General features: G+C 41.1%; 1 long non-coding RNA gene across 1 annotated transcript; it reads left to right on the top strand.

Annotated features, from left to right (window-relative positions):
- The first annotated feature begins 11798 nt into the window (after positions 1 to 11798).
- On the top strand, positions 11799 to 44049 carry LOC122491403. The gene is made up of 3 exons (XR_006299349.1): positions 11799 to 12103; positions 39386 to 39496; positions 42288 to 44049. It is a non-coding gene; the product is annotated as an uncharacterized LOC122491403 (long non-coding RNA).
- The last annotated feature ends 28040 nt before the right edge of the window (positions 44050 to 72089 follow it).

Here is a 72089-nt window from a genome sequence, read left to right on the forward strand (position 1 = left end):
CAAGGCAGACACAACCCCTATTTTACAGGTAAGGCTCAAAGAGACTATAGAATTTGCTCCAGCTCACAGACCTGTGAGTGGCTAAATCAGCAATCAAGGGCAGACAAGACTGGCTTTCCACTAGACGGCACCACCTGTCCAGAGAGACAAGCACACCTTTGGCTGGACTAGCCTCTGGCCTCAGAATTCTCTGGCGGTCACTTGACCTGGAGTTAGGATAGCTACCCCGAGGCTCAGCCCTTTCTTTAAATTGCTTGTAGCCTTCATACCATATGATTTCACTCCTATGTGGAATTTAAGAAATGAAACAGATGAACATAAGGGAAGGGAAGGAAAAATAAGACAAAAACAGAGGGAAGCAAACCATAAGAGACTCTTAAATCCAGAGAACAAACTGCGGGTTGCTGGAGGGGAGGTAGGTGGGGGAATGAAGTAAATGGGTGATGGACATTAAGGAGGGCACTTGTTGGGATGAACACTGGGTGTTGTATGTAAGTGATGAATCACTAAATTCTCCTGAAATCATTATTATCCTATATGTTAACTAACTTGGATTTAAATAAAATCTTGGAAAAATAAATAAAGTGCTTATAGCCATTTTCTCAGTAATCTTTCTTTCTTCTTTCTTTCTTTCTTTCTTTTCCTTCCTTCCTTCCTTCCTTCCTTCCTTCCTTCCTTTTAGAAATATGACAATGGGGCACCTGGGTGGCTCAGTCAGTTGAGCATCCGGCTTCAGCTTAGGTCATGATCTCATGGTTTGTGGGTTCAAGCCCTGCATTGGGCTCTGTGCTGACAGCTTAGAGCCTGGAGCCTGCTTTAGATTCTGTGTCTCCCTCTCTGCTCCTCCCCCGCTCATCCTCTGTCTCTCTCTCTCCTTCAAAAATAAGTAAAAACATTTAAAAAAATATTTTTTAAAGAAATATATACACAGAAAAAAAAAAGTAAATACATTAAAACTCTCCCAGGTCAAGCAGAAACAAAAAAATTTCCCTTATCACCTCATGATCAGTTGTACCTGATTAAAACCCAACTTACATTTTGGGGTGCTTGTGTGGCTCAGTGGGTTAAGTGTCCAACTCTTGGTTTTGGCTTAGGTCATGATCTCACAGGTTCGTGAGTTCAAGCCTTGCATCGGACTCTGCGATAGCAGCAAGGAACCTGCTTGGGATTCTCTATCTCCTCTCTCTTTTCCCCTCCCCCACGTGCACTCAAAATAAACAAAACTTTAAAAAAAAAAAAACTTGCATTTTCTTTTGGAAGCCCTTGTGTTTGGTGTCCTCTCCATATAGATTGCCCAAAGCATTTGCACACATCCACATAATGTTGTGAATGTAGGGGAGCAGAGCGTGGAAATGGTCTGAGGTCCAGACTGCATCTCGGTGCACTCCACTTCTCTAATGTTTGAGGGCCTCTAGTGAAGGAGAAAGTTTGTCTTCCTTCTGAATTTCTAAAAAATATTTGATCAACACTTTAGGCTTTTGCATATGTATTCCTAATTTGTGAGCCTGAACAGGCAATTAAGCATGTGTGAGACTTGTAAATTTTGGTTCCAGATAAAAGGGAGAAAGTTAAATCAAGGGGATTAGACAAACTGGGTTATTTAATTTTACAAGTGGTATTTAAGACTTCTCATATGAACTTTACTTGTAGAGATGGCTCTGACGGGAGGTTCTCTGTCTTCCCAGAGGCTATAACTCAGGAAAATGACCCTCTGTTGTGCACAATTTCGGCTAGTCATGAAATAGAGCAGTGGTCAAGAAACTTCTTGTATAAAGAGCCAGAGAAATATTTCTTTAGCCTTTGCAACTGCATGTACTCAAGTCTGCCATTTGAGCGTGAAAGTAGCCATCAATAATGCACAAATGGATGAATGGCTGTGTTCTAATAAAATCTTATTTACAAAAAAATGGTGGGTTTAGCCTGTGGGCTATAGTTTTCTGACCACTGGTACAGAGCAATCAGAGGAGAAAGTTATATAAACAATGGAAGAGTTGGCTGAGATGTTCCATCACAGAAGGTTTTAAAACCAGAGTGGGTAGTCACGTGTTTGAGTTGACTTACACATGTTAATTCCTCCATTCGGCACCACTGTCCGAACTTTGCTTTAGGGAGCTCTGCATACCACACACATTACACAGTTCTTACATATAATGTTATATATTGGTGCCTCAACTCGAACAATCTTACACTCAGTGTTATCACAGGGCTACCAATTACAGTAAGCTTCCTTCCTCATGAATACCATTCAATCATGTAGAGAAATGTTTCTCTACATATCATGTCCTGTGTCCTCGAAACAAAGATGGCATCTGTGGGAGGGACATGTGTGAAGGACATGGTAGCCACAGAGTAGGGGAGAATTTGAGCCTTGTGAGCAGTTGGGTAGGAGAAAATGCAAATGTATTAACTTGCCAAATCTTTTCTCCTGGATAGCGTCTTATAGCTCTGCAAAGGAAGTGCTTGAAAAAACACAATGAGATATGTCAGATGGACACAGGAGCTAACTGAAAGAACTCCCAATAGCCAACACTGGAGTAATTTGACCACCAAAATATATCATATAGTATTGGGTTAAAACCCTAAGTATAAAATAAATACTGATGAGTCCATATTGGTATAAGTAAATAATTGAATATGTAAATAAATAAATAAATGCAAATTTCCCAAATAGAAGTATTCTAAATAATTTATTCAGATATTTTACCTGAGGGAGGAGAGTATTTTTCCCCAACTTTCAAGGGTGGGTTGTGCATAGTGACTTCCTTCCAAAGAATACATTATGAGAAGGAGAAGAAAAGAGTACGCGTGCAGTGGACAAACATAACCTTCGCCATGTGATCAAGGTTAAGTCATGTTGATAACGTGTACTCTTGATGTGATGTGATGAGAATGGCACTTTACGTCTGTGGTCTGTTCCCCAAAACCCACAACTCAAGTCTAATCTTGTGAAAGATACCAAACTGCAAGTGGGAGACATTCTATAAAGTCATAAGCCAATATTCCCCCCAGACTGTCAAGGTCATCTAAAGCAAGCAAAGTCTGAGAAACTGAAACAGTCTAGGGGAATCTAAGGAGACATGACAACTACATTTAATGTGGTATCCTGGATAGGACAGAGGGTCGGCTGAGGAGGACATTAGGCAAAAAGAAAGGAAATCAGAATACAGGGTGAACTTTAGCTAATAATAATGTATCAATATTGGTCTACTAGTTGTAACAAATGTGCCATACTAATGTAAGGTGTTAACAATAGAGGAAACTGGGTATGTGCTATTTAGGAACTCTCTGTACTGTCTCTGCAACGTTTCTATAAATCGAAACACTATTATAAAATAAAATGTTTATTTAAAAAAAAAAAAGAGCAACAGATTTGAACAGATTCTTTGCCAAATAAGACATACACGTAACTAAGTGCAATCCTCAACACCATTATTTATCAGGAAATGCAAATTAAAACCACAATGGGACACCACTATACTTTCCCCAGAGAGGTTAAAATTATAAAGACGGACAAAAACAAGTGTTGGCAATGATGGAGGAACTGGAGTTTTTATACACTTCTGGTGGGATGAAAAAATTACATAACTACTTTGGAAGATTTTGGCTGCTTTATACCATTATATGTACACTATCATATGATCCAGTCACACTCCTAGGTATTTACCTATGAAAAATTAGGATATATATCCAGACTTGTACATGGGCCCACCGGGGTGGCTCAGTCGGTTAAGCATCGGACTTCTGCTCAGGTCTGATCTCACCGTTTGCGAGTTCGAGCCTTGCATCAGACACTATGCTGACAGCTCAGAGCCTGGAGCCTGCTTCGGATTCTGTGTCTCCCTCTCTCTCTGACCCTCTCCTGCTCATACTCTGTGTGTGTCTCTCTCTCTCAAAAATAAATAAACATTAAAAAATTTTAAAAAAGACTTGCCTATGGATGTTTATATAGCAGTATTATTTGTAATAACTCAAAACTGGAAACCCAAATATCTATCAAGTGAATGGATAGTAAGTTGTGATATATCCATGTAACAGAACACTATTTACCGGTGAAAAGAAAAAAAAAAAAAAAACACAGTAATACCATGGATGAATCTCAGACACATTATGCTTAGCCAGGCACAAAAAAAGTACATGCCGAATTATACCACTTATATGAAATTCTAACAAATCTCAAGGAATAAAAAGCAAATCAGCCGTTGCCAAGACGAAGAATTGACTTTAAAGAGGCAAGAGGAGACTTTTTGGACATATGAAAATGTTCTACATCTTGAGTGTGCTAATTGCATGAGGGAGGCATTTGTTAATATTTATCCAAATCTATATTTACAATGAAGCGTTTTATCTTATGTACATATACTTTAATAATTTTTTCTGAATAGAGGGAGTCCTGGCAGGAATTCTGATGGTGCTCTTCTGAGGTCCTGTAGCAATGACAAGTTGATTTCTCCTGCTCCATTACCCTTCCACCATCCTATCCCATCCATACGACAACCGTCACCACCCCAGGGAGCAAGGGAGCTACTTAATATGTCTTTGTGGATTGAGGGTTCCTGCTCTTCAGGTGATTTCAAAAGGCAGAGGCTCTGTGGAGTAATCTATGCCAGTGGGGCTCGAAGAGATTTTGTAGTGTGCCTGGAAGAGAGAGGAGGAAGGGGGCACACCTTTCTCAGTTCTCCGCGACTCTCAGAAGGCACAGGAGAAGACCACAATGCCTGATGGAAACACAAATTAGCACACAGGAGTAAAGCCTCTTGCTGGGGGTCAAGGGAACACACAGCCGTCCTCTATGAGCAAGGAGTGCTCCCTGAGGAGATTGGTGTGAGACAAAATGTGTTCTCAGGAAACCGCACGTATCATTTATACTGAGACTCCCGAGCAGCAGATGCCACAAAAATTAAGTGACATCAGATTGGGACCAGGTCATCTGCTCCCCACTCACGCTCTCAGGCAAACACAAAAAGAGGATTTCTCTTTCTTCTCTGCTATGCTCAGAGTTGGAGATAGTCGGGTAGACCGTGTTAATTCAGAGACAGGAAGCTTGGAACTATGAACAGTGACAGCTAATAATATTGAATTTTTACAGAACATTCAACCGAAAGGGCCTAAGACTTTAATAACCAGGTTAGATTATAAAAATCAACAGACTAGACTAAGGTTTAAACAAGAATAGGCAACAAGAAAGATGTATGCTCGGGGTGTACGGGAAGATAAAGAAGTTTTGAGAACATGGCAAGCTTCATTTAAAAAATATTTGCATTGGTACACCTCAGTCCAATTGTTATATTTGTATATGAATAGTATTTTTATAATATACCATTTTGTACCTGCTATTTTCACTGGGCTATATATCAGGAACATTTGTTCCTGTGATTATATAGTCTTATACAACATAATTTTTAGTGTCTATGCTGCACTCCTTCATATAAATGTACATATTTTACTTAACTAGTAGCTTATTGTTGGACATTAAGGCTCTCCCAGTTTTCTAAGGTTATAAATAAATTTGATGAAGAATCTTGCACATGTATCTTTTCACACATCTCTAATTATTTCCACAAAATAAATTCACAGTTAAGGAATTGCTGGGACATAGAATATTCACATAGAATCTTCACATTTTAAGGCTTTTAACACCCTTTAGAAGGTTCATACCAATTTGTACTTCCTTTAGAATTTAACCATTTTTAAAAGCTATTTTTCTATTTATCCGTACTTCTATTCTGGCTCAATGATGATCCAAGCTGGCTAAAAGAAATGGTCATAAACCTATCTTCCTTTCATTGTTATGTCATATTTAGGATGAATTCAGTGCTAGTAAAATTAGCAACACTAGCAGCATTGGAGTTTACCCTCAGTTTAACACAAAAATGACCATGTCCACATAATGATAGTAATAGCAATGACGTTAACCTTTACTGAGAGATTATTATACAGCAGGCAGCATTTACATTACTTTACCGCTACTAATAGTCCTAAGAGGTAATAAGTACTATTATTCCTTCCATTTTAAAAAAGAGGAAATTCTGTCATAAGAAAGGTAAGTGCTTTGATCAATGCATTTTCTCTGTATTAATATGTATCAACGTAACCTGGGCTGTTTTAGTATCTCTGCACATTGTATTTCTGTTAATTTGCAACAGATCTTACAGAGTTTATTTTCTCTACGACAGATTAAACACTGACCCGTGGAGAAACTTCTGCTCTGAACATGAAATATTGTGCTTTCGGTCTCGGAGCCCTCTGGGGCAACATCCTATAGACTGTCCCTCGCGTCATCTTGAAAGTGGGAGTAGATTACGGCTCTAATTCCCAAGCACAGTGTTGTGACATACTGTTCCAGTCAGTTGTGAAGTTTGCCACAGGCAATTTGTTACAAGTAAGAAAGTTCTGTGATTTGCAAACGGGGTACTTCTCAGGTAAACTGGAGGGGACGTAAGATTATCCTTGTACTAAGGTCACCCATGTTCCCACCCATTCCAATGTGCTTTCAGAGAGGGACAGAAGCAAGAGAGGAAGAGGAAGGCAGGAAATCCCCAGACCATTTTATCTGTATCCCGGGAGTGGATAGCACATGCCTATGTGGGTTTTCTGCAGGAAAAGCATTGGGAACCACAGCTCCAGACTGAAAGAATAAAAAGGGGTGGTAATTCAAGTGACTGAAGAGTGGGGAAGGTGTTTTTGTCTAAATACAACAGAAAAAAGTTTTTAAACATTTTCAGTCCCAGTCTTCCTTCCTTAATTAGCATTAAGAAGCCGAATTGAATTCCCTACCAAAAACAGTCAAGACAAGTGTGCACAGCAGGGAGAGGTGGCGAAAGCACCACGTTTATGCTTGAGCATGTCAGGGGCTACCGAGTTGGCCAGGAAAAGAATAGAACCTCCTGAAAACCTTGTGGTTAAAGAAATGTTTTCTCATCAATGAACAGCTTGCCAAGGCCAGATAAGCAGCATGAAAAGCAGGGGGAAAAATGCTTCTATTTGTTTATTCGGAGAGTTGTTCTTAAAAATTCATTTGCTTATGACTTCCAGAAGGAAATTGCCATGCCTGGCTCGTATCTGGATGGGAAAAGTCTGCTTACACACTGTTGAGTTGTCCTTTTCCTTTGCACCTTGGGTTATGAATGTTCTTGCTTGCTGGTGAGCAGTTAAGAGTCCCTGTCTCCTAATGAGGTCAAGGCCATGGACCATAAACCTAATTAGGACAGTTAACTGGATTTCATAGTTACAAACTGGATGCCTACTGCCAGACAGACATTCCTCAATTTAATGCCTCTGTTCAGGGCCAGCAAAAGCCCCACCTCTACTGGAGAAATAAAGCAGTGTCATTTCAGTGTGTATGTTGGTGGGCAAATTCCAAATAACTGTGATTTTTCCAAGAATAAGCTTTTTTTTTTTTTTCCTACTGAAGGGCAGGCAGCCTGATTAAAGTATTCCCAACTCTCAAGCTCTTCCTATTGTTTATATGGCTGGCCCTCCCTGCTTTTACAGGCATTTTGCCCCAAATGACTTTTGTTGGAAATTAATATCAAAGGAGCATCTTTCCATTAGGCAACAATCTTCTGATTTTGAGGTGGTCTTTTTTTATATGGGATGAATTTTCTTTAATGCTTTTGCTTTTTTCTCTTAATAAAAGTCACATATAGGTTCAGTTGGCTAAGCGTCCAACTCTTGATTTTGGTTCACGTCATGATCTCATGGTCTTGAGCTAGAGTGAGCCCACGTCAGGCTCTACACTGAGCGTGGGGACTGCTTAAGATTCTCTCCCTCTCCCTCTGCCCCTCTGTCGCTCACATGTGCATATGCATGCTCTCTCTCGCTCTTAAAAAAATCACATACATGCAATGTAGAAATAATTAAAAATGCAGACAAGTATAAATTTAAAAATTAAACCTCCTTTAGTCAACATGGGAAGAATTGTTTCAAGGGGCTATGACTGAATACTAAAGGAGTGTTTAGCATTTAAGTGAATTGATTAAACTACGGATAGTTCTCTGATTAAACTCTATATTGTAGGAACGATTCATAACTATTTCCTCATGCCATTGTTTTTACCCCGCTGTTCATTTGAGAAATCATTATGGCTATTTGCTCTTGCATAAATGTCAATCTCTGCTGAGAAATGCCATCAGATGCTTTTCTGAAAATCACAGTTTGGAATGCAGTCTTCTTTAGAAAATTACTGACATTAAATATTACTGTCCTTGTAATAGAGACTGTGATAATTCTGGAAATTAAATATTTCAGAAGGACGTTGTGTAAATATAAACAATAGTATTTACTGCTTGAAAGCATTATGCTATACACCTTAAACGTACACAGCTCTGCATGTCAATTATAGCTCAATAAAATTGGGGGAACAAGATTTATAAACACATAAATATTTGCCACCTGAAGAGATTAAAAGGAATCAGTCATCTTAACCCAACTCCTCTATTTTCTGAACGATGGAACTGAAGCTGAGAAATGATTGGTGATTTTCCCAGGGTCAAATCAGAGTGACTTAATAATTCCTCAGAGGAGACTTCAGGGCTTTTTTGGTCTACCATATTGTTCAAGAATACAATGAACATGGTTTTCTTTGCGGTGATGAAAATGTTTTGGGTATAGACAGAGGAAGTAGTTACACAACAATTTAAATGAACTCAATGCCACTGGATTGTACACTTTAAAATGGTCAATTTTATGTTATGTAAGTTTCACCATAATAAAAATATCTTTAAAAAAATAAAAGGAAATAGCGAATTTGAGCAGTGAGGACTATTTATACCTAACACCTAAGATTCATAATTATTAAATACCCCCACTAATCATAACTGAAAATCTTTATTTCAAAATGGTGTGATAGATGGATTTAAACCATTTTCATCTTTCTTGTTTTAAATTGGTAGTAGCAACTTTAATCATATTTCTACTCCTGATAAGTCCAAGTTGTTGGTCAATTGATTGCATCTCACATTTCCACACACAATAGGAAAAAAACCAGACACATCCATGACTCTAAAGCAGAAGGGCTTCTTTGGCATAAGATAATGATTTTCAGTTCCGGTCCAATTCTAACATTTTCAAATAAAGGAAGACAAGAAAATAGAATGGGGAAGGAGAGGAACAGCTAGTGTTTACTTCATTAACTTAACAGAACTCTGTAGGTAAAAGGTCTGTGCATAGCAGGTGATCCATTCCTCCTTTATAATTGGGAGCCTCCCACAAAGGCGAGAGTGCATCCTACCAGCACTCTGAAGGAAGGAAATAATCTATCCATCTCTTCTGACACAGGGAAGAATGATCTGTTGCCAGGAGCTGGTATTTCAGGCAGCACTGCCTGGCCAGATGCCAAACTCTGAGGTGGGAAGTTGGGGTTCTTGATCTGGAGAACTGCAGAATGGTAGGAAGACTCTGGGACAGGCATTTCTCATGGAATTTGGATGGAAGTGTAACAACAGTCCAGAAATCTCCTTATGAAGAGGCTTGTGTGTCTAAGAGAAAGTCTTAACTGCTGAAAGTAAGAGCCGCATAGGAAAGAATCAGAAGACCTATTTTTTTCCCCTGTTCACTTACAGATTTGCTGTGTGATCTTGGACAAGTCACTTCATCTCTCTGTCTTTAGCTTCCTAATGGGTGTTAATGTGATATTTTCTAACTCTGATGCTCCATGATTCTCTTCATATGTGGGCCTGTGAACCGCAGGGCTGCTGACTAGCCCTGCAGATCCTTTTCCAGCCAAGAGTTGCTGCTGGTTGGTTCTTCTGGTTCCTTTGGAGCTCATGCACTCCCAGTTTTATAACAAAGCAAAAACATATATGACAGCCTCCTTGTTTTTTTATTCGATTTTACTCACAATGATATTAATACTTATCTTTTTGACTGTGGAGGTAACAACAAAAAATCATTTCCATGAGGAAGTGACCAACCACCCAAAGCTTCCTTTTGAAGTCTCCTTTCTGTCTGGATGGACAGCAGCCTTTACTCTTCAAATAAGAAAGACTTGTTAAGCCAATAGTTGGCCCAGCTTGCTCCTCTTTTAGGGTCTGTTGGATGTGTTAAGGATGCCTCATTCAATTCGGTGCCTCAAGCCAGAAACTGGGAGAGGTGTCTGACCCCTCGCTATTCCTCAGTTCTCCTGAGGGATCCAGCCATCACGAAACTCGCAAATAGGTCATACACTTCTCTCTGTCTTCAATATGGCAGCCCTCATCCAAGTTGCTGTCATCTCTCCCCTGAGCTACTGTACTAACTTCCTGATGGCGTCCCCATGCCCATGCCCTTGTCCTATCTCCCACCCATTCTTCCCATCACAAAGTAATCTTCCTAAAATGTAAAACAAATCACTTTACTCTCAAGCTTAAAACTCATCAAGGGGTCTTTCTTCCTTCCCATTGCACTTAAGATGATGTCTGAAATCCTCACTCGGGTTTACAAGACCCTCTGTGAGCTCTACAGAGTTCTCTCCCATTCATCACTGGCTCCTCCTCAAAGCCTTCCCTGTCTGTCTGTGGTGTGCTCATTCCCATCCTCTGCCTGGCTGATTCCTGCTCTCCACGTAGCTCCGTGCTGGAATGTCATTTCCTCAGACAGGCCTGCCTTATCTTCCCCTCCCCAAATAAATCATGTCCCTTTTACAATCATCACAAATCACAATTATGGGTTTTATTGTTCACTTATTTATGACCTCCTCTCTCAGGAGTTCCCATGAGGTGATGGACCATGTCTATATTCTTCCTTATAGTATCCCAGTGCCCACCACTATGGCCTGGCCACTGGAAGCAAATACTTGCTGAATGACTGGCCAAGTGAGGGCCCTTTACTGAAAGTCTCCTTCTGGTCACTTTATTTCCAGCTTATAAGCTACTGTCAGGAACACTTCAGATGAGAATTTCTTTGTACATTTTTCACTTTTTCAAGAGCTCACCCTATGAAGAGGCTTTTGGTTTGGCCTAGCTGCCTACTTGAGAATTGCCATCCTGTATTCACACATGGCCTCCTGTGCTTAGAGATGCAGAAAGTTTAAGACTTTGCCAGTGATAGGCATGTCTTCAAGGCATGTAGCATGGTGATCAAGAGCGAGGGCTCTGTGGTCACTCACTATTGAGGCTGCTCTTTTCTAGCTACCTGACTTCACCTCAATTTCTTCAACTATAGAATGGGGATAATAACAGAAGTTAACTGATTGGTTGTCTTAAGGATTTAATGAGGCAACAAATGTAAAATGGTTAGTAGAATGCCTGACACAAACATCAGCTTCTATTGATATGTTTCAGCTTCTTCTGATATGTTTCACTCAACCCCAGAAAGAAAGTCCAAATGCAGAGTTCTAGGTCTGGGGAATTTCTGGGGAGGCATCTTTTCCAGTCTTCTGTCTCCCTTCTTAACCACATATAGGTTGCCCTACAATAGTTTGTGGTCCCAAAAGGTGGCAACAAAAATGTAGATAAGCTTTACATTCCACACTATTCATTTGAAGTCATAAGCAGATCTGAAATTTCCAAGCTAGCAGTCAGTATAAAACTGCTGATGACCATTATTTATATACCTTGGCCAGATGAATCATGTTTGCAATAACTAATAATATTTTAAAGGCATGCCACTCTTTCCTAAAGAGTGTTGGTCCCCTGGCATCTGGTGACAGTTCAATACTGAGACCCTGGAGGTGGTCAATAGGTGACACTAACCTAAACAGAAGCCTCAGCACACCCGGTGGCAGGGTACCAAGAGGAATTTAACATTCCACTCCTACCGCCCTCCTCCGCTTCCCGGCTTCCGCAAAGTGGTTTTAAAATCAGAAGCACATCCCTAGCGCTCTGTGTAGGTGGTGACGTGGGAGGGGGTGAAATGCAACCTTTATTTTCCTAACTGCCTGTCATCCAATTCCCCGTTTCCCTCCGACTTTCATGAGTGATGAGGTCATCCCGGCGCAGAAAAATCAAACTCCTATTTTTCAGACCCAATAAAGGCCGGCATTGTGTGTCTGCGTAAACACAGGCCAGACGGGCAGGGCGGCGGGGACACGAGTGGCCCGCCCTCTGGCGGTCGCAGGAGACGATGGTGCCCCGAGCTCCACCGCCCCGAACAACGGCAGGGAGGCGGAGAGGGTGCGTGCTAAAATGTAAGTTAAAATTAGATCAATAGTCAGCTTGGCTCTCTCAATCAATGCTTCGCAGGGCGAGCGTACAACCAGCTATTTATACGCTAAACCCGGCATTATCTTCCTCTTTTAGGACGCACAGATCCATTACTGCGCGCCGTAGGGGAGAGGATGCTGCAGGGAGCTGATGCATGCCTCATTTCAGCCCCGCGGGCTCCGGGAGGCTGCATCCGGCCAGCGGGTGCACGAGATGGGGAGTGGGAACATACCTCCTGCCCCGGTGGCCCCACGGCTCTCTACAGTATTCCTTCCCTGGCCTGCCCCGCAACGACTCACTCCCATCCATTCTTTACCTCCACGGAATCCCTAGGGTTTACACGGGGAGTTGCGGGGCGGGGGATGGGGGGGGGGGCGCTCACACCAAGGGACTGCATTACGCAGTCTTCGCTCAGACAGTTATTGCTGTAAATAGCTGTACCCTTCCTCCACCCCCGTCCAAGCACGGAAGGGAATGGGTTTACAGCAACCTGTCTGATTGCCTTGTATTTCAGGCCTTGGTGAGATGGACTTGTGCTCCATCCAGCCCCTGACGCGCTAAGATAACTGGGCATTCCCAGTCCCGTTGCCCCAGTGGGTGGAAGTTATCTCCCTTACATGAAGCAATGTCCACATCTGGTGTTTGTGTTGATGTTGGGAAACTTTGCAGTTTTCAAAAGATGCTACAGAAAAAAGCGGGGGGTGGGGGGGGGCACAATCTGATATAGCACAACCACCTCAGAAACACAAGATCAAATCGTATTTCCGGGGAAAAATGTAGGCATTCTAGTCTTAGATATGTATACAGCATATTTTATATTATATATAGGTATATAGTTTTTCTTAATTGTTGCTCTTCTCTTTTTTTTGCAATTCTTTAATAAGCATGTACTACCCTTAAAAAGCCAAAGAACTTTAATAGTAGCTTATATGTACATTAGGTATATTTATAGAATTAATTTATTGTTTGACATAAAAGGATTTCGAACTAAAGATAGACACTGAGGCCTTCTTTTAGAAACAACCTTTTTCCTCTTCAAATTCTTGTTGGCTTAGCGCCAAAATATATCCTGCATCTGTCCCTCTCCCCACATCTAGCTGGCTTCTAGCTTACTTACAAGTCACTATTGCTTATCCTTCACCTGGATTGCAAAAATAGCATCTCTTCTGGTCTTCCTGGATTCCCTCTCTCTTGGATGCAGCCTACCCACTCCACATAGCAACCAGATTGCTCTTTTTAAAATGTAAATCAGATCACATCTCCTTTCTTTCTTGGCTTCCCTGGCTCCCCACTGTGCTTCACTTAGATCCCCCCAGTTCTTTACACAAGAGCAAAATGTGGTATGTGGTCTGGCCCCATCCACCCTTGCTGGGCTCTCAGCTCGCTCACTTCCTCACGTTTTGTCAGAGCACGCTTTCACATGGTGCCTTCTTTCTGAGCCTTGCGCCCACAGACTCCGGGCTCTTGTGCTTCATGCATGCTAGGGAGAATTCTCTCTCAGATGCTCTCCTCCAAGCTGCCTCGGTGTCATACTGGCCTCAGCTCAGATAACAGAAACCTTAGCTGACCGCTGCTCATTCAGAACTCATTATCACGTTACCCTATTTTATTTGCAGCACAGCAGTTAACTCAGATTGGTTTATTTATCCTGTGGGTTATGAGATTATTCTCCCTTTTTGCACATTAGAATGTAAGCCCCATGAAAACCAGTTATTTAAAAAAATTTTCTTCTCTACTGTTTTGTTGGGTTCTAGAACAGTGCCTGGCCCACAGCTGTTATTCAATATATATTTATTGTATAGGTTACTAGGTGTAATTCCCTAATATATATATAATTATGCATATTCTGCCTTGCATCTTATAGTTATTTTTATACCTGTATGCTTCCTCCTTTCAAGTGTGAACTCCTTGAGGCAGGATCATGCTTAGTTCATTTTATTCTTCTTGGCTTTACGGAGTCTGGCACATCACAAGTGTTTAATATGTTTATTAGATTGAGTTGCAATAAGTGAACAGTTAATAAGCTGATACAATATGACTTTACCCCACATCTAGCTTTCACCAGGGAAAATGAAAATATATTTTGATATCCAAAGGGTGACATTATTGCTTTGATCCTTATAACACCACGCAGGCACACACACACACACACACACACGCTTTCGATATTTCAAAGAATGCTCATATCCATTATTTTATTTGATCTTAATACCAGCTCTGTGAGATAGGCCTTATGATCCACACTTTACAAATGTGGAAACCAAAGCTCAGTGGCATGAACTGACCTGCTCAAGCTTGAGCAGCTAATATGAAGCAGAGACAGGACTAGAGCCTGTTAATTTCAAATACCTACAAATATGGTTGCATAAGAGCACACGTGCATACATGTCTGCACTTGCTGGCATTTTTTCACCTCCACCACATTCGTGGTTTGGACCAAATGGGATCATAAATACAAAGTATCTTGCATGGAATGTGGCATATGACAGGCTCCCAATAAATGACCGTTCCTTCCTCTTGCCTGCACTACGGGTTGCCATAATCTCTCCATCCCAAAAAAGAAGAATGCGTCTATCTTCACTTTGTTCTTTTTATTACTAGACTAACTTCCAGGATTCTTCTATTGTGAAATATTCATGCATAATATTAATTGGATGCTTTCGCAGATCTGAACAAGAGTAAATGAATTTTTGCTAACTGGCAACCTATTGCTCTTTCATCTTTTACTCTGAATACAAATCAATGAAAAATATTTGTGAATACCTACCAGAACACAGCTTAGCTTAAGTTACACAGTTCAGTGTCAACAAGGAAATGGCACATTAAAAATGCCAAAGCTTGTTAATCATGAACAAAAACTAAACATAGCACAGCCAGAGGGGTTAAGTAACATGTAAAATTAGTGTTACAATAGGCAAAATAAAGCAAGAGCTTATTCCGACCATTCATTCATTTATTTATTTGTTGAGTATTTTTTACGTGCCAAGAACTGTACTAAGTATACTAATTGATAACGTCTCTACTAATATAGGTCTAGTAGAAAAGACAGACTTAAACCAAATAACCACACAACAGAGATCAATGTTGTGAGAAGGCAAAACAAGAGGAACTGATGTGGGAAATTCAGGGGAGAACCCCTTGAGGAAGGGATGGCTGAGCTCAGTTATGTCTCAAGTTCCATACCACCAATGGTTACTGAAGAAGGAAGAGGAGGAAGAAATGACCAGACAAGCAAATAATAATAATGGTCACTAAGAAAAAAAGTTCATTTATTTTGAGAGAGAGAGAGCCTGCTCGTGCACGTGCACGTGTGGGGGAGGGACAGAGAGAGCAGGAGAGAGTGAGAATCCCAGGCAGGCTCTGGGCTGTCAGCGCAGAGCCCCACGCAGGGTTCGATCTCATGAACCATGAGATCATGACCTTATCCGAAATCAAGAGTCAGACATTTAACCGACTGAGCCACCGAGGCGCCCCTAACTTTTAAATTCTTTTACTGAATAACTATTTTTTAAGTGCCTACTATGTGCCAGGTAGATGTCTAAGTGCTACAGGGCATAGTAAGGGTCAAAGACAAAAATCCCTGCCTTCATGGGCTTATATTGTAATGGGAGAAAACATACAACAAACTAATAAAGAATTTTAATAGAAAAAAAATTAAATGGTGATTTCTTCTAAGGAAAAACATAAACCAAGGAAGTAAGACTGGAAGTGGTGAAATAGTGAGGTACAATTTTACATAGGGTCGTCCCAGACACCTTCACTGAATAATGGATTTGAGCAAGACCCAAAAATGGTAAAGGAGCAAGCCATGCTGATCTGAGGGGTGGGATGGAGATTGCAGAGGGAAGAACTCTCCAGGAGGAGGACTCTGTCGGTACAATAGCCCTGAGAAGGTAGCATACCTGATTAATTTGAGGGAGTGCAAGGAGACAGGTGTGTAAAGTAAGTGGCATAAACGAGGGGGTAGCTAGTAGGTGAGTTCAGAAAAGGTAATGGATCTTCGTGGACCTGGCAGGTGATTGTAAAGCTTTGGCTTTTACTCTGTGTGCAGTGGGAAGACATGAAAAGCTTTTGAGCAAGTGATTGACGTTATCTGATTTATGTTTTAATGGTCACTCCAGCTGCTGTGTAGAGAGCACTCATGTTCCAGGCAATGTGTTAAGTGTCTTAATAGATGATCTCATTTTTGTATTCACAATTCTGAGAGGTACCCATTCTATAGGTGAGAAAACCAAGGTGTAGGAGTTTAAGTACTTATTCAAGGTCACGTGGCTAATAAATGACAGTGCTGGAATTAAAAGCCAACCAGTGTGATTCCAGCACCCAAGCTATTAACCACAATATTACAGCTCCTCCCTAAGAGAAACTGGGATCATTGGTGGTGGTGATGACAGTAACAGTAATACCTATTACTAATTGAGGCTTTTCTAGCCTGTTCTGGTTTTTCTCATTAACTTTATTTCATTCCCACAAAAACCCTTTCAGATAAGTATTATTGCTCTTTTATTATAGATAAGGGAACTGAGGCTCAGAGAAGTTACGTAACTTACCTATGTTCAAACAGTTTATAATTAGATGCTAGAATTCAAACCCAGGGCACTTAATCTTCAAAGCCCTTGCCTTACTCCTCCCAGATAAATATATTAAACTTTAAAATATATTTATTATAAAGGGCCTATAATTGAGTCTTGTGTTTTAAAAAAAATCCATTTTATCTTTCCTTTTTGATTGGAGTGTTTAGTCCATGTGTGTATAAAATTACTGACATAGTTCATTTAATTATTTCTACTTGTTATTTTTTTTGTCTTCAAAGAATTTCAGTTTATTTTTTTTATTTATTATTTTTTTTAATTTTTTTTATTTTTTTCTCACCATTACTATTTATTTATTTATTTTTTTTTTAATGAAATTTATTGACAAATTGGTTTCCATACAACACCCAGTGCTCATCCCAAAAGGTGCCCTCCTCAATACCCATCACCCACCCTCTCCTCCCTCCCACCCCCCATCAACCCTCAGTTTGTTCTCAGTTTTTAACAGTCTCTTATGCTTTGGCTCTCTCCCATTCTAACCTCTTTTTTTTTTTTTTCCTTCCCCTCCCCCATGGGTTTCTGTTAAGTTTCTCAGGATCCACATAAGAGTGAAACCATATGGTATCTGTCTTTCTCTGTATGGCTTATTTCACTTAGCATCACACTCTCCAGTTCCATCCACGTTGCTACAAAAGGCCATATTTCATTTTTTCTCATTGCCACGTAATATTCCATTGTGTATATAAACCACAATTTCTTTATCCATTCATCAGTTGATGGACATTTAGGCTCTTTCCATACTTTGGCTATTGTTGAGAGTGCTGCTATGAACATTGGGGTACAAGTGGCCCTATGCATCAGTACTCCTATATCCCTTGGATAAATTCCTAGCAGTGCTATTGCTGGGTCATAGGGTAGGTCTATTTTTAATTTTCTGAGGAACCTCCACACTGCTTTCCAGAGCGGCCGCACCAATTTGCATTCCCACCAACAGTGCAAGAGGGTTCCCGTTTCTCCACATCCTCTCCAGCATCTATAGTCTCCTGATTTGTTCATTTTGGCCACTCTGACTGGCGTGAGGTGATACCTGAGTGTGGTTTTGATTTGTATTTGCCTGATAAGGAGCGACGCTGAACATCTTTTCATGTGCCTGTTGGCCATCCGGATGTCTTCTTTAGAGAAGTGTCTATTCATGTTTTCTGCCCATTTCTTCACTGGGTTATTTGTTTTTCGGGTGTGGAGTTTGGTGAGCTCTTTATAGATTTTGGATACTAGCCCTTTGTCCGATATGTCATTTGTGAATATCTTTTCCCATTCCGTTGGTTGCCTTTTAGTTTTGTTGGTTGTTTCCTTTGCTGTGCAGAAGCTTTTTATCTTCATAAGGTCCCAGTAATTCACTTTTGCTTTTAATTCCCTTGCCTTTGGGGATGTGTCGAGTAAGAGATTGCTACGGCTGAGGTCAGAGAGGTCTTTTCCTGCTTTCTCCCCTAAGGTTTTGATGGTTTCCTGTCTCACATTTAGGTCCTTTATCCATTTTGAGTTTATTTTTGTGAATGGTGTGAGAAAGTGGTCTAGTTTCAACCTTCTGCATGTTGCTGTCCAGTTCTCCCAGCACCATTTGTTAAAGAGGCTGTCTTTTTTCCATTGGATGTTCTTTCCTGCTTTGTCAAAGATGAGTTGGCCATACGTTTGTGGGTCTAGTTCTGGGGTTTCTATTCTATTCCATTGGTCTATGTGTCTGTTTTGGTGCCAATACCATGCTGTCTTGATGATGACAGCTTTGTAGTAGAGGCTAAAGTCTGGGATTGTGATGCCTCCTGCTTTGGTCTTCTTCAAAATTCCTTTGGCTATTCAGGGCCTTTTGTGGTTCCATATGAATTTTAGGATGGCTTGTTCTAGTTTCGAGAAGAATGCTGGTGCAATTTTGATTGGGATTGCATTGAATGTGTAGATAGCTTTGGGTAGTATTGACATTTTGACAATATTTATTTTTCCAATCCATGAGCAGGGAATGTCTTTCCATTTCTTTAAATCTTCTTCAATTTCCTTCATAAGCTTTCTATAGTTTTCAGCATACAGATCCTTTACAACTTTGGTTAGATTTATTCCTAGGTATTTTATGCTTCTTGGTGCAATTGTGAATGGGATCAGTTTCTTTATTTGTCTTTCTGTTGCTTCATTGTTAGTGTATAAAAATGCAACTGATTTCTGTACATTGATTTTGTATCCTGCAACTTTGCTGAATTCATGTATCAGTTCTAGCAGACTTTTGGTGGAGTCTATCGGATTTTCCATGTATAATATCATGTCATCTGCTACTTGTTATTTTTTCTATTTTTCCCATTTATACTTTGTTCTTTTATGCCTTTTTTTTTACCTTCTTTTGAAGTATTTATTTTCCATGTTTCTCCTCTAGTAGTTTCTTATTATACATTCTTCATTTTCTTATGTCTTTTTTCCTAGAAAATTATTGTGCCTTCCTAGCTTCCCAATATATCTTGTAGGTTAGCATTTTTGCCATTTCACAAGTAACTCAAGAAACTTACAATAGTTTAATCTCATTTAGATCTTCTGGTTCTTTGTGACACTAGCTAACATGTGACTCCTACATTATATTCTCAATAATCTTTTCTTATTTTTCTTTTAAAAAGTTGATATTAAAAAAAATCTTGTACACATATTTATTCTTTATAGTGCTCCTCATTTCTTCCCATAGTTTACTATTTCCATCCAGGATTCTTTTCCTTTGGCCTGAAATTTTTCCTTTAGTAAATCTTATGGTGCTTCCAGAGCCAAACTCAGTCAAAGTTACTTTGTTGGAAAATATCTTTATTTTGGGCTTAACTTTTGAAGTACATTTTCACTGGATATAATTTTATTCGGTGTTGCATTTTTCTTTCAGGTCTAATGATGTTAAAGCATTATCTTCTGGCTTCCATAGTTTCTATGTTATTATTATTATTATTTTTAATGTTTATTTATTTTTGAGAGAGAGAGAGGGAGCAGAGGAGGGTCAGAGAGAGAGATGAAGACACGGAATCTGAAGCAGACTTCAGGCTCTGAACTGTCAGCACAGAACCTGATGCGGGGCTTGAACTCATGAACTGGAAGATCATGACCTGAGCTGAAGTCAGACGCTAAACCTAACCGACTGAGCCACCCAGGGACCCCTCCATAGTTTCTATTGAAAAGTCAGCCATCAGTCTCTTTGTGACATTGAACGGAATGTCTCTTTTTCCTTTGGTTCTTTTCAGATTTTTTTCTTAGTCTTTACTTCCCAGCACTTTGAATATAATGTCCCTAAATGTGGTTTTCATTGTTTTTATTCTTCTTAGTGTTCCCTGTTTCCCTTCCTTGAATTTGTGAGTGGAGTGGATATCGTTGATAAATTTCAGAAAATTCTCAGTTGTTATCTCTATAACAATTGCTCTTTTCCAGTCCCCTTCTCCTCGCCTTCTGGGACTTCAATTATATGTATATTGGACTTTTTTTTTTTTTTTACTGTGTATCATATGTCTCTTATACTTTATTCTGTTCTTTTTACTCTTTTCCCTCACTTTTGTGTTTCAACTTGAGCTACTGTTTTTAAAAAATGATCTTGTCTTTGAATTAAAAAATCTGTGGTATATGTACTATTACACTTACCCAATTAATTGTTCAATTTAAATAATATATTGTTGTATTTTTTCAGTTTTAGAATACCTATTTGATTTTTTTAATTTTTTAATGAAATTTATTGTCAAATTGGTTTCCATACAACACCCAGTGCTCATCCCAAAAGGTGCCCTCCTCAATACCCATCACCCACCCTCCCCTCCCTCCCATCCTATTTGATTTTTTTAACAATTTCAATTCTCTGTTGAAATTCTTAATCTTTTATTTCATTTCTCCTCTATTTTTTCATATAAAAATCTTAATGATTTTAAAATCCTTTTCTGCTAATTACCACACTTGAATTATCTGTGGGTATGCTTCTATTATTTGATTTTTTCCTCTTGATTATCAATCACATCTTCCGTTCATTTCTCATGTTAGTAATTTTGAATTGTATCATTGAAACTGGGTATCAAAAATAATCCAGAACAAAACAAAACAAAAAAAATCCCAGAATGCTCAGATGAAATCCTGTACCATCAAGGACTCTTCCCTTCCTTTGGTAGGCAGACAGGTAGGGATTGAGCTGGGTGTGAGGCTGGGTTGCAGCTCTGAGTAAATCTTGGTAGATAAACCATTTGCCCTCCAGTTGGTCCCTGTGCTCTGCAAAGGGCATCTTTGGGCTTTCAATGGGGAGCCTAGAAACTCCTTGTATCCTTAACTCTAATAGTTCTGCTCTTCAGAGGTTCGGAGCCTGCAGAGATTTGGAGACTCCCATTTCACATAGGTTCAAAATCTGGCAAATGATTTAAAGGGAAGAACTGTTATCCATTCATCAAAAACTCTTATTTCTAGTGGGACTTTGTCTCCTATACACTGCAGATTATAAAAAAACTTATTCTCCCTTTCTGGGTTAGCCCACATAAGCTTTCCCCACCATCCTTAAGGGAATGGATCTTATATTTGGCACTTCTCTGTTTTCTAATCCGTTACTTCAATCCTATACCAAATACATTACTTCAGTCCCATTTCACCAATAGTTCTGCTGTGTTCCTATTTTCCCAGTAGAGGCCTGCATGGCCCAAATCCAGCCTTCAGCCTATACCCACAGTGGGCAAATGCTTCTTGGGAAGCCAGCAGCTGGTGATTATAAACTCCTTAGGAATTTCAGTCTAATTTCTTTGCATCCATCACTCTTCAGTGTTTTTAATGATGTCTTCAATGTACTTATTTCTTTTTCCTTCTTGCTACAGTATTGCTGTTAGCTTACTGGGATCTTTACATTCTGTCCAAAAGTGAAAGTCCTCAGATAAATGAATGGTTAGAAATTTTCGAGGTGAGGAGGACTTTGGCATTTACGTGATACAGCAATCTCATTGGACATTTAGAAACATAGATGTTCAGAATGGTAAAGTGATTTATTCAAGGCCCCAAACTAATGAGGCTAGAAACTAGATCCGAGGTAAATCTGGAGGTGGAGGGTTTCCTGATCCCAAGTCCAGTATTCAAGAGGAGGGAGGAGAGAAAGAGACAGGCAGAAAGACAATATAGCATGGAAAGGACTCCACCTGAAATGGAGAGCAATTTTGGAGTCTTGGCTGTAGCAGTCCAAGTGATCAGCCCTCAAAAATTCATGTTAGAAAACTTACCTGAGGTTTTATAAGTCAATCATAAAATTGAATACATGCTTCTCTCTTTTTTTTTTCCTCCCTTGTTTGAAAACGTAAATTAGAATGAAGTACCAATGATAAGAGCCTTTCTAGAAGAGGTTACAGATGAGGCACACAGTGTGGTAATGTGAAGGATAGGAAAGGCTGCTATCAAAAAGCTGAGAATGTTACCCTTGGCACAGGGATATTGATACTGATGGGATTTCAAGGTGTCATAGGCTCATGAATTTCTCTGCTCAATACAGTAACAGACAAAGACTGGGTTGGTGCCCTTTGAAAACACACGATGTAAATGTTTCTGTGTTTTTCTATGTAAGCAGAGTTTATCACTACCACCTTTCTTTTCTCTCTCATTGTTGAGCTAACAAGATTTGAAAGGCAGGGAAGAGAAAGTGAAGAATTATTGAGATGGAAATCTGCAACCAAGAGCACAGAGACCCATCTCTTCCCAAGATGATTCTCACCCTTCCACCAACACACCCAGCTACTGTGGTCAGCCCTCACCTTACACAAGAGCTATGAAGAATCATCCAAAATCACAAAAAGTCAAAATCATGAGAAAGTACTTTAAAATAAATGTGATTTTTATGTCTACACCCAACATGGGGCTCAAACTCATGACCACAAGATCAAGAGTCACATGTTCTTCCAACTAAGCCAACCAGGGACCCCTGTTCTTTTCTTGATTGCACTGTTTTATCTCTACTTAAGACTAGAAGAGAGGTTGCTAAGCAATTTAACAATGTAAACAAGGGGGTGGGGCTCAGCATCAATGGGAAGTAGTACCTTCAAACTTGTTAGAGGAACAAACTGCATTTAATGATATTATCACATTATTGTCTACATGCAAATGTGTGCTATTTGTAAATGAATCACATCTCTTCATTAAGGAAGGACATCTTATTTATCATCCTGGTAGCAATTTCTGTGACAAAGTAATCCTCATTTATTTAAAATTGTCCACTATTGATAATAGCTAACATTAAAAAAAAAATTTTTTTTAATGTTTGTTCATTTTTGAGAGAAAGAGGCAGAACACAAGCCAGGGAGGGGTAGAGATAGAGGGAGACACAGAATCCGAAGCAGGCTCCAGGCTCTGAGCTGTCAGCACACAGCCCGATGCAGGGCTCGAACTCACAAACAATAAGATCATGACCTGAGCTGAGGTTGGACGCTTAACCCACTGAGCCACCCAGGGACCCCAATAATAGCTAACATTTTTTGAGTACTTGCTATATACAGGCCTTTTCCTAAGCAAGGAACACTTTATGCAAGCTTTTGCATTTACTCTTTACAGTAAGTTGTATGAGGTAGGCACCACTATCGTTCTTCTTTTTAACAAGTGAGGAAACTTGAGACTTAGCAAGGTTAAGTAACCTGCTCAAGGATGTATAATAACGGATAGGGTTTGGTTCAGTCTGGCCCAAATTCCCACGTGCTGATGATGGTCTTTCAACGGCTCCAAACTAGTGGTGCAAATCTTTCTTTTTCAGTGATGGTCAACTAGTGGCTTTGTTCCAAAACAACTCTATTCCTTCTTTCTGCTCTGCTCAGCCAGTCCCCTTGGGTACCAGTCTTCTCTCTCAGTTAGTGGTGGTCAAGGTGAGTTGCCTAAAACATCAAAGAAGGAAATGAATGGTTTTTGGAAGCAAGACTGACCTGATATCTTCTCTGCAGCAGCCCCCTTGCTGGGTTCCAGCACATCCCTTACTAATTGCATAGTTTAGGGTTATTATTCAGTGTTCCTTATCTGTAAAATTGGAATAATATCCCCAACCTTGCAAGGTTGCTGGGGAAATGAAGTACTGTATGTAAAGTGCAGACACAAGATAGTATGTGTCAAATGCAAGTTCCTGTTTCTATCTTTTATGCATCCTATGGGATGGATATCTCTCTTCAAAGTTAGCACCTTGTCTAGGAGATACTTGAGCTCCTTGTTGACATCCAGACTTTGCATGTAACTGGGAGAAGAAGTTTGTGAGATGACAATTGTGTGTCATCCTCCCTCCCTGCTCTCCCCCTCCCCCACCCCCAACAAAGAAATCCCATGATATTGTACTCAAGAAGTACAATTCAGGATTCCTTCTCTTTATCTGGAGTCATCTGAAGTTGAATAGCCTCCTCGCCTGGAGGCCATTTTTCTTCTGCAATAAATTTGTCTTCATAACAAACCGAAGCCACTGACCTCCAGGTGGAGCTCCATGAAAGAGAGACAGAAGGAAAAAGAGAAAAAACCATGTTGGCGCCCCAGAGAAGCTGATAGCCTGAGGAAGACACAATGAAATGTAAAGATGGGGTGTGGTCCTTAATGGATTTGCAGGGAAGAGAGGGACATGTGGAACGCATTCAGCCAGTTTAATTCCACAGGAATTTGGAGAGACTGCCAAAGTGCTCAGCCAGCCCAGGGAGGGGTGCGAGAGAGAGGAGACATGGTCTAAGGAGCTGGCAGTCTCCGGGAGTGGCAGCACATGCACTGGAGGAGGAAGAGCAAAAGATCAGTTACATTCCATGGTCAACTGTGATGCAGCTTAGGATGTGGTTTCACAGGTGAGAGAAGGACTATTGTTGTTTTTTGCATGCTGTTGTATTCCAGGCACCAAATTAGATGAGTTAAATGGATCATCTCATCTAATTTAACCCTAAAAACAAACCTTTGACATGAGCCCACTTTGATGGTGAAGAAATTGAAGTGTGAAGAGATTAAACCTGCCCAGGATCCAGCAGCAAGTGAGCTAGAGGATTTCAACATAGATCTGTCTGAATGCAACACCCATTCTCTCAGGAGGCCTAGAGCTCCTTGCTAACTGTAAGATTAAGCCCTTCTAACCTTCCTATGCCTCAGTTTCCTTATGTGGTGAATGGAGATAGTAATGCTATACTAGAATTGTTTGTGAGGTAAGCTTTGCTCAAATCCTTTTCTCTGGCAATGGCCACCTCACTTTAGTTCCTGATAATGGGTTATCTTTGTACCCCAATCATACTGCAAATGTTCAGACCATGGTGGACACTGACTCAAGAGAGGGGTGGGAGTAGAGAGTGACAGTTCCCGGAACTACCTCAGTTTTGTCTCTTCTGTCCTGAAGCCTGATTGTTCAGTTTTTCTTAGATCCAGTGAGACTGTACCTTAACCTTGCAATAATCCCCAACCTTCATTCCTCCCTGTTTTTTTTTTGTTTTTGTTTTGTTTTGTTTTGTTTTGTTTTGTTTGAGCTGAATTGAGTCTGTGTTACTGCAACTAACAGATAGATCCGTGACCAGAACGAATACTTTCCTCATGGACTTATTGTGAGGAATCCATGAGATAAGGGAAATTACAAAAAGCAAATGACTGAGACCGTAGCTTTTTATCTTAGTAAGTAAAATAGCAATTTGGCCTTTATAATTGGGTCTTAAGATTTTCAGTTTATGGAATGCTTCATTACATCAAAAGGAAGATTTGCACAAATTTCACTTCTACTCTTCCTGCCAGGAGGAATCAAAGTGGCTAATAGTCATGTCAAACTAAAGACGCACAGCTCTCAAGTTCTCTGTGTTGGGGGTTGAGTGGCTCTAGGCTGGTCATCTGGTAACCTCTTTAAACCAGGTTTCCACTCGTTCCCAACTGTACCCTGTAGAATCTTCCAGAGGGCGTTGTAGATAGCCTGACCGAATGACAAACCACCTGACTGGCTGCCTGGTCGGCTGGTCAGCCACACTGCTGTCTTTACTCAGTTGAGGGTCCTGAGAGGAGAGTGTAGCTGAAATTCAACATGCTATCACACCAAGGAGACTTCTTACTTGATGTGGTTCAATTGCCTTGACTGGTCATGTCTCTCAAAATGTCCAGACTGCATGGGCACACAAACACAGCCTGAGAATACAAAGCTACTTCTTTTAAGAAAAAAACAAATTTCACACTGGACATTTTAAGACTGGGTTATTTAGTATCACAAATGCTTTGCCTTTGGGCAGATGATTCAGTAGGTTTGAAGAGCTGGCCAGAAACAGCATATTTTCTGCTGGCTGTCTTATTTGTCACAAAGCTGCGTATTGCTTTATTTTTTATGGACCTCAGGATTCCAGGTCTTCTTTTCTTTCTGGATAATTTCAAAACCTCTTGGTTAGAGGGGAAGCCATCCTAACCTGATTCTCTGTCCTGACCACCTCCACATGCATCCCACATTCTCTGCTTTCTCTGTAGATGGTCTTGCTTCATTCTCCACCCGCCAGTCAGGCAGCAGAGGAAGCAATTTTTTTTTAAGTTTTCCTCCATGGCTGCTTTATTACTTAACTCATACCATGTAAATCACCAGTCGGAAGGTGGCCTTTGGGTGAACCTCATTCTGAATCTCATTTGAGTGGTGCAAAGATGGTCAGTATAATTTCCTGCTGCTTTTCACGAATCTCACTTTTCTCAGCTTTTGCCCATTAAGATCGGCTATGATCCTTTATAATAAAGTGCCTATTGTTTGTATTATTAGCGCCCCCCCCCCCCCACCTCCGCAGCTCTCTGCAATAAAGCAGCAGGTCAGAGCTTTCTCTGGGAGAATTTTGGAAAAGGTTCACGGGAGGGCATCTGGTGCCATATACATACTATGATAACCGTTAATACATATGATTGCTTGGAAGAGAATCTGAATCCTGCTTTGTGGTTGGTGTCCTTTTACTGCCAATGTCTTCAGAAAAAGAAACTGCACCATAATCTGATATCAGTGGATGACATTGTAGGCACCACACAGAAATCTGTTTTTGGAGCAGCCTTCTGCACGGTGGGCGGAGGGGGTGGGGAAGTGGCACTTTCCCAGTTATCTGCTCTTTTGCTAGAATCTTGGCGGCCATAGGTCAGGTAGGGTTTACCCAGACCAGATATCTATTTACAACCATACTGGTTGGGTTAATCCAACCATTTAATGCCTACCAAGCTTGTGAATGTTAAATATATGCAAGTATAAAATAACAGTGAACCTTCATCCAGTATTTACTGGATGCCAGACGTAAATCCTATCTCATCATCTGAGCAAACCCTGAAGTTATAATCACATCTACAGTTTACTGAGCTCTTACTAGGTGCCCCCAATTATTCCAACTACCATCCATGCGCAAATTTACTTATTTAATCCTCCCAATAATCCTATGATGTGGGTACAGCTTTTCAACCCATTTTATAAATGAGGAAGCTGAGCTACACAGACAGGTTAGGCAACTTGCTCAAGGTCACACAGTTGGCAAGCTGCGAAGAAGCCGGGATTCACACCAAGCAGTCTGATCTCAGATCCCACGTGATTAACTACAACTGCCTCTGCAAAAGATCCATGGGGAACCAGGGAAAATTTCCAGTTCCTTCCATGACTAAGGGAATAGTCACTGCTTCCGCACGGCCAGGACACCTCTGCTTTCAGGTTCTTCAGGTTCTCACTATGTGGCGGTGCTGGTATGGCGGTGGCTTTTGCTGGGGCCTGTTACTACCTGCAGATTTTTTCCATCTCTGCCGGTGTCATTCCTCAGATTTCCTTTTGAATACAGCCTTTGTCTGTTGATTTCTACAGACATGGGCTCTTCCAGTACCTGCTGCAGTATCCCCACCTCCGACTGCCAAGACAGGCCTCTCTCTGGGATTGTTTACCTGGCACCGTGGCTCTGTCTGCTCAGACTATGCCCTCCATGCCCTGTCTGTGTTCCTCTCCTCTATTAGAATTCTCTGCCACATGAAGGCAGAATGTGAAAACAGCCACCTTTCTCTGCCTTTGTTAGGAAGAAACATGTTGATATTCAGATTTCAGCTAAAAAGGGACCGTCCCATTAAGCACCTCTAGGATACAACTAAATCTCCCTCAGTAATAATAGCTCGGGTGTGTTATGATTAGTTTTAAGGATTTTATACCCAGTATCAAGTAGGTTACCTAAAAATAGGAGTCCTGCCTTCTACATGGAGACAAAACAGTAGAGAGGCATGGGTGTGGACTTTGGACTCAAGTGCACGAGTTTGCCTTTCAGCTCCAGCATGCACCTGCTGTGTGGTGTTTGACCACTTCACAGAACCTCTCTGAGCTTTCTTCTTCCATTAAAAAAAAGAAAGAAAGAAAGAAAGAAAGAAAGAAAGAAAGAAAGAAAGAAAATGATAACACCACCTCAGAGAACTTTTTGAGGATTAATAATGATAGTAGATGTGAGGTTTCTGGCATAGACTAGATATGCAATTGTTTTTCTTTTCTTTCATCTAATTTCCTATTCTGCCAACATTTGTCTGTGACACTTCTCTCTCTGGAACTCATTTTAAAAAATGAGGTATTAGGATAAGTTGACTGTCAAAGCCCCTTCTAGTTCTACGTGTCTCCTATATCAACCTGTATCAAACCTGAGTGCCTTCCCGTGTTGTCTCATGCCATCCTCTTAAGAGCCCTTTGAGTTAGGCCCCATTATAATGCGCATTTTACTGTTGAGGAATCTGAGACTCCGGAAGAATGAGTAAATGGCTGGGGTTATTTAATGCATGTCAGCTAGGAAAGGAGGACTTGAACCCAGATCAGTGTGCTGAACTGCAGGGCTCAGACCCAAACCCAACAGATCCTGGGCAAATGGCTGCTCGGCGATGGCTCTCGGTACTTGGGAGCGTTCAGACCATGCATCACTTACGCTAAGCTGTGGTGGGATGGGTCCTTGGGTCCTGCCCAGCCAGTGTGTCAACAGGACATACATCCAGGAAGATGGGAATTTCATTGGAATGACGGGACAGCGCCACACAGGACACAGGCAGATAATAAGGTGTTACCGAATTGCTGACTGACGGGCCAGCCATCTAACCAACCTGGACAGATACTGAAGACGGTGAGCACTGAGACTGAATTGCCTGCTGAATGAAATCTTTGGCAAGAACATCTATGTCACTCTTTGGTGATACCAGGGCGCCTTCTGTAGCAGCCCCACTCCTTTATCTAATTTCTGGCTGGGAATAAGCCATGGGTTCAGCAACCAGCTAACTAAACTTGTTAGATTTGTGTTTCCAGTAAGGGAGCCTAAGCGGTGCTCAGGGAAGTGTGAGGGCTTGGAGGGTAGGATATTTCCATGTCATCAGAGAGAAGGAAAAGCCATTCACAATAATTTGAAGGCTATCAAATGTTTAAACTAATTTGCATACACAAATACATGGATGTTGATGCCTGCTATACCCACATTTGGCTCCGTTTAAATGTTCTGTTCCTTGTTGATCTCATTCAAATAGTGGCCATATGCAACTTTTGCAAGTAACTTGCCTAAAAGATCAGGTATACTGACTCCTGGCAATTGTATTGGTGTATCTTTCAGGAACCCACAGTGGCATTACAATTATCTATTGGTAGAAAGCTAATACCCACTTTCTGGGCTTTGTTATCTTTTTTTTTCTTCCTTCTGCAGATATATTGGGTTACAGTTTAGCAACGCTGCAGGTACACTCTCGTATGCTTAGGTGATTCTAATGTGTTATTTTCTTTAACTTACTGAATAAAAACTCACCCATCAGCAGTGTTTCAGATCCCATTGAATTTTTATTTCACTTTAAAACCTTAACAACCACCAGGAAAATTGTGCAGTAAGAACACGAGTGGCAGCCAACATCTTTCATCAAAGAAGCTCAAAATACTTCCCAAACATTAATTAAATCCCGCCACATTGTAGACGAGTTGTATGCTGCATTTTTTTTCCTTAAAAAAAAAAAAAAATCAATGCAAGCAAGTAGGTGACAGATGTGCACAGCAGAGGAAAATGAAAACTTCTTGAGGAAACAAATTTGAGTTCTCAAGTACCAAGGGTATCTACTCTCTCTTAATAAAATGATATGCTGGTCCCTGATCACATTCAACTGCTCTTTGTACATATAGAGCTGTTGATCCAATCTTTCTTTCTATGAGCATTATTCTCTTGGCACAGGCAGGAACATTTGCTTCTTGCTTTTGTTGCAATCAGACGTGGTAAGGCTCTGGCCTACAGGGAAACCTTTACAGTTTCTAAGGTAACAAAGAAGTTGGAAACATTCCTGGTGTCACACCCCATGCACCTTGTTCACTAGGAACTGAAGGATTCTAAGCCAGGTTGAGTCCCTTGCAGTTCCCAGGACCTGTGGAATGAGAGTTGGGGCGTAGACCTGGCTTGGAGCTTTGAGGTCATACAAGGAACTGGGATGTAGGGAGATATAAATTCGACTTGCCACTCCCATCACCGATCACCCTTGCAATGCTGTCACAAAGAAAGCTAAATTGCTAAGCATGAAATTGCAGAGTCTTTTCCCAGAAATCCTCTGACTCACCCAAGCAGTGGTACCACCCTTAAAGTAGATGTTGTCTACAAGTTTGGTAGCATTTTTGGTTGTCCTTGAGTCTAGTTTATTTTTTTTTTTTTGAGGTTTGTTTTATTTACTTATTTATTTTTTTTAAATATATGAAATTTATTGTCAAATTGGTTTCCATACAACACCCAGTGCCTTGAGTCTAGTTTAATTGCTCCAATCCTCATCTCCCTAGACATATCAAATCATGCCTCCTGGTATCTTATGGTTTCATGCCTACTGGATTCAATATCTTGGGTATGTCTTCTTTCTCAATTATCAGTTTTTGTGGGGCGCGTGGGTGGCTCAGTCAGTTAAGAATCCAACTCTTGGTTTCGGCTCCGGTTGTGATCTCACGGTTCTGTGGGTTTGAGCCCTGCATCGGGCTCTCCGCTGACAGTGTGGAGCCTGCTTGGGATTCTCTCTCTTCTTCTCTCTCTGCCCCTCCCCCACTTGCACTGTCTCTGTCTCTCTCAAAATAAATTCAAAAAAATTATTAGTTTTTGCATCTAACATATGAATGTTAGTTGTTGCTGCTATGATTATTATTATTATTACTATTAGTGTCCTTGACACGATAGTAGTTTAATCACCAATCTTAAAAAACTAGGTACCATATACAACAATAATAATATCTTTCATTTTAAAAATGCTTTTACAACTTGTACCTCCTATCTTGGATTCATTTCTTTATTTGCTCATTTATTCACTCATTCAGCTGAGAGACTTCTATGGTCTCCCTGGGGATACAACAATAATTAAAATGTGGTTCCTGGTTTCAAGGAGCTGACAATGTACAGGGGAGACCAGACGTGTAAACAGATGCCAAGAAGACAAGTTCTGTGCTTGAGCTGATCCTCAAATCATCTTATTTACCGATGAGAAAAAGAGAGACAGTAAAACAACCTTCTCAAGGTCACACAGCTAGATACTTGAAGAATAAAAGCTAAAATGCAACTTTCTGATTATTAAGCCGTTGCATTTTGACAGTTTTGCCATTTAGCTTCCTTGAGAGCAGTGGTTCTCAAAAAGACTTGGCCTTGGTCTCCAAACACCAGCAGGTACTTGTTAGACATGCAGATTCTCAGACCTCGCCCCAAACTACTGAATCTGAAATTCCAGAAGTGGGGCCCAGAAACTGGTATTTCAGTGCGCACTCCAGGTGACTCTGATGCACTAAAGTCTGAGAACCCCTGCTCTGTATCAGTGCTCCTCAAACTTCTATGTGCATAGGACTCATCTGGGGTCTGGTTAAAAATGTGGATTTTGATTTGGTAGGTCTGGGGAAGGATTTTCGACTCTGCTTTTCTCCTAAGCAACCTGGCTATGCTTTTGCTGCCAGTCCTTGCTTGAGAAGCAAGAATATACAGAGAATTGACACCAACAGAGAGCACTGATCAAGCCCAGCTGATGAGTAATGCTGTGTGTCAAGAGTATTCAATAAAATTATTCGCTGTCATCTAGGCCATCAAGGAACTTAAAAACTAGCACAGATGACGTTCAGATAAATAGACTTTCAGGGCATAAAAGCTCTCAAGTGACAACTAAGTGTGTGTATGCGCGTGTGTGCACACGTGCACGTGTGTGTGAGCATCCCTATGCAGGGATGCCCATGCATGTATACACACACAGAATGGGCAAGTGTTTAAAGAGACGATATTACACAGCAGCACCTCTCTTATTGAGACATCATTTGAATATACAGGTAGTGCAACCAAACACAGTCAAGAACCAGGAGGCCAGAAACATTTATGTGAAAATAAATACCACAAAGTCCACCATTTTTATTGATAGCTTCATCCTTTAAATCATTATTTAAAGTTGTTTACTTTTACTTTAGACAAAATCCTAGCATAGTCACATTAAAAGCAGGTGTTAAAGAGTAAATTGGATAGGCAAGGCCAAGATATCATAGGTGGCCATTCTGTCAGTAAAACACTCCCAACTGGCAAGAGGGAGAAAATGTGTGTATGTGTGTGTTTGCATGCACTTACAAACATAAACTTAGCATACTGGAACCATTGAATATAGAGGAAACACATGAGTAAACATTAACAAAGAGCATTGTATAGAAAGCAGAATGTAGTAATCACAGAAACATGCAGAAAATATTAAGATTACAAAGTGTTCAAGATATTTGGAAAGCTTGTAAAACATTTTAGACAGTTTCCCCAAAAAATGGTAGGGTTACTAGATTTAGCAAGTAAAAATATTTTATTTGGCAATACAAAAATTGGCTAAAAACAAGAGGGCTTGATAATCTCTGGGAATTTCATTGATGTGGGTTGCCAGGTTTTCTGAAATGACTGTCAAGCGTTATCATAAGGGGAGATGGTGGGGGCAACTGATATTCGAGCTGTAGGAGTTGTGTGTTTGGACAAGTAAGTCCCAGGCAAGTTTACTTGGGGTCTCTCCATTGGTTAAGAAGGACATATCTGGAGGCACCTGGGTGGCTCAGTTGGTTAAGCATATGACTCAATTTCGACTCATGTCATGATCTCACAATTTGGGGGTTTGAGCCCCGCATTGGGCTCTGCACTGACAGTGCGAAGCCTGCTTGGGATTCTCTCCCTCTCTCTCTTTCTGCTCATCCCCCACTAACACCCCCACTCTCACACACTGTCTCTCTCAATATAAATAAATAAACATTAAAAAAAAGAAAGGTATATCTGTCAGGATTGTTCCCACCTACAAGTAATGACGCCTGACAAAAGGTCATGTAGACAGGAAAGGAGTTTACTGTCTCATGCCAGAGCAGATCTGAGTTGGCATCCAAGACTAACATGAACCAGCAACATCATCAAGGGTCCAGATTCTTTAAATCTTACTATTTCATCATCCTTAAGATTACATAATGGCTGCTGTATTACCAGACACTAAGTCTAGGTCTTAAGCAAGAAGAAAGGGAGGGGCACCTGGGTGGCTCAGTTGGTTAAGCATCTGACTTTCACTCAGGTCATGATCTCACAGTTCAGTTCATGAGTTCGAGCCCCATGTCAGGCTCCTTGCTGACAGCTCAGAGCCTGGAGCCTGCTTCAGATTCTGTGTCTCCCTCTTTCTCTCTGCCCCTCACCTGCTCACTCTCTCTCTCTCTCTCTTGTAAATAAACATTTAAAAATAAAATAAAATAAAAAAAGAAGGGGAAAAGAACATCAAAGTTAAAGGGCCAAAAGCACACCAGCTGAAATTGCCTCTGAAAAGTTCCTGTGAGTTGTACTCAGTGCATTCCTCTTTAATCTCCTTGGCCACAACTGGATCATAGGGCCATTCCTAACTGCTGGGAGTCTGGAAAGTTGTTTTAAATTGGACACATACACCTTCAAAAAAATTAATACATTCAAGGTTTAGTTGGTGAGAAAAAAGGGAGGAATGAATGAATATTAGGTAAGCAATTAGCAAGCATCTTTTTTTTTTTTTTTTTTTTTTTTTTTTAGAGTTGACACACAATGTTATATTGGTTTCAGGGCTACAACATGGTGGTTCAACAACTCTATACAATGCTATGCTCACCGTAAGTGTAGCCACCATCTGTCACACACAACACTACTACAATACCATTGACAGTATTCCCTGTGCTGTACCTTTCATCTCTGGGACTTATTCATTCAGAAAGTGGAAACCTGTCTCCCACTTTCTTTCACTCATTTTGCCCAACCCCCCAAACCCTTCCCCTCTGGCATCCATCAGTTTCTTGTCTGTATTTACAGGTCTGTTCTGTTTTTTGTTTGTTTGTTTGTTTGTTTTATATATGTCACATGTAAGTAAAATCACATGGTATTTGTCTTTCTTTGTTCAACTTATTTCACTTAGCATAATACCCTCTAGTTCCATCCATTTCATTGCAAATGGTAAGATCTCATCTTCTTTTGGCTGAATATATTCGTATTATTGGTTGAATTGTCCAATTCAAAGATCTGGAACATGTCATTTTGCCTGATTCTCTGTACCCCAGACTCTTGGAAAACAAGCTTAGCGCTGTGTGACAAGTTTCACATATTTATTTGACACTTAGTTATTAGTAGACTGTGTTGCTTCTCGGTCTAGTTTAATTTGAGAGACATGGAAGGAAGGCAAGGTCAAGGTCTCTGGGCAATTGATAATCTATTACAGGGTGCACCTTGTGATATGACATTATTTTAACCACCATTACAAGCAAGATGGGAGCATCTTTGTGGTTTTCATAGCATCCTCTGCTTAGACTAGTGAAATCTGTAATACTGTACATAACAAATGACTAGGTTGCATTAAGAAAATATTGAGACATTGGGGAAAGCTTCACAAAATAACATTTGAACCAGACTTTAAAGGATGGGTAAGATTTCACCAACTGATACAGACACAGAGACGCTTCAGGACACCGCATTGTTAGAGAACTGTTAAATTACCTTGAAAAGATGTATCTTGCTATGTCAAGAAGATTGAGTCACCTATCTTGTAAAGAAAATTTTGCAAGAAAAAGTAGATTTCTCAAATGCTACAAAGGCTTTCTGCTTTAATTCCGATTCAATTATCCAGAAAATAGCATTCTGAGTCCTTTGAAATAATCAACCTTTTACCCAAATCCTAAAGCATCTTTCTTGTCATGCTGTGTTTTGTGAACATTTCCTTCCTTTCTCTCCTACAGATATTATGTGTAGCCCAATCTTGTTCATGTCTTGACAGGTAAAAAGGTGGCAGTCTCTTATTTCACCTCCGTCTAAGCAACAGAGTTAGGATTTGTTCCTCTCTGGCTTGATATTTGTATTTTGAGGGGAAAGAAAACAAAAGGAATGAAGAACAAAATCGGGAAACGAGGTTAAGAACATGTCGCTCCAGACCCTGGGAGCAGTCAAATCAAGCTGCCAGCTGCAACAAGAATCTCTCTAATAAGGAAATTAGAGCATGATCATTTCTGGCTATGTGACTCTGATTCTAAATAGGTTTTACAAATAGATTGTGATTGAACTTGGAAACATAAACAAATTGGCTTTGCGGAATAAAGGCTGAACTACATTTTGGTTAGAGAATTAAAATGCTTTTATGGGAGGTACTCTGGGAGAACGGACAGCTATTTTAATGACAGCATATGCATTTCTGAAACATACCGGCTTTGCTGGCTTCTCTGTAGAGAATCAGGTCTGATAAACTCAAAAGAAAGTTTCCCAACAGAGTCCCTGGGAGGACAGCTGATAAAGGCAGGGAATGGGTAGTGTGTGTTTGAAATTCCCCATTCAGATGCCGAGAGGAGAGGTGCCATTTAAAAATAATAGATTTTAAAATATCAGTGGCTTAAAAAATTCTAGTCAGCTATCTCCCTTGGACATTTCTTTTGTCTCTTGGAGGGTTGGGGATAGACATTCTTTAAGCTCTATTAATACATTTTCTCTTATAAATATTCATGCAGTGTTCCAGGGGCCTCCCCCATTGCCTCAGGGTGGGCTCTCCACCCTAGCAAGAGTGATGCCGGAGGAGATGCTAAATTTCTAACAAGGTCCCAGGTCAGCCTCAGACAACCCAGAGCCATTTGAAAGCACCAAAGACTTTTCAGTTGAGATAAAGGGTTATAAATGTCTGTGTGTCCAGGCTTATATTCCACATGAGAGGATTAGTTTTCACTTTCTGTAAACTCTTCCAGTCGTTGGAAGTAGTGATGATTTTGTGTGTTTTGTGCTTCACACAGGAAGAAAACAGATCTGCTGGTTGGAAAGACGCTTTTTTATTTCCTTTTTTCTCAATCCACTGATTACTCACTAAGGCCTGATCCATTATTGAGCGCAAGTCAGCAAAATCTCTCTGATAGCAATAGGTTCGTACATTTAGAAACATAAAGTGTTCGACCTGGGATCCCAAGGTCATTGGCTTGCTGGGTAGGAATTTAGATTCAGGTCATGCAGAGTACTTTCCACTATTCAAAGTGCTTACGCTATGGAAATTTTTCCAATGATCTAACCCTAGATCCTTTTGTGCTGTTCTCCCTACATCAGGGTATGTTACTAGGAAGTGGATGAAGTTTAGAGCTGCGTTTACTCATTCCCCCTTATTGGGATATGGATCTCTCACACCGCCAGGGCCTGACTGGTTAATTTTGCCCACAAAATGCTTTCCAGGCCCAAGTGGTGAGCATACAGAGCTTATGTCGACACTTATGTCTGTGGTCCCACTTTTATACTTGTGCACGTTTTTTCTTAATTAAAAAAAATTTTTTTTTTTTAACATTTACTTATTTTTGAGAGACAGAGAGAGAGCATGAGCAGGGGAGGGCAGAGAGAGAGGGAGACACAGAATCCGCAGCAGGTTGCAGGCTCTGAGCTGTCAGCACAAAGCCCGAAGCAGGGCTCGGACCCACAAACCACGAGATCATGACCTGAGCTGAAGTCAGACGCTTAATCAACTGAGACACCCAGGCGCTCCTACACTTGTACACGTTTTAAATTGTGGAGGGTAATAAAATATTTTACTAAAAGAAGCTTATCTTGTCTTTCATTTTTATTTCAGAGATACTTTATTTTCATTTATGATTCAGCTTTAAATGGTATCTGGGCCCACTCTTTCAGTTCTCTGCTGCTGCTTTTTCTGTCAAGCAGGTAGAAATTTTATAAATGAATTACCAGGTGAGCTCCTTATTTAAGTGGAACTCACATTAATTCATTGTGAAAATAAAATGTCTGCTCTCCTTAACTCACCCACTCAGTTTATTTTCTTTACAGTGTGTTTTCCTTAACCAGCACAGCACAGCAGAAAACACATCAAACTGGGTGTCCTGTGACCTACATTGTAGACACAGCTCTTCACAAATGGGTAAACCTGGACAAATCATACATAAAAGGATGGGGTTATGCTAGGTGCTCTGGAGGGTGAGCTTCTCAGACTTTACCATGTATATTAGTCTGGGTTTTCCAGAGAAACAGCACCAGTAAGAGAAAGAAATATAAATATAAATAATATACAATATATACATGGATCTATATCTATCTATCTATCCATCTGAGAGTTATTTTAAGGAATTGACTCGTGTAATTATGGAGGTTTGGCAAGTCCAAAATCTGCAGGGTGGGCTGGCAGATTGGAGTCCCATGGAAGAGTTGCAGTTTGAGTCCAAAGATGGTCTGCTGGTAGAACTCCTTGTTCCTAGGGGAAAATCAGTCTTTTTTCTATTAAGGTTTCCAAGTGATTGGACAAGTCCCATTCACATTATGAAGCATAATCTGCTTTACTCAAAGTTTATGTATTTAAATGTTAATCTCATCTAAAAAATTCGTGTAGAGAAACATCTAAAATACTGTTTGACCAGTTATCTGGCTACTGTGGCCTAACCAAGTTGAGACACAAAATTAACCATCACACCATACATAAGAATCACCTGAGATACTTGTTAAACATAGATTCCTGGGCTCCATCCTTAGAGATTCTGATTCTTTTTTTTTTTTTTTTAATTTTTTTAATGTTTATTTTTGAGAGAGAGAGAGAGGGAGAAGAGTATGAGTGGGTCAGGGGCAGAGAGAGAGAGAGGGAGACACAGAATCTGAAACAGGTTCCAGGCTGTGACCTGTCAGCACAGAGGCCCGATGCGGATCTCAAACTCACCAACTGGGAGATCATGACCCGAGCGGAAGTCGGAGGCTTAACCAACTGAGCCACCCAGGCCCCAGAGATTTTGAGTCTAATTGCAATTCTAATAAGCTCCCAGGTGATGCTGATGCGGCTATTTTAGGAATTAGTTTCTGAGTGGTATTGGTCTTGGTATGCTATCGTATGATCATGGGCCAGACTCTTCTACAGATGGGGACACTGAAGCCCGGAGTTATAAATGGGCTTGTCCAAACGCTCTTATATAGTTAGATATTCTACCCCAAATTTTAGCCCAGGGCTCATTCTTCTTAACATACTTATCATACAAATGAACTTTCTTAGGATGAAATCTAGCTTTGTAATTGAGGTTTCCTCAAAACCAATGAACTAATGGGATTTTTCATAGAACTTGGCAACCTGATTCTAAAATTCATGTGGAAGAGAAAAGGCCAGGACTAGTCAAAGCAAGTTTGAAAAAGAATAAGGAGGAAAGACCCACACAACTATATCCGCAGGTGTTCTATAGAACTATAGCAATTAAAGCAGCATAGTATTGACAAATAGACCATTGGGACAAACCAAGAACCCATTGTCAGACCACGTATATTTGAGATGTTCATGACTGAGGTAGCATTATGAGAAAAAGATAAGCTATCAATAGATACTGCCAGAAAAGGGTCATCTATGTAAGGAGAAAATATACTTCCTAACATAAAAAATTAAAAATACAAATGAATAATAGAAAAAAAAATTTTAATACATATAACCATCAAAGGATTTTACACACACACACACACACACACATGCACACTTACAAATGAATATGAAAAAGAAACAATTCAATAGAAACATAGGCACAGATTATGAAGTCACTTCATTGAAAAGGACAGTCAAATGTCTATAATTGTATGAAAATATTCATGCTATGAGACATAGAAATCAGTATAATCACGTTAGAGGGCAATGTGGCAATGTCTAGGAAGGTAGAAGGTGTACATTCCTCATAGTCCAGGAAATTCTTTGTACTTACAAAGATAGCTTTTGCAGAGTTGTTCCAGCAAAAAATTGGAGATAATAGCTCAGTAAAGAAATAGTTCAACAAATTGTAGGATAATTACATTTTGGAATACAAAATAGAGTAGGTCTTGATAGATCTATACAGATAAAGTTAAAAAAAAACCTAGTGTTGAGTGAAAAAAAGAGAAGTTGCAAAATGACACATAACGTATGATACCACTTGAGTAAAGTCTCAAATCTCACAAAACAATGCTGTATATTGTTATGGATGCACATTGCCATAGGATATAGATCAACTTCAGGATATGATTATCTTTGGGGTGTAGAGAGTGGGCAAAGGGAGAGACTAGAGGATGAGAAGAGGGATTTAGCTGTATCTTTTTTTTTTTTAAATCTCAAGGTGACATGACAAAAGAGTAAAATGTTTATGTTAAACTGTGTTAAATTTGGGTAGTGGGTATCTGAGTGTTTTATTATTTTCTATATGTTTGAAATTGTCCATAATGACATGTTTTTAAAGAAATAAAAACACTACTCCCACAGTTATTATTTTTAGTATACAATTGTGTTTTTTCTGAGGCCTAAAATGTATGCACTTTCTCCTTTCTATGTATTATTTTTTCTTAGGTATCCTTTTCCACTTACTATAAAATCTTTGAGTTGGAAGAAAATTTAGAGGACATTTGTTTAAATCTACCACTTAAGATGGGCACTTCTGGATTCAAACTGGTGTTCCAGGTAAAAACACTTGTTAGAGTTTTCTTATAAGCTTAATAATCTGGAAAATATGGTTTTGGTTAACTGGAAATTTTGTTTTAACTGAGTCAAGGTCCAGGGATAATGACGTTTTTTTAAAAAGTAGAATATAATAAATTACACTTAACATTAATACTATGCTGAACACATAATTTTAACTGTAATGACACAGAAGGCTGTGAAGATTTCGGGGTCATCATCATAACCATCAATTATCATTATTTTGGTAATATGTGGAAGTGCCAATTGAAAGAGATCTGATTGGTAAAATGTCAGTTAACATGGAATAAAAAGAATCCATGTAGAAAAGGGAATTATCACTTATGGAGGTATTGTGGGGTGTGCTTTAGATATATAATTTCATTTAAATCGTTCAGCAATCTGAAATGTAGATATCCTTACTCTTGATTTTCAAATAAAGCCATTGCAGTTCAGAGAGAGAGGTAATTTACCCTAAGTCCTGTTGGGAAAATTATCCCAAACCTGAAAATAAAGCAAAAAGATACCTGCATGACCTTCAATATCATACTGGAGCTTTATCTAATTGGAGCCCACAGAGTATTCATTCTCTAGGGGAATGTACTCTTGTGTGACTTCTTATTTACTATTGATTAGTACCAGGCTCTATGAACTTATATGAAGTTATAATTTAACTTGTGAATTTCATTTCATTTCTCTTCTTTTCTTTTCTTTCTTTTTTTTTTTTTTACCTTTCTTTCTTTCTTTACCTTTCTTTCTTTCTTTCTTTCTTTCTTTCTTCTTTCTTTTGTAAGCTCTGTGGCCAATGTGGGGCTCGAACTCGTAAGCCTCAGATCAAGGGTATGGACTCGGGCGACTGAGCCAGCCAGGTGTCCCTAACTCATGAATTTTTGTCGTGAAAATGCAACTGATTTTTGTCCAGTATAAAATGCAATTCCAAAGATCATTTCAATCTATCTGTCTTTCTATCTATAGATACAGATTTAGTCTTTCCAATTATTGAACCAGTTTTACAGTCCTACTGCTTCCTTCATTAGTAGGGCAAATGAATTTTGGCATGTGTCCTTTGTGTATTTGTACAACAGTCAAGTTTGTACCTTATTGAAAATACTTCGGGGGCCCACAGCTAGAGGCAGAGCTTTAGACCTAGAGTGCATGCTCTTGCTCTCACACTGTCTCTTTTTGGCCGTATGTAGTGTACTTCATTATGGAGAATCCAAGCTTGATTAAGGAACTGGTCCTCCTAAGTGGAGGCAGGGAGAATCTCGTTAGAAAACAATGCCAGTTTTCATTAATCTGAGAGGTAGATATAATATGGAGAAATCTCATCTCTGGACATGCATCTCCTAATAAGTAGAGGTCTTATCCCCTGGACCCATACATACAATTGCTACTTCCCCCTGCCCAGTAAAAAGAAGGATAGGATGGTGATCCACAATTTAGTCCTAATCTGTGTGACTAAGTGTCCTGTACGTATACACAAAATATATGTGTTTTGTATATGTGCACAGAATGGTTGAGTTTTGTACTAAGTCTCTTGCGTTTCATAGGCTGGATTCAATAGATTGTGCTTCTGTGGGTATCGTCAATGTCCCTATCTATAATTTCTATCACGATCTCCACCCAACTGACCTTAGCTCTATACTGAATCCCTATAACCCAAGTCATTTTACAAACATAGTTCTATTCTAGAAACTCTAATAATATACATTCACAAACATGTACCATGAAACTCTGCTCATTCCGTGTAATAAAGAAAGTGGACTGAATTAGTGAATGTGGAATTGTGGACCATTTTTCAAGGACTGAAGTAGCATTATTTTCAAGTACATATATGCTGGTATTTCAGTTATGAAACTATACCCAGTATTTGCCCTTAGGGGCTTAATTAACAGGGAGATAAAAGTGGTATGTAATTAGCTTATCAACAGAAGGAAGAAATGGACATTTCTTAAGTGATTGCAAAGGTAAGCAGGTTAAACAATCTTAGTTTCCTTGTAAGCCTTTCTAGACTATCAATTGAAACATAATAACCTTTCTTGATAAGAAAAACCAATAGAATTGTTTCAAGTCCAAAGAAAGGATGTGGACTGGGGAGGTTCCCATGCTTTTACATTTCCCCTACAGGTTACTTCATTAAAGGAGCTAATTGGCTTAGTCCACATCCCTGGTAACATCTTCTTGAAGCAAAATGTGGAACAAGGTCTCCTGGCAACTGGAAACTAGTGGCCACTGCCCTTTTGCCCAGAAAAAAGGGGGCTATCGTTGAACCAGGTGGAACCCAGAGGACACAGGCAGGCAGTCGGGGCCGAGCTGCTTGCTGATGCTAATTATCCTAGCCCAGTGCTTCCCTTCTGGGGAAGTAGGAGGAGAGAAATTCATGCCAAGTTCTTGCACAAGGTCAAATGTTTCTGGAGGAAGGCAGCCAGGGTTAAATTAGCAGTCAGAATGAGGTAGAAAGCTGGGTGGAGAAAAACAGGCTGGGAGAAGGGGGGAGAAGTCTGGAAATTCAAATAAAGACAGCAGTAAAAAGTAATTACTAACACATTTCCCAACTTGGAAAGCTAGCCACATCCCACACCAGGGCCAGACTCAGAGCTGTTCTGTTCCAAGAAGGTTGGAGCAGGCTCAGGCACAGGAAGGGACTGTGCAAGCCAGCTGCCTGTCCCTGGCTTTGGAGCTGTGCTCCCCGAAAAGGAAAATTCATCTTGAACGAGAAAGCAAAGGACATTGCTGCCTAAATTCTCCATTAAGATCAACACTCTCCATACATTCAATATATCTGTCCTTCCAGGACTACCCAACAGCAAAAAGTCATCAAACATCAAAACAAAGGAAACAGAAATCTTCCAGGAAAATGTAAGCCTTTGTGAACCTAAAATATTTTCCTTCTCTGCTGCTCATCAACATAACCGGAGGAAAGAAACTGTTTGTGGGAGGGACAGATCTCAGGAGAAGAGGAGGAGGTGAAGGAAAAAAAAGGAAAAGAGAAGCAATGCTCTCTGGTGTCAAGAAGAAAATCATGATTGGATTGACTGTTTGGAATGAACTGTTTTGACAGTTGATTTTTATTATTTTTTCCCCCTCCAACTTCAGAACCATGACAGACGGTTGTGGAACATCAAATTGACGAGCGAATACTTCATCAGATCTGGTTGCCTCAACAACTAAAATAGCCAAAATGTTAAGACAGTCAAATAAGATTGATTATTTCTGATACAATCTGTGGGTGGTTGACCCAAGAATTCTCAGCCCAATCACACATATAAACACAGAGGCCGTCTCAGCAGATGCAGAAGCAGGCAGCGGACAAGTGAAAAAACCGTCAATCACCTGGATGGATGCTCATCACTGCCGTGCCACGGAGCAGTGTGAAGAGAAACACCCAGAAAAGCCTCTGGATTGCTTCTGGGTGCTGGGTGTCACAGGAGGCAGCCAGCCTTAAAAAGCTGGGAATTCTGATCCTTCCGGTTTCTAGCAAAAAGACAGAGTCTGCTTGTAATGGAAAAACAGATTCCCTCAAATTGTTGTCTAGAGGTGCTGAATCATGCATGAATGTCAGGAGATGACGCCAACCACAGCATCATTTCATGGGGACTTTATCTGGTGTGAACCAAGAGAATTGTACTTTATGAATTTTCTTTAAGCATCCACAGATAATTGTTGTGCTGGGTCATATACCAAAAGGGAAATTAAATCTCTCTCATAATTGGATTTGGTATTTGCAGGCTTTCCTGAAGACAAGGGAAAGGAAGTTCATTTCAGACTTAAAGAAAAATCTTGAATTAAAGAATTGCAATCACCGTATCAGGTGCCTGTCTCAATTTAACCCACCGCTTGCAGAGGGATGAACGCCTCAGGGTGATGGCACAGGTACAAAAGGTTCCTGAGCGTCACACTTGTTTGTTTGTTTGGCTAAGTTTTTCCTTTTCATTGTGAGTTCTAAGAAAATTATTATTTGATAGCTTGGTGGCAATGCAGTCTGTGTTGAGAAAATAGGAATTGATTAAGAAGTGAGAGACTGTGAGAGACTGAAAATGAGTGGGGGAAAAAAGCCTACAAAGCATTTACAGTGTAATTTTCCAATACAGATTTGAGCAGATACCACATGCAGTTGGAAACAGATGCATTTTCAATGCTTTATTATTGAACGAAGAATAATTTCTGTTTCCCTCTTTTTAAAGAGAATCCAAGAAAATACAATGCTAAAATCTACATATTAGCATGGTATTCACTTGAATGCCTAATTGCTTGAAACTTGAAGGATTCTGTTTCGACTCAGAGATCCTGACATGGCTAGCATGCAGCCAGATGTTAGGGAAGAATATTTGCAAGAATCATTTCTGGAAACAAAACATTAATCTGTAAAGACATATGCTAGATTAATTAGCAAGAATGTTAACTTGATATGTGGATTTCTAATGAACCTGGGGATACGTCTGAATGTATGTTTAAAACTTAATAAGGGCACCTGGCTGGCTCAGTCAATGGAGCGTGTGACTCTTGATCTTGGAGTTGTGAGTTCAAGTCCTATGTTGGAAGTAGAGATTACTTGAAAAATAAAATGTTTTAAAAAAATAAAATAAAACATAATGTGACATCTTCTTCAATAACTTTGTATTTTATAATACTTTTTACTTTTCTATTCTGATTGGTCTGCACCGCAATCCTTGGGGGTCAACATCTACACTGGGCCAAGCTGATGAATATATAGCTTTGCCTGACGATTGACTGTCCTTTTCTTCCAGCTAAAATTGTAAGGGCTGAGCCTATCTTTATATAAGAGTGGTTGCTAAGTGACCCAAACAGATAATCCACTGTGAGGCCAGAAAATTATCCCATTCCTAGGAATTTGAACCAGGATCTTCCTAAAAAATAAGATAGTGGTGAGAGCCAATGTTGACATGTCTCTATGTAGAGGGAAGTTGGAGAGGCCATGATGCTAGCTGAAGTTCTAGGAAAGCAAAAACCATGAACCATTAGAAGTGATAAGGAGAGTCGAGAGACAGCAGAAGGTGAGCAGGAAGCAAGAGGGAGAAACTGAAAGGCAAAGAGTAGCCAAGTCAATAAATGCAAGAGGACCAGAGTAGGACTCCATGATCTCCACTTTCAGTTCTGGGGCAGCTGCCATTCCTACCCTTGGTTTGTTTTTTTCCTGGTAACCCTTGGTAACATGAGTGAGTCTCTATTCCTTGCATCCTATGGAGTTTGACCACAAAGAATTGCTATCCTCCATGTTGCCATTGAGGAAACTAAAGCAAAAATCCTTTCCTGGTACAGCATAGGGAATATAGGCAATAGTACTGTAATAACACTGTATGGTGACATAGGGTGGCTACGCTTGTGAGCATAGCATAACATTAAGAGTTATTGAATCACTATGCTGTACACCTGAAGCCAACGCAGCGTTGTGTGCTGACTATACTTCAAGTTTAAAAAACCCTTTCCTGAAAAGATGGGTTGTATTATTACACATGTAGAAAGTAGTAGAGTCAACACACATGCCCAGGCTTTTCTAAAATTAATGCTAATTTCAATTTATCACACTATGGCATTTGAGAAACATGATCCCTAAATCCTCCCATTTAAGAGGTGGTGTCTCTGTCCCCTACCCTTGAATCTGGTGGGGGGGGGGGGGGTGGAGCTTGTGACAGCTCCAACCGAAGGTGAGCAGAAGAAGTAATGAGTGATTTTTGAGACTAGCTTAGAAAGGATTTTGCAGCTTCTACTTGGCCTTCTGAGAATGCTTTTGGAACCAACAGCCATGTTTTCAGGAAGCCCAACCTAGTCCTCATAGACTGGAAATCTGCTGAGACTATATGAAGAGAGAAAGAAAAAGAGAGACAGAGAGAGAGGTCTTGCCAGGTGCCAGCTGTTCCAGCCCCCCGCCCACCCCCCCCTGCCTTCCCTTTCACTACCCCCTCCAACAACCTCACCCCACCACCCCTCCCATCACTATTCAGAGCCTAACCATTGTTGGACTACAAGTACATGGGAGACCCAACCCTGACCCACCCAACTGAGACCTTCCTGGATTCCTGTCACACGTTAAGTATGAAAAAAATAATTACTGTTTTTAGCTAAGTTTTAAACGGAGCAATAAACATTTGGTGAGAGCATTATTACCAAATGTGTACTACAGCCAGAACCTAAAGAGATCTAACCAGGCAGTGTGCTTCTCCCTGAGTGGTTGAAGGGGTAATATACAGTATTTTGTTCTTTTTACCTTGAAGAAGATGTCTTGGCATGCCCCAAACCACTAGACAGCTGAAAATTTCATTGATGTGGTAGGTCCCTGGATCCTCATTAGCTATATCTTCCACCTTCTGCAGTTCACCTGTCTTACCAAGGCCTCCAAAATATTTGCCACTTCATGCTTACTTGAACGGATTAACATGATGTCACCAACAAAGTAGACAAATATATGGTTCTCTGGAATACCCAAACAGGCCAGTCACCATATTATGAGAGAGGGAGAGAGTTAATATAGCCATGGGGCAAGATCATGGCTATGTCCTGTTGTTTATATTATATCCAGGTCAGTGGCTGTATGCCATGTACTAAATGCCATACTAATCGGCTCCAGCAAAGATACCACATTTGGTACAGCAGCTACAGATGGCGCTACTACTTGATTGATTTGTGGCAGCCCACTGTCATACTGCAGGACACATCAGACTTTTGTAGGTACAAGACTGGTGATAAATGGGGGATAGCGTGGTAGATACCAAAAACAAAGGAACCAACGCAAACATTCTGTCAGCTCCTTATTCCAATTGTATATTCAGGGGCTGGAGAAATGACCAACAGTGTACATACCTGATGCTCTGCTGACCTGATGCTCTGTCATCACAGGGTTATTGAAATGTTTGAGTATCCCCCTTTCCCTAGCACAGGGTTCCCTAAGCAGATGATTGTAGATCCCTCAGGAGAAGGTCTGGGAGAATTGTTACTATAGTACTTGCCATGATCTTGCAGGGTCCTTTCGTCATGGGACCCAGCCAGTCTTTCAGCTGATGGGCTCTGGGTTGACACCTAGATCAGATTCAGAAACCCAGAAGGGATTGTGATATTTTATTGGGGCACCAGACCTTAGCCTTTTTTTCTTTTTGTTGTATACATTGAGAAGTGATTGTTGCCTGCTCATTCTGTTTTTGACCTTGGAAATGCTGTATTCCATTCATCTCCATAGCACTGTAGGTGTCATGTCTTCTTGCCCCAAACTTGCCACTCTTTACAGTAATTGAGCTTACTTTACTTCTGATAGTTAAGTGCCACCACCTGGACTGTATTTTTTCAGGAGTCTCCCAACACTTGGTTGTCTGAGAGACAGTTCTGCAACAGCATCTTCCAAAATCAGTCCTGATCTATAGAGGTTAGCCACCACAAAGATTCTTAACAATGCTGTTGTCCCCAGAGAATCCCATTTTCTTTGGTAAATGGAATGTCCTCTGAAGTCTCTCACAGAACATAATAAGCTAACAGGTTTTCTGACATTGCATGATATAGCCACATTAACATGCCCACTCTCCCTTGGCCTTTCCATCCCTTCCTCCATCATCTGCCACAACAATGTTGGCATGTTTCCTGAGGTTCTTGCTAGGATCTTAAATCCTGCATCAAGGGCAAGTGCTTCTGTATCTAGAAACTATTTTTTTTAAGTTTATTTATTTATTTTTTAGAGACAGAGGTGGAGAGAGAGAGAGAGTGGGGGGGTGGGGAGAGAGAGGGAAGGACAAAATCTGTGCTGTCAGCAGCAGAGTCTGATGTGGGGCTCAAACCCACAAACCGTGAGATCACGACCTGAGCTGAGATCGAATCGGACGCTTAACTGACTGAGCCACCCAGGCACCCCTCTATAAACTATTCTTTATCCAACTTTATATTCCATCCTCCTTAATCAACCCCCCGGCCCCAAATTCCAGCCCATTCATTCATTGTCCCTTGCCAATAAATGGTTGGATCCTTCAGGTCCTTAGGTGTATAATCCCCTTCCTTGATTTGTAATCCCAGCACTTCCCCAAAGGGGCTACATTATGATTTGACCCTAAGTTATTCTTCTGGTGATTATAAGAGGTGGTGGAGTAGATAATAAGGGGTGTATATTGCCTTGAAAGGTAGAGTCTTCTGCATCACCTTCAAGTAAGAAAGAAAAATTAGCCTTTAATAAAAATGAATGCTCTACCTTTTCTAGGACTAGATAGTCCAGTGGAATCTGAGGGTTTCAATTCTTCCTCATCCTGAGTCTCAGGGTCCCCCTTCCTCCAAGCAGGGCCATGAGCTTAGTGTAGGAGACCTGCCAAAGTGAAATTTCAACCTCCATGTAACTCCACTACTCTTGTACTTAAATCCTGGCCCTGATCCTCAGAGTTTTCTGCCATCTTGCTGAATATGGGAGTCTCTTTATATCCTTCCCAGTAGGCTCTGTGGCTTTCACACTTTGCTTATACTGGTGGTTAGTTGCCTTCAGCCATTCATTGCTGTCATCTCATGCATGGATGGTTCTAGCAAATAGTCATCTGGTTTCAAAGTCCTTATAATTAGTATTTACCACAAAACTCTCAAATGCCAGAAATTCTGTCCTTTCTGGTACAATTCACTTCCATCAGCATCCTATCCCAATTCATCACTGGTGAAAATTTTAATGATTACTACACCTATGTGATAAGGGCAATTAACGCTTCATCTCCCACCAGTTATGGAGTCATCATTGCCAGCTGGCTAAAGTCTGCTCTCTTGGGCCCCTTCTGGTACTATTCATGGCAGGTCAGGTTCCGGAGGAAACAGGTTCTGAAATTCTTAGAATTGTGTGCAAGAGGTTTATTGGGAGATTTCTCTCAGGAATAATAACCATGAGAGGTGAGGGGGCTGGGGAAGGCTAGGTCTAGGAAGAAACTGAACTGTGGTGAAATTGCAACAAAGGCCCCGACCAAGTTTTAAGAGGAGTTCTGGAACATCAAATGGTCCTTTGACGTTGTTCTGCCCTGAGGCAGGGAGGTTGTACCTTCACAAACCTTCCTCTCTTACCCCCCAACTCAAACATCTTGCCACCAACATCTTGGTGGGGGCAATTCTCTTGGGCTGTTGCCAATTCTTGGAAAGGAACTTAGCCAAGAGCTGCCTAGAATCTGGGGGAATGGCAACTCTGGCTCTGAAAGACAGATCTGGTTGGCATATCACAGCACTCATTATCCCACAAGATGACGTTAAAAACAAGACAACAGGCCCCAAATGAAGTTGCTTATGCTAAGCTCCACGTGACCAAACCAAGACTTAACTTAATTACAGTTTCAGCTCTCCCAGAAATGGAATCTTAAACCAGTCAATCAAGAATTGCCCGATCAGCACTAGTTCAGTAAACTGCTTCAGAGACCCTGCCGTCTTTTAACCTTTTTTTTTTTTTTTTTTTTTTGCCTAGAATAATTTCTTTGTTCCTGCTACTTTCTGCTTAAAAAAGTCTTTCATTTTATACATCTCCATGGACTCTTTTTTTCCTGCTATATTGGATGCCGCTCAACTCATGAATTGTTGAATAAAGCCAATAAGATCTTTAAGATTTACTTAGTTGAATTTTATTTTATTTTGTTTTATTTTATTTTATTTTTTAACGTTTATTTATTATTGAGAGACAGAGCACGAGCATGGGAGAGGCAGAGTGATGGGGAGACACAGAATCCGAAGCAGGCTCCAGGCTCCAAGCTGTCAGCACAGAGCCAGATGCGGGGCTTGAACTCACAAACCGTGAGATCATGACTTGAGCCGAAGTCGGATGCTTAACCAACTGAGCCACCCAGGCACCCCTTGAATTTTATTTTTTTAACAATGATAACTATTTTCCATCCCTGCATTAAGGCCTACCAAATATTCCTGATAGGCCGACTGCTTACCACACGCTAGACATGTCAGAGCAACAGCATGGGTAGAATTAGAGAGTGAGCACTTGGCATCCTGTGATCCCAAAGCACACAGGAAGTGGTCTTGGAAAGGGCATTCTATTCCAGGCTTTCTGCAGGTTCTTTATCAGATTAGATATGTTGCACAGGTCCAGGTGGTCTGCGAAGTAAAGGAAAGGATACTTGTGACACTGTAATTTATAATAAGAAATATATATTTGGCTTTCATCCACTGTTCTTAGCACAGGGCTCCTAGAACCCATGGAATTTCCTAATAGAAGAAATCGATAAAGGTGTCTTTTGTTAATGAGGTGACTTTTGAAAAGTCCCTAAGTAACCAAAGGATAGGGGCTGGTTGCCAGGGGAACCAACCAAGTGATTAAAGGGTTGTAATTTTCAGTTTCACCCCCAGCTCCAGGGAGGAGAGTGGGGCTGAGACTGAGTTCAATCACCAAGAGCCGAAGATTTAATCAATCATATCTGTGTACTGAAGCCTCCATAAAAACCCAAAAGGACAGGATCAGAAAGCTTCCTTGTTGGTGAGCACAAGGAGATCCAGGGAGAGTGGCATGCTTGGAAAGGGTATGGAAGCTCTACATCCCTCCCCATTACCTTTCCTATGCAGCTTTCCCACCTGGCTGTTCCTGAGTGAGTACATCCTTTTTATAATGAACTGGCAATCTAGGAAGCAAAGTGTTTCTTTGAGTTCTGTGAGCTGCTCTAGCACATTAATCAAACCAGAGGAGAAGGTCATCAGAACCTCCAAGCTATAGTATGTTGTCAGAAGGAGTGACTATCCGGACTTACAACTGGCATCTCAAATGAGGGAGACAGTCTTGTAGGACTGAAGCGGGATCTGGTGCTATCTCCAGGGAGACAGTGCCAGAATGGAGTTGTTTGGTGGTGTGGAAAAAAGAACACGTATTGGAGCATCAAAGCAATAATATTTGTGCTTTTAATATCATTTGAGCCATAGTCAAAGGATAGCAGCAAGGTGTAGTGGGAAAATCTATTGCCCTTGGAACCAGAAGATACAGAAATTTGGAGTCTAGACCTGGCTTTGCCATGCATTGCTAAATACTGTGGAAAAAATCACTCAAGCTCTCTGAATCTCAATTTTTTTTTTTTTTAGCTGTATAATGAGTATAATATGACCAAGTTGTGTTATACTCATTTTACAGGTGGTTGTAAGAACTGGAGGGGCAATATTTGTAACATATAAAGTATTATTGTTTTGGTTGAAAGTTGCATCTCTTTAAGGATTGTAACAGGGCTCTAAAGTGACTTTATTTTTATTCTTCACCAGCTTTGAGTCACTAATTGGTGAATTTTTCCAAATTATATTGTATTATACCTTAAATAGGTTGATTTTTTCCACCCTATGGGACTCTGAAGATAAACCCAAAGGAAACCTTGCCAGGTATGACCTATTGACAGTCAGTCTAGGATGCTTTGCGTTGGAAACCTCCCCCTGATAGTATAGAAAGGACCAATTTCAAACAAATCATTCAAAGGAGATGGTCATTGTGCGATATAGCAACCAAAAACAAAACCTCAGGCAATGCTCATGAAGTCTCCGACGATAGCGAAAAAGAGAGAGAGAAAAGGTAGACAGAGGGGAATGATAATGATACTTTATAGGCATATAGATTTTTCCCTCCATTGATTTTCAGGCATTTGGCAAATTTTAATTGGCTAATCCCCGCATATCCCTTTGAGGGTAAGTAGGCAGCAAGTATTATCCCTGATGTTCAAATGCAGGAATAAAGGTACAACAAGCTCACGTGCCTTGCCTGAGGTCACAAACATGGTCTAGGGGATGAGGGCCAGCGACCCCACTCACAATCCACAGACCAAACTTCAAGGTCTCCCTCTACAGAATCATTTGGGTCTTTTGTAGATCTTTCTGAAGCAAATTCCTTGACAATTTGTTTCCCCAAAGCCAGAAGACATGTCTTTGTTCCTCTGTAGCACTTGCTTCGGATCAGAGGCAATGATACGTATTTTCAGGCGTGATGAACCTTCCTACAGTCAAGCAAAACTCAACGTGGGCAGTAAAGAAGCCTTTTGTGTGTGTGTTTAATTTCCAAGTAAGACATTGATGTTCTTTTCTGGGGCTGAACACTCTTTGAATCCAGCAGCCAGGCAGAGCCTGTGAACAAAACCCTTCCTATTCACTTCAAACTGTAGTATCTTTGCTAAACATTCTTTAGAGAATTCCCAGCTTTGTTTTGCAGATTACCAAGGTTTCTCTTCAAACTTCCCAGCTGACCCCTGTTCATCTAGTATCCTGGATGTTGCCAGGAGAGAGACTGTCCTCACCAGATTAAAGCTTTCTGTGGGATAGAAGACAATTTTGCATTAAAAAAAAAAAGAAAAATACTCTGACGAGAATTGCAAAAAGCCTTTAGGAATAGAAGCAGGTAGAAAATCTGTGACTCAAGTTAGAATAGAATTATTTCACCTTAATGAGACTCACAAAACATTGAATATTTTAGAACCGAGTCATTATGCGGAGAAAATGAAATTTTCATGCGGATTCCATTAAGCGCTGTGGTGTTCAGGACATCCTGCCGTCGGCTTCGTCAGAGTCCTGAGGCCCTTCACTTTGAGGCCCATGGCACCCATGATGCTATTACATGTCCCTAAGGAAGAAAAAACCCCGAGTTTCTTTGAATTGGAAGGTGCAGAGAAAGAAAGAGGGAGGGGATTTGGGGGTGGGGTGAGGGGAGGGGAGTGAGGAGGAGAAAAGGCAAATTGTAAAAGGACGATTTGGACCGCAACAAATTGATAATAATTCCCAAGCCTTATATTTAAGTCAAACCATGTCCAGCGTCTGGTACGAGCATGCGTATGTTGTGTTAAAAGATAAACTGAGGCATATTAAACATTTTACGATGGCATTTGAGCATATCTCTGTTTGAATGGGGCAATGCCAAAACCCCAGGTGGTCAGGGGTGTTCCCATGGGGAGCCAGGGGAAAGGCTTATGTAGAAAACATGCGGAAACAAGACAAAACAAAAAAAAGGAAATAATTGATTGGCTGTAACTGAAAGCCTAGTTGCCTGTTTGTATCTGGTCTCCCTTAGTGTTTCGATTTTGTAACCTTGAGGCATTTACAGGCTTGGATTTTTGGTTTGCTTATCTAGGCCACAGTGGCATTAGACCCTCATCAGTCTAAAGGCTCCTTGTTTAATTAATTTAACAGGAGGGAGTCTAGAGCTCACTGAACTAGTTATCCTACCTAGTTATCTACCTAGTTATGAACTACCTAGTTATCCTGGGTTGGGGTCAAGCTCTGCTCTGCACTATTTCTGTGAACCTCAGGCAAGTTTTTTGATGTTTATGGCCTTCAGTTTCCTCACAAATCAAACAAGGGAGCTAGGGGATTTTTAAGGGTTTTTTTTTTTGTTTGTTTGTTTTGTTTTTTGTTTTTCTAATGATCTCTAAATGACTAGTGGCCAAAACAACCAATTAGCTCTCCCTTCCTCTGTCCCTCCTTCCCTCTTGATCAGCTAGTGGCCTGAAATAAGGCCGGTATTCTTTGTAGTTGGGTTACCCAGACTTGCTTCTTGCATTTTAGAGCATGCTCTTTCCTCAGCTGCCTGCCCAAAGCTGCCAAAGTCCATCTCTGGGGAAAATTGGAGAAAGAGCACTTTGGGGGAAGGAAGGAAATTGTCTTTGTTGATGGCTCACTCTCTCAAGCAGGCCCTTTACATACAAATCTCATTTGCTCTTCAACCCTGAGAGGAAAATGTTGTTAAGATCATTTTCTAGATCAGGAAACTGAAAGTCAGAAGAGATAAAGTGACTTGTTGAGATCACGCAGACCTAAGAATAGAGCCAAGGCTCTGCAACTGGTGAAGCCAAGGGCAAACTGAAAATGCAGGGCCCTTTGTTTCAAGATAGCGACAGCAGAGGGTTGGACCAAGTGCGGGTCCTTCCAAGCTCAGGCTTCTGTGACCACAGGTAGAAAATGCGTGAGGCCATCCCTGAGGAGAGCCAGAATACAAACTTGTTCTCTTGTGCACTTTGTGTCTGTATTTTCCCCATTTGCTCCATCCGATCCATTCCACCAACCCACGCTCCATGCCCCGGAGGCTGAGCTCCAGGACATGCCCCCTGGTTCTGGTTCGGTTTGGCCAAAGGGAGGCACTGGCAGGAAGCCAGAGGGCAGGGCAGTGTGAACTTCCTTCCTGTCCCGTCAGGCTACAGTTTGGCAGTGGCCGTGTTCTCCCTGCTCCCTCAGTCCCACAAGGTCACATGACTCTAGCCTGGTCAGTCAGACTCTCCTGACCTCCCTGGCCACCTTGACTGCCTCCAGGATGTGCACATCTCCTGAGGACATTTCTGCTGGAATTGGTGGCGGTGCTGAGAGTCTGTCCCCTTCCTCCGAGGAGTCAGAAAACTTTTTCTGTTAAGGGCCACATAGTAAATATTTTAGGCTTTGCAGCCCACATAGGGTCCTGTCTCATAGGCTTCTTTCTTTGTTTACTGTTTTACAACCCTTTAAAAATTTAAAACCATTTTTAGCTTGCCATGTGTGGAGTTGCGGATGTACAAAAGCAGGCTAGTAGCTTGCAGGTTCCTTGGGGACATAGTACAGAAACAATGAAGCAAAGAGCTACTTTCAGCATTGTCTCTAGTGGTATAAAGGACGCCAGCATGCGTGCGTGCACACATGTGCTGAACAAAGGACAAATTCTGGAACCACTGAGACTTCCCCGGGCATCACTAATGCCCTGGTTCTTCAGCCCTTTCTTCTCCCTGTGAGCCACACAGCACTGTTCCCAGTGGCTGAGCACACCTGAGCTAGGATTGAGTTGTGTTTCTATTATTTGCAAATGACCAAATCCCTGCTGAGTATCTTACTAACTCGAGAACCCACAGCCAGCCCCTCCCTGGGTTCCAATGGTCTCAGAGCAATCCCGTGCAGCCCAGGACCTTGTACAACTCTTGGTCAAGGACACCAAGGGTGACAACGAGCACTCCTGCTGGAAGTTTTACACAGTGGACATTTTTGGCGAGGGAACATTGGAAAATAGGAAATGATTACCGAAAATAAGGGTGAGGTCTCTTTGCGTAAACGTTTAGTGCCATAGCTCACAGCCCAGACAGCGTCGTTGTTTCCAAACAGGCCCTCAGCAGTGCCACGGATGGTAACCAGAGGCCTCTGACCAGGCAGCTGGGGCTTCGGGATCAGCAGGCCTCGGTCTCTAATTCGTCGGTCCTGGTGAAGGGCTGCTGCCCTGTGGCAAGCAGGCATTGCGGGTCATGCTAAAACACTGCCGTTGCAAATGACCTGGGATCCTGTGTGTACAGTGGAAAGAAACAAGCATTTAATAGGCAGGGCCTGTGATGTTCATTGAAGGGGGGGCGTCTAGCCCAGTTTGGCTCATGGCCAAGCCCCATCAGTGCCGTGTCTGAACACCCAAAAGCAAGGTGGGAAGGGGGAAGATTCCTCTGGGGGAGTGGTCTGTAGGAAATCTTTTCTTCCTTAAAAGAAATGTTTTGGGAGAAAGGCATATAAAAAGTCACCACAAGGTCTTATCCATGACTTAGGCTGGGCTTTTTAAAAATAATGCTCCACACTTTCCAGAAAGAAGAAAGCAAAATATCTATGAAATGGGAGTTAACATGGTGATGGGAAAACTCAAAGTCAGATATTCTGTCCCCTTGCTCCCGTTAAGTAAGTTCCATATTTCACATGACCACAGGTCTAGTCTGGGGCTGTGGGAAAATGTTTATCACAAGGAGAGTGTTAGGAGAGATTGTTCTTCTGAATAAAGCGGGCTGGCTGGCCCTTCAGGGAGGTGCAAAGTGTCGACCGCAGGGCCTCTAGAACCGAACCGTGTGTGGAAATCTCCTGGGGATCTTGCTAAAGTGCAGAATCTGATCCAGCAGCTCAGGGGTGAGGCCTGGGACTCTGCCTTTCTAATAAACTCCCAGCTGAGGAAGATGAAGTTCATCTGTGGACGCAGAGTGAGAAGCAGGGGACTAGCCGTGCCTTTTTGCTGGTGACATCTGGTCACTAACAAATGTTAATAATAATAGCTAAATGTACTGAGTGTTGGGGCGCCTGGGTGGCGCAGTCGGTTAAGCGTCTGACTTCAGCCAGGTCACGATCTTGCGGTCCGTGAGTTCGAGCCCCGCGTCAGGCTCTGGGCTGATGGCTCAGAGCCTGGAGCCTGTTTCCGATTCTGTGTCTCCCTCTCTCTCTGCCCCTCCCCCGTTCATGCTCTGTCTCTCTCTGTCCCAAAAATAAATAAAAACGTTGAAAAAAAAGAAGAAAAAAAAATTTAATAAATGTACTGAGTGTCAACTGTGAGAAATAAAGTCACAGAGCTAGGAAGGAGTGTTGATAGAAACTGTCTCTAAATCTCACGCTTTTCCCGCCACTCCAGGCTGGCCCTCTGCAGAGTAGAGAGGCAAGGGGGACACTCAGGCACTCTCAGTCCAACAGGAGAGCCCTCGCAGCCCTAGGAGCCGGTAGCCCAGGTGCAGCACCGGGCAGAAACTTCCAGATGGAAGCTTGGCCGTGTTCAGTGACAGGCATTCCAGGATTTAAGAAAAAGTACATCTGGCATTTCCAGATGAACGGGCTAGTCTTTCTATTCAGCCCACCTGACTGTGCAGAAACGAAAGCAGGAAAAATCTGATTGAAAAAATGGCTGATTCTGTACAAAATACAGTAGAATGATGAGGTGCTCCTCCAGGGCAAGTGTGAGATGTTTCTTTATCGCTCACCTTAATCCCTCGTGCGGCGGCACGGTATCCTCAGAAGATAGATGCCAAGAACACGGTCTTGACTCCTGCCTTTGCTTCTCCAATTGACAGTTAGTAAAGCATGGGTTCATGAGGAACAAATCTTCCAGAGGGGAACTGCATATTTCAAGCAGTCTGACTCTGACAAGCCTGGATTCCAGGAACTTTTGTGGAGTGGGTTTATTGTCTCAGTCTTTGTGCTGACTGGATGTGGGTGACGGTGGGCCTGCAGGATGGGTAAGAAACACAATCAGCTTTTCAGAAATGTCTACCCCTGGAAAGCTTCGCAGAGGAGTTTCTCCTCTTTGGCCTCCTTTCTGAACAGTTTCTGTGGTAGAGCTTGAGGCAAAAGCAGCTCTGGGCAAAACTGGGACACAGGAGAATTTCTCACTGACATTTTCCCACCTCTTCCATCTGGTCCTTCCTTCCTACTTCCAGCCTCCTCCACTCTTCCAATGCCATCCACAGGCACAAGGTGAGTATATTTGTAGGAGAGGGAGGGAGTGGGAACACTCACTTAGGTATTACATGGATTTGTATTTATTTTCTGTATTGGTGACAACTTGGCCATTTCTTTTAGTTGTCACAGAGCAAATAGAACCATGATTTATGTTTTATCATTTATATAACTGATTGCATGTACTTCTAAAATTTTTATCAGATTTCTGACGGTTGTGAATCATTTTCCCCATCTGGAAAGATGAAGGAGCAGGTCCCCCCCTCTTCTGCCCAGCAGCAGTCACCTTGGAGTTTATAGTTCCACATTGTTTTTCAACAACAGTCTTGAGATAAAATTCTTGGCCCAAGAAGGAGCACCCCCTGCCTAGGGGGCCACGTCAGCCACCCAAAACGTAGGCAGCTTTTATGTCCTAGTAATGTCTAATCAGCCATTCCCCAAACACCAAGCCAGCTCTGGGCTCTGTACTTACTTCCTTCTCTTTATTCTGTAAACACTTCCTGCCTTCCACCTCGCAGTTCTCCAGATGGACACGTCCACTTTATGAAGTATTAAATAAAGTCTGTTTGTGTTACCTAAATTGTCTTCTTCAATCATTTTTAGCAGTAGTGATCAGTTATCTGATGTATTTACTGGTGAAAATTCAGGCTGTGTGGATCCCAAAGACTATAAAGCCTCTGGGGGCTTGGAAGAGTCAAGGGACAGACAAGATAACCCCAGGTCATTTGCACCTCTACTCCATCAATATAGGGCAGTGTAAGAGACCCTGAGGAAGCCAGGCAACCAAAAGTTCTGCAGTTTTTGAGATTGCCTTCCATTAAGGGAAAGATAAGTATTTGTGATAAATGCACTTACTCAACAAAAAGCTTTTACGGCAACAGTGAACAACTGGAAATAATTATCCCCAGTTTGGGGAGTTGGTCAAAAAATTATGAAACTAGTAAATAAATCATAGAACTGTTAAACTATTAAGCCATTAAAACAATGAGTGAGATCTCTAGCGTATTTGTAAATGAGGAAAAATTAGAAATGTGTCATTTGCTCCTATTGTTTTTGGAAGCTCAGAAATACTGGGTATCTATATAATAACATGTCTGGAGTAATACATAGACAATATTAATAATGGTAGTCACTGGTAAGGGAAGCTGGTGCCTTTAATATATACCCTTTTATGAATTCTTGCTATTATTTATCATAATATTGTTAACATTTACTGAGTATTTGCTCTGGGCCAGGCAATGTTCTAAGTGTTTGGTGTGTATTATCACATTTAACCATCCAAAACCATGTGGAGCAGATTTCATCATTTTTAGTTTACTTTTGTATAAACTGAAGCAGAGAGATGTCAAGTAACCTGCCCAAAGTCACAGAGCTAATAGGGGGGCAGAGCTGGTACGTAAGCCTCTAGAGCACTTAGAATTCATCACTGTGCAATGGTATTCTGTTATCTCCTGATGTGTTAAGCAGGAAAGCCTGGATTCAAACTCAGAGAATCCTATTGACTATGCTACCTGCTCTCTTTCTTGTACCGTTTGAATTCTTACCAAGCAGATGTATTAATATTCAGATGTAAAAGATATTGACAAAAAGTGGAAGATACTCTATAGATTTAAAAATTCATTGAGAAGCTACTACAATGTTAGCTCCATGCTAGGAACACAGAAACAAACTAACTTGGCTTGCCCTTCAGGACTCACCATGGAATGGGAGATACCTCCAAACCCAGTACTAGAGAGGGAAGCATAAGGTACTTTGGAGGCCAGGCTCCAGATCCAGGCTGAGGAGGAGAAGGGAAGGAGGGAATCTCAGACCTATAACATCTGAGAGGAGTTCTCACAGGATAAGTAGAAAGGAAGGAGTGGTCAAATAAAGAAGCTGGTGAATGGGGGAGGCAAAAAGACAGGTGTAAGATAATAGACACCTCCCATTTCCAGCACAAAGTTAAGAAGTCTGAGTAGGTAGAAATCAGACTGAATAAGTGGCCAAAAAACCCAGCAATGCGTTTCAACTCAAGAGTTATTGGTCTCTGGATGAGACACTTCCTCTCTGGGTAAAATTTCTTCTCCCATTCAGGATGTTTAGCATCCCTGGCCTTTGCCCACTAAATGTCGGTAACATCCTGGTCACTGAGAAACCCCAAATAACTCAAAAGGGATAATACTGCTTGATCCCAACCTCTTTTGAGAACCATGACATACAGTGTTATGGGCCATAGGGATAAAGACTTATCATAGGGGCACCTGGACGGCTCAGTTGGTTAAGCGTCTGACTCTGGTTTTGGCTCAGGTCAGGATCTCACAGTTCATAGGATCGAGCCCCATGTTAGACTCTGCGCTGACAACAAGGAGCCTGCTTTCAATTCTCTCTCTCCCTCTCTCTCTCTCTCTCTCTCTGCCTCTCTCACTCTCTCTCAAAATAAGGAAATAAACATTAAAAAGAGACTTTATCATAAAGACAACAGGACACATCAAGAGGAACAACCTTTGGATTTGTGTTTTAGAAATATTTCTCTCGTTGAAGGATTCCGTATCATTTGGAGGTGTGAGAAAATTGGAGGCAGGGAAAACAATGAAGAGATTGTTGTTGCTCGAGGGCAAGTAAAAATTCTGAGGGCTTAGAAGAGGGCAGGGAGGAAGTAGGAAATAAATTAACCACCATTAAGGAGATAGTAATGTATGTGTCTAGAGGTAGAGATCAAGGAGAGAGCAGCCAACCATGTTCCCTGGGTAGATCTCGGTGACTTTGGGCAGACAGTGGAGCCATTTGCCAGAAGGAGTATAGAACAAGCAGGTCTGAGAAGAGGAAGGTGATTTCATTTTGGACATGTTAGATTTAAGGTGCATTTGTCATATACAAATGGGCGTGTCCAGTGGGCCAGGAGAGGAGCTGAAGTTGGAGGTACACACTTTAGAGTTATCCATTTCAGTATTTGGGCAGTATTTGGAATCATGGTATCAAATGAGCCTCTCGAATGAGAAGAAATTTTACCCAAAGAGGAAGTGTCTTATCCAGAGACCAATTGCAGAACCAATGTGATGTATACCCACGCTGCTTTCAGCAGGAAGAACCATTAGGCGAATCATGAAATTGCCAATTCTTAACTGTTTTTATGACTTTCAGGAAAAAAATTTCATATGGTTCAAACTAAGAGGAACCTCATCCTTACAACTCATGACACTGCTTTCACCCTCACCTGCAATAGGGATTTAGATCATCTTTTGCTTGGGTACAGGGAGGCATGGAAGAGGTAGGTGTGCCACAGGGTGGAAGCTGGAAAGCAAAACTGCAGCTTGAAAATCTGAGGCCCTTGCCAGGTCAGACAGGAGAAAGTCAGCCCACAGTGAGGCAGGGGAGGTGATGATGAACCGCTCAACTGCACTGTCAACAAGGGATTTGTTTTGGGGGCTGAGTTCCTCCACACCTTAAAGAAAAACAAACTCCCTGTCTTCTTTTTTGGAAAGCCCAGGGAGATGGTAGTTAGCCAAAGTCTTCTTTTTTGGGAAGCCCAGGGAGATGGTTGTTAGCCAAAGAGCAGTGCGCAGACAAGTCAAAAGCATTTTGGTCCAAAGAAAGTGAGCAAAAAGCCAAGATTTTCAGAGCCTGGGCTTCCTCTGATTGGGATGGTCCAGCCCGTCTCTAGGCCAAAGAAAACTCAGCAAGCTAGCTACACATAGCAGCAAAAACGTGTACCCTTATACTCCAACTGTAAGACCCCATGCTTCAAGAGTCTCATTCTGTTACAGCCCTTTGAGAAAGAGGGAGTTTATCTCATGCCTTTTATTGAGCTGTCCCCTGGGCTGATGCCCTCTCAATTTATGTCTTTATTGCCATTCCTCTGACCACCATTTGTGTCACAGCCTGGAACCCCTGGACTCCAATGACCCTTAATAGAATGTTATTTCTCATAGGTGGTTGATAATAGAGGGGTAAATGTGGAAAGTAGCCACACTTCCCTTTACTGTTCTTTTTTCTATTCCCCAAAATACCAATATTTGGGGTGGTATAATTATATAAAATGTTCCTGAAAATCTATGTATAACTAAATAGATTCTTACTGAGGGAGGGTAGTTTTATTTTACCTACATGTTTTTGTTGAGAAGCAATTCTCCACAAATATCTCACATTTCTTTGAGCAGACATTTGCAGCCAAATTAAGAATGTTTGTATTAGGAGACATCTCAGGATACTAAAGCTTAGTGACATCTCCCTCCCTGGAGATGTTTCGAGGTAAGAAAGATAAATACTTCCCCTCCACTACCAAAAGATTAGTTTAAATTCAAGATTATAGTTAAGGTTTTTTTCTCTCCAGAGAAAGAGGACATGTAGGTTGCCAGCAGCCTTATACAAGAGCAGAGTTTTTGAACTCTGGAGGTTCAAAAACTATTGGAGGTTATCTCCAATAATGCATCCTACTACATGTGTGGGTGCCATTTGGCCCTCCCGGCATAAACTTTGGGGGATATTTCTCCAACATGCTGCATTTGATGAGAGTAATAAATGGACTTTGTCATTGACCCAAAGATCTCATGACTTCCATCTGTGTGTTTGTCTGTTTTATATATATATATATATATATATATATATATATATGTATATATGTATTATATGTATATATATGTATACATATATACATATATATATGTATATATATGTGTGTGCATATATGTATATATAGATACATATATAAATAAAAATATATATTGTGGTACATGTAAATAAAACTGTGGAAGTCTAACTTGTTAGCTTGCAAGCAAGATGAAAACTTTAGACCCTTCACGGATTCTGACTTATCAGTTTTATGTGTGGATTCCTCCAAGGAAATGGATTCCCTAGTTAGAAGGATCATTCTGACCTGGGATCCATCTTTCCCCCAGGAAGTCATGGGAATAGGGAATTCTAGGGTATTTCAGGTTGGATTTTGGCATCCCAAGTCCAAGGTGATTGGTGGTATCCCTACAGGTATGGATTGTCTTCTTAGCATTTAAAGGTATCAATAGGTACACACTGGATCAGATACACTACATGTTCACACCTAGATGAGGCCCTAGAACAGCCATTAATATCAGACGGAAGGTCCTGAATCTCACCAAGGAGGAGACGTGGTTTCTGAATGTCAACACTCACCCTGCAACACTAACACTCCCCTAGGAAACTTCACACTTGACATGGATTGCAGACTCAGCCACCCCTTGTTCCTCTTCCAGCCTCAGACCATGCCTCAGGGCCTACAGATGTCAAAGAAGTGACCGTTCTTCAGGCACTGTCACTTAATAGCCACCTCTCAGCTACACAAAGACTTCGCAGCATCAGCAGCTCTGAAGTTAGCCTGTGCTTATCCAGAAATGCTTTCTAATTATAAGCAGGCCTCAGCTCCCCACCTAGAACATTCTACAACTCCCAGAAACTCTCGGTGCTCATTGAGGCCCAAGCAAGTGAGGGCACTAAAGGTCTATTAACTTTACAGAGAATGCACATTCATTTATATGTTTTCCCTGTTTTGAAACAGGGAAATGTTTTCCCTACTTCCTTGAAGTTCTCCCAAATTTCAATATTTAAAAAGAAACAAAGTAGGTAATGCTTTCTAGTAGAACTTCGTTATTTCTGGTTATTTCTGCTCCCTGCCCACCCACATTGTTCCCCCCCTTGTTCCCCCACCCCCCACCTCCTCACCACATGTTTGCACATCTCCATCTAATGAAGCCAATCTGGACCATGCATGAGATGGTCAGTGTGGCAGATTCTAGGCTTGCCCTTTCAGAGACAGCAAGACTATTCTAATTATCACCTCCATAATTTTCTCCAGGATGAAATTCACACGAACCTCCCAGTTATCCGCCCTGCCATTCACTCATAGAAAAGATTTTGTGTTAATCCTCTTTCTTCCGTCCAGGAAGGAAAAAAGAGCTCATCTAGTTCCTGTTGTGCAGCACCACCTGCCCATTTGTGCAGAGCCAAGTAATGATGGACTTGGAGCTGGGGGGATAAATGGGAATGGTGTTTATTTTATGAGCTGCAGAAAGTTGGCTGGGGAACCCAGCGGGAAGCTTAGCTGGAAAAAAAAAAAAATGATTTTCTCTTATGCTGTGTGTCTGCTGTTTAGAAAAATTTGTGGCCTTATCCTTTCTTGATCCTGGGAAAGAAAAAAGAAGGAAGACGTGTTCTCCAAATACTGGGTTTGAGGCCTGACCTTCACAGGGCCTTTCTCTGTTTTCGAGGAGGCTCTGCCCAAGCCCAAGGCCTCCTGCTCAACTGGGCAGTGGTAGAAGGAAGGATGAGCACATGGGGGTTGGGAGGCCGGGGGAAGAGGGTCCCTGGGCCAGTGTTCAGTGGCCTGGAGAGAATCCTACATTACTGGCAACTTTTTTGAATGGGAGGAAAGAGCAGCTGTCCTCAAAAATGGAGACTCTTTCCTCATGGTAATATTCTGGCATGCATTCTTGTGGAAGTCACCACAGTTACCTCAAGGAGAAGTCAGCTAACCGATTTAACCCAGAACGGCTTCGGAGGATGTCATGAAGAAAAAAAACACGCTGAAGACTCCGCTATCGGTTTTGATTGATTGGTGAGAGACAGCTCCTGTGTTGTTTTCTTGCTAAAGCAGCTTCCCTGAGTTTCATTCTGTACAAAGTCCAGGCTGACCTCGTTGTGGGAAGGGGACTCTGGTGTGCACATTCGAAGAAACGTCTCACTGCCAGTTCCTGGCTGACGAGCTCCTGGGCAGGAGCGAGGTGCAGAGAGGAAGGGGCATTAGTGAGGACACGTCCTTACTGCGGAGAACAAACAGTGCCAACAGAGTCAGGCCAGGGCCTAATGAAATTTTATTCTTAGTGTAGTCGCGACTGCGTGCCTCATTTCCCACTCTCTTTTAAAAAGTTATAAAATTTTGGTTGACATATAATTTATATACAACACGGTATTCGTTTTAGGTGAACCACGCAGTTATTTGATTTATGTATACTTTGCAAAACGATCATCACAGTAAGTGTAGTTAACATCATCGTTCACAGTCACTACCTTTTTTCTTGTGATGAGCACTTTTAAGATCTACTGTTTCAGTAACTTTTAAATATACAATATGGTATTGTTAACAACAGTCATCATGCTGTATATTACATCCCCAGGGCTTATCTTATGATTGGAAGTTTGTGCCTTTTTGACCACTTTTAACCTATTTCTTCCACCTCCCTAACCCCCACCTCTGGCAAGCACCAATCTGTATTGGTATGTATGAGTTTGTTTTTCCTCTCAATGCCACAGAAGAGGAGGCTGAGAGTGATAAGGAAGGAGAATCTGGAGGGCAAATGGTAGTTGTTTTGGACTAACAGCTGTCCCTTTTGTTGCCTTAACTGCCCAGGCCGTGGGTCCTTGACCATGCTGGATAAGCTGAGGGCCACTGCTAACCCATACAGCACTTCTGTTCAAATTAGAAAATGCCCCCTTCTTCCAGGTGGCAAGGTTGGGGGAACAGAGTAAGGGCTGAACTTCAGCCTCTCTGCACCCCCTGGGATGATGCCCTTGTGTGGTGAACAGTCCATAGCGCTGGAAAGAAACCACTTGTGTGGCTGAGGAAAGGCCCATGAACTTGAATGTCTCCCTTGGGGTCAGTCTTCCTGGGAGTCCCAGCCCTCCAGCCCAGAATACAACTCCAGGACTTCAGGGTAACACAATTAGGTGACAAATGTCACAGCTCATAGTGTCTCCCCCACCCTGCCCCCATTCTTCAGTAAGAAGCCCTTTTCCCTCAGAGGCCACTGTAATTAACTCGAGAGAGAATAACCATTGTCCTAGTTAAATAAGAAGCTGCTAACAGTTTGACATAGGCAAACTTAAACCCTCTTTTCAGGGCTCACCCCGTGTATATGTCCTTCCCCATGATGTAGTTGATGTAAAAAAAAAGAATAGCCACATTAGTATTCCATTCTGCCTCCACCCCATCCTCCTGAAGGAGCTGTTCTGCTCATTAAGGAATCAGACAATGACAATCCCATCGCCTGAGCCAGGGTGGGTGCAGAGCTGTGAGCTCCTTTGTCTAAATGCCACACATTGTTATAGTTTCACTCTGCACTTCAGTGTTGGCGTCATCAACCTTTCATTGGCCAGAAGGCTCTGCTATTACAACCAGAAGGAATAACAACATTCTCCATCCCTGTCCAGTTTTGAATATAATTATTTGTCAGAATCATATTAACCTGATGTATGACAAACCCATAAAATGGATTCATTTAGGTCTCCAGGAGTCCTCCCTCATTAACTCTGATATTTATAGCCATGGCTTCCATGCTGCAGTCCCTCCTCCTGTGCAGCACAGAGCAAGGATGCCATATTTTCCTGACGCTGTTAGGGGAGTCATTTGTTTTCCAATGTTGCAAAGAGGGGCGGAATAGGGCCGGCCTCCAGTCCAGGCCCTTTTGAAGCTTGACTGACTCCCTTGCCTGTTCCTCTCTTTTTAGGCAAGAGAAAGAAAACTAAAACTAGACACATGTGTACAAATCCTATGAGATTAATAACTTTCCCAAGGTATTGAGACAGAACCAATAAGACTGGAGTGCTCAAAGGGCTGGTTCTATGGTCAGACTGCCTACAACCAAAGCCTGGTTTTATCACTTACTAGCTTGGGCAAGATGCTAAATTTTCTTAGACTTTGGTTTCCTTGTGTGTAAAATGGAGGTATTAATATTTCCTAACCTCATGGGGCTGTTGGGGGGGATTCAGTGAATTAACATATATAAGTGCTATTCGGCACATAGCAAGTGCAAAATAAATTTACTTAAACGAATATTTATAATTGCTATTATTACCTTGGGCAGTGGCTAAATCAAGTTTCCATTCTGCAGATATACAGTCTCACCCAGCTGGTTTTACACCATGTTCTAGGGAGCATTGAGCTTGAGCAGAGGTGCCTCAGTTTCCCCAGAGGGGCAAGTGTGTTAGCTGTGGAAAGCACAGTAGCCAAAGGCCTGTCAGAAAGGATTTCCTACGTTCTTTTGCCAGAGCCTTGACACTTTCATCATTTCATGTATTGGAATTCTGGATGTGTTTTCATTAAAGAATGAGTTCTTGCCTCCAAAACAGGTGGAGAGATGCAGGTCTAGATACCTGTGATCTGTATAAGTTCCCCATCTAATGTAAGGAGCCCTGGGAATGCTGGTCCATATTGCTTACCAAGAGTCTTTCATGAAACTGTGGTTGTGAGGCCCTCAAAAGTTTTCTTTTACTGGGGAGCCTTGGTGGCTCAGTCAGTTAAGCGTCCAACTTCGGCTCAGGTCATGATCTCGTGGTTTGTGAGTTTGAGCCCCCCGCCGGGCTCTGTGCTGACAGCTCAGAGCCTGGAGCCTGCTTCGGATTCTGTGTCTCCTTCTCTCTCTGCCCCTCCCCAACTTGTGCTCCGTCTCTCAAAAAACAAATAAATGTAAAGGAAAAAAGTTTTCTTTTACTTTGTAGTTACCAAGACAGGATCCCAAAGAGTGGCATCTGGCCTGGGGAGACAGAGTCCTGCTAATCAAACTCTTCAGTCATCTGGAAATCAGAATGCTTATTTTAGAGAAACACAGACCATTCATAAGAGCAGACTATGTGGATCTCCTATCCAGGATCTTCTTGCTCCCCACATCAAGATGTCAGGGAACCTCAACTGGTCATCAGGAGGTTGACTAGACATTTCAGCAAAGAGGAAAGATAGCCGTGCAAGTTGTTTAATATGGCTTATAGTGAGAACTAGTTATATACCCCTTCTCTCCAAAAGGAATGGGGATCTTAGTGACCGAATGCTCTGGTCCCTAAATTCAGTGTCTCACTATTGGTTACTGTCATCAACCATAAAAAGATTTGCTTCCCTTTTCCCCCACTTCTTTAAGCTCACAAAACTTTTCCCTTCTATGACTTACTAATTTTTACGTTTTATTCAAGAAATATTTGTTGAACATCATTTACTATGTGCCAAGTGCTAGGAATATAAAAGTGAACAATACCCTAGATACCTTTACACCACTGGTTTTACTATATAGGCAAGTTTTGATATAGATCTAAAAGCCATTCTTTGTTTTTAAGGTGACTTTGGTATATCTTATCTTACCAATATTGGCCTTGGTATCAGTATGCTGCATAACACTATCACCTGACTTTCCTGAGTGAATGTCTTGTTGCCTCAATAATATTTTAAGCTCCTAGAAGGCAGAGAACAGCTTAGTATATCTCCTGGTATCCAGGGTATGCTGTGCACATAATAGGAACTAAATATCTGTCATTTTACAAGAGACACCATGTTTCTTACCAGTCATAATGGAAAGAAGGAGGCAGTTTTACATAGTTTTATTTCAGAGATTCCCAAACCAATGGCCCATAAGTTAAATCCAGTCAGCAAACATGTTATATATTTGTTTGGTCTACACTACACTATATTTGTTTCTATGTTTTTGTTTTTTTTTAAATGGAGCTAACATTAAAAAAATTGATATCTCTTACACACACACACACACACACACACACACACACTGAGAATTCCAAGCTTCCCTGGATTTTCAATTTCCCTGGAAAAATTAGAAGACCTGCAACCCTTAGCCTCATACCTGCTGAGCAGAAGTGCTGGCATGAGATTGTGCTGAACCACTTCAGAGAGCAAACATTTCCCGGTGGGCTGCAGTTCCTGTCGCTCTGTGTTTCATCACACTTGGCCTGCCTCACTTATATAATGGCTGAATCCTAAGGCATTTGAATCCATGACCTTTGTTTTACATGAAACCAGTATAGTGGGAAAGGGGAGAAAAAATAGCCCACACAGCCTGCAGAAAAATAAGAATTCTGTGCCATTCCCATGTTTCCTGGCACTCTGAAGGTGAGGACAGGCTCCCAGGCTGGACCTGCACTTGGCCGGGGACCTTCCTTACAGTCAGTCTTCTCTGGAATGTTGGTGTTCCCTGCTGGGGAAACTACTGGAGATCCAAATGGCCTGTCTCATCTAATCCAAGCTATCTGCCTCCCAGGCTCTTCTCCAACTCACCCTGGACCTCATCTCAGCAGCTTTTTGGCTCATTGCTTGCTGACACGAACCACTCTAATCCTGCCAAGGAAATCTGCTTGCCTCGCTGTCCCTTCCCCCATGCCCATCTTATTCCTTCTCTCTGGGCATCTCTGAATGGAAAATGATATTTAAGAGGAAAGTTTAAAAATAAAAAGGGAGGAAGGAAGAAAGTAAGGGAAAGGAGAGAGAGAGAGAGAGAGAGAGAGAGAAAGCATTTAGAGAAGGCATTTTATATACTTGATACTATTTAATCTCAGGTCTCTGTCCACATAGATTTTGGTCACGTGTATGGGTGTTGTCGGTGAGCAAAATTGCCACCCCAAAATGTGTCTCTTTGTCGTGTCGATTATTTTAGGCTGAGTATTTTTAAGGAATGGAAGGCTCAGGAAAGTCCCATGACCTAAAAGAATGCCTAAAAGAATGTACATGGAGGACCTGTTCCAGGAAGGGAGCTATCACCATATATAACTACAGTGTAATATGAACTAGGGGTGGTAAACAGGGAGGAACCTAGCAAGTCTGTTTGTTAAAATTCCTCCCTATGTCCCATTGTTTTTGTATAGCCAAGCAAAGTTTTTTTTTAAACCAAATATTTATTCTCTTTCATCTTCCTGCGAATTGTCTTCCTTCCTTTTGAAGTCCCAACTCCCTGCCCCCTCCTCCTTAGCTCTGGATGGCATGTAAGTCTCAATTGCCTGACTGCCTGTGGGCCTCATATTCTTATGGACCCTGCACATATGTAATTAAATTTTATTTTCTCCTGTTAATCTGTCTCTTGTCAACTTAATTCTTAGACCAGCCAAAAGAACATTGAAGGGTAGATAAAAATTTTTCCGCTCCAACAGTGGGTTTGAGTTTGTGTGTGTTGTGTATGTGGTGTGTGTATAGTTTTTCATGAGGAGAGGGAAGAAAAGGAATAGAAAAAGTAGATTTACAACTATTATTCAAACTAGAAAAGGGAAAGCAATAAGAATGTGAAGCCTGGGGGACACCTGGGTGGCTCAGTCGGTTGAACATCGGACTCTTGATTTCAGCGCGGGTCATAATCTCATGGTTGATGGGTTCAAGCCCCGCACTGGGATCTGTGCTGATTGTGCAGAGCCTGCTTGGGATTCTCTCTCCCCTCTCTCCCTGTCCCTATCCCACTCACGTGCTCTTTCTCTCTCAAAATAAATAAAATTAAAAAAAAAAAAGAATGTGAAGCCTGGAACATTTGTTGCAGCCATTTTGCAAGTGTGGGCTGCTTTCCTGTCAAGGCACCAAATGTGTGTGTGTGTGTGTGTGTGTGTGTGCATGTGTACATAGGATATATGTGCACATGCATACATACACACATGGCATTTTTTCTTCATTTTTTTAAATGGCTATTTATTTATTTTGAGAGAGAGGGAGAGAGAGAACAAGTGGGGGAGGAGCAGAGAGAGAGAATCCAAAGCAGGTTTTGCACTGACAGGAGGGATTTACCTGTGACACCAAGATCACAGCCTGAGCTGGTATCAAGAGTCAGATGATTAACCAACTGAGCCACCCAAGCATCCCAGCATTTTTTTTTAAGTTTACTTTTATTTATTTTGGCAGAGAGATAGAGAGGAAGCAGAGGAGGGGCAGAGAGAGGGGGGAGACAGAATCCCAAGCAGGCTCCACACTGTCAGCACAGAGCCTAATGTGGGGCTCAAACTACAAACTGTGAGATCATGACCTGAGCCAAAATCAAGAGTGGGGTGCTTAACTGACTAAGCCACCCAGGCATCTGCAGTATCTTTTTTTAAGATTATAAATTAATCACTTGCTTATATAGAAACTTAAAAAGTAAAATATAAAAAAATAAAGGGAAAGTAATAAAAATCAAACAATCTTATCACTCAGAGAGAATTTTTAATCTATTTCGTTATTTCTATACATAATGTATATTATTTATATAGCCAAGAGTTTATATTGTATATTAAACTCACTAGCTTGCTTTTTCCCTGTTAAAATTTTATCATAAACACATTGTTTTAATAGTTCTGTTACATCCGTAAAATGGATTTTCGTAATTTACTTCACCAATCTCCAATTTTTAAGCACTAAGACTAATAGAAGCCTTTTGACTTTTATAACTAACATGATAATAAACATCTCTGTGCACTCATCTTAGCATTTAGCATTATTTCTTTAGGATGTTTCCAAAAAATGGAATTACTAGACAAAGAATAAAAGTACTTTAAAAATTCATGAGGTGTATATTGTGAAATTGCTTTCCTAAAGGTGAAACTATTTTATCTTCCCAATACTCCTGTATGAATGTGGCGCTAGAAAGCTCACAGAAATGTTCAACTGGATACATCTAGCTAAGATGTCCAACACTACATGAAGAAATTATTTTATTATATAACTTGTGAGTGTCAACAGAATATATAATTAAAGGTAATCAAAGCCACTAGATGAAAGGTTTTTGCCCAGACCACACCACAACTCAGTCTTTGTAAGAGAAATAAAAGAGTAACTCCTTGGCTTGTCCCCAGGTAGAGCTACAGGATCCTGACCCCTCGCTAATTGCCTCTTTGATCCCAGGGCGGACCTACAGCATGCCACACAAGTGACAGTGAAAGAAATAGCCTGTTGCCTGTGACTGCCTACCACACTACAGGCCAGAGGAAGAAGTCCCTAGGTCACTGCCACAGGAGTCCCCTGCAGAGCCCGTGGGACTCCATTTTCCTCGACTGCCTGCTTTGCTACAAATTCTCTCTTGATCTGCAATGTGTCATCATTGTCTTTTTTCTTTTCCATAGCAAACTTCTCTTTCTGAAGTGAAATGGAAGAAATTCCTCCCCAAGGGATACTTTAAGTTTTCACAACTGTGCTACCTTGGTCCTTTAGATACTCTGCGTGTTTCCTTATTACTGTTGTTATTATCACTTGCTCTTTGTCTCCCAGCCTTCTCTCCCTCATGGAACTGGTCCAGCCGGGGCTGGCTTGGCAGTCAGTCTGGCATCAGCCATTGAACTTTCATGCCTGAGCCAGCTCTGACCCCAACTCTTCTGTTTCTCTAGGAGGGAATTTTGCCCCATCTTGTTCACTGTCTGGGCCAGATGGGAGGAGGGTGTTAAGAGGTAACCTTTGTTTTCCTTTGGCTTAAAGATGTTTAGATCCAAAGTTTAGTGGTCCCCTCAAAATGTCTAATCAATTTTCCATGCCATGAGGCTTCTTGGTCCACCATGTGAAGGACAGCTTGAAGTTTGCCCATAGGTCCACTAGGCATTCCAGAAGTTTCAGTTTATCTAGGACGTAAGCTTTTACTGGAGACTGTTAATGGACCATTCAACATAAAATATACAGTGTGATTCTGATGTTAAAATCCAATCTCTTCCTCCTAAAAAATGGTAAAATATCTCTGCTCCTGTTCTTTCTTGGGGATTGCCATGCTGATTTTCTATCTTTTGCCAGTCCTCTTATATGTTCACTCAGATAGCAATCTGTTGCAAATTGGTCATTTCCTTAATCCTAGGAGTTTTTATATTAATTGCAAAAAAATCTCAATCTCCCTATCTCTGAGCTTCAACTTTCTCTGAACTTCATAGTATGTGAAAGGTTTTGAAACCTCCTCCTTCATTGGTCAGCAAAGAGCAACTTTTAAGGCTGAATACAACCTGGAAAGCATTTCCCTGCTGTTCAAAAATTATAGATCTATGATAAATTCTGAGTTAAAACATACATCATTTCCCAGGGCTACAGCCCCATTAAGATATTACTGTTTAACTGAAGTTAGTCTCAGGGAGACATGCTGTATATCCTGGTCTTCAAAGTTCCAGGTCCAGAGTAATGACAATCCAGCTGATGAAACAACTTGATGGGATGTCTCCCTTTGTGTAAAAAAAAAAAAAAAAAAAAAAAAAAGTCCATCACTGAAGGTAACCCACATAAGTTTCTTGCTAAATCAAAAAGGCCTGTATACTAAACTCAATAACTATTTTAATTTTTTTTCTCATGTTATAAACATAATTCAGGTTTATTATAGAAGATTTAGAAAAAAATTAGAAAAAACTCAATAGATTAATAATAATAAATACATAAATAACAATAAATGAACAATAAATAAAATAATAAATAAAAATTACCTGTAATTAATCAGACATACTTAATTTTTCATATACTCTTCTAGACATTATATATATATATACATATATATATGATTACCAAACAGTAGGATGCTATATATATATAATATACATATATATACATATACATTACATACATACATACATACATATGTATACATGTATACATACACATGTATACATACATATACATTATATATACATATATATAATATAGGTATTATATATGTAGCATCCTACTGTTTGGTAATCCTTTCTCTTTTGTGGAATAACTAATGTCTTCCTCGGATTTGAACATCAAACCCAAAAGTGAGCATCCTTAAATTTTATCTATAGTAAATATATTTTTCCTAAAGTCAGGTGAGAA

The sequence above is a fragment of the Prionailurus bengalensis genome, chromosome C2 (genome assembly GCF_016509475.1).
Source record: "Prionailurus bengalensis isolate Pbe53 chromosome C2, Fcat_Pben_1.1_paternal_pri, whole genome shotgun sequence".
Lineage (NCBI taxonomy): Eukaryota > Metazoa > Chordata > Mammalia > Carnivora > Felidae > Prionailurus > Prionailurus bengalensis.